This window comes from Pararge aegeria, chromosome 20 (genome assembly GCF_905163445.1).
Source record: "Pararge aegeria chromosome 20, ilParAegt1.1, whole genome shotgun sequence".
NCBI classification, from domain to species: Eukaryota; Metazoa; Arthropoda; class Insecta; order Lepidoptera; family Nymphalidae; genus Pararge; species Pararge aegeria.
The window spans coordinates 11098085-11170173 of NC_053199.1; the positions used below are offsets into that span (position 1 = coordinate 11098085).

Genomic DNA, 72089 nt, shown 5'->3' on the forward strand with positions numbered 1-72089 from the left:
TAATTTTATTAGCTTTTATATATTTTTTGTTAACGTTGTTGCTTTATTTGAAACAGTTAAATAGATTTCAATAGACGAAGCGGTGATAGCTTCAGTGAAAAGGGTTTCAGATTCACTTTCGGCGAGCCGACTTCGAATCTGTAGAATTTTATCGCTTGTGGTGAAGAGATATACAAATTATTATAAAATCACCTGCTTCGACGGTGAAGGATTACGTGAGGAAACCTGCATGCCTGAAAATTCTCCATAATATTCTCAATGGCGTGTGGAGTCCACCAATGGCCAGATGCACTGATGGACTGGGCCCTAAACCCTTCCCATTGTAGGAGGTGACCAGCGCCCTGTAGTGGGCATACATGATGATGATTTCAGGTAATTTGTACTGGTAGGTATAACTGTTACATATTAACTTCAGAACTAAGACTTTTGAAAACTCCTTTTATTCTTGAAATAAATGTTGATTTCCGCGGGTAAACAGAAACTCAATATATTAAGCGTCTAGTAAAGTGTAATAATTTAAAACCTAACACAAAACACGGTATAGCTAGCTTCAAGAAACTCACTATACTTTTCTCTACACGACTATTCTGCAAGATACTATTACGTAGAAGAGAATGTAATCGTCTCAGTACGTGGTTTACCATAAATACTGATGTACTATTGTGGAAGGATCTGTCCTTCCACAATAGTACATCATAATAGTACATCACAATAGTAGTATCACAATAGTACATCGAGGAATCTCGTTCTCTGGAACGAGATTCCTCGAAGATTGAACGCTTGTACCGATAGTTTGGATTAGAAAAGTTGGAGGCGCGTGGGAGTACCAACCAATTGCTTCAATAATACAACAGACTTCGGACACCGTAGTTGTCAAGGAAATCTGTCGAAAACTACCAGTTTAACGGGCTAAGACGGCCGTCTGTGTTATTTGGAGGAATAACTTTTATGCTCCGGCTATAATAGTTTTATATTAGATCCCCCGCTCTGCGTTTAATCAAACTTAATGCTCCAGTTTTACGAGCTTATTTCTAACGGAGATTTTCATACTATGAAAATTGATTCGAAATTAATTTTATATGGCGACCTTTTTTTATTTAAACTGTCTGCTTTGTAAGATTATGTATTTTTTTGTTATTATTATTTTGATAATTATAATTGATAATTATTTAAATAAATAAACCCAAACGACTGAAGCTGAACACAACTCGAGCACTAACTGACGTAAAAGGTGTGCCACAATTAGGTTGTGGACTGTGAATAACTAAACTAACTACCTAATTTAACTAGTTTTATGAGATTAATAATTCTGTGTTATTGCCTTATTTCTTGGCTTCTTCGAATCTATGGTTGGGTCCAATGTGAATTAAAAAAACATGGGAGTAGTTAAAAATAATGGTGTAAAAAATTTAATACGCGGAACTTAAAGTTAGGTTCTCATCTTCGCGGAATTCCGTTATAGTTATTGCTGGAACTTTTGCACTTTCCTAGATAAAAGTGTTAGTTTAGGTCATTAGCTATGTAACCAAATGTATGCTGAATATTCGTAATATTCTTAATAAGGTAAGATGAGCTTACGATACTACAGTTTCAAGTTGTAAAAACGCAACAACTCACAACAAAACATTTCCCCAGCTCCCAAAAACCTAAAATTCAAATATAAATCTAAATAAATAATGATGTACATGTATCAATAAAGAAGTAAGCATAGAAAAAATGTATGGCACGTCCGAATTCAAAGAGGCTGAAAATTTGGCTCTCTGGGGTGTTAAACCAACTCTATTATTAATACTGATATTTGGCTGAATGGGACACCAAGACACCGCAGTTATGCATTGATAATGAGCTTGTTCCAATATTGGGGTAGCCAGGCGTTTGGGCATTCTTCATACCTCGTTTCCCGCGACTTTGCCTGCGAACTTCTGACAAGTACATTTTCCCCATATAAACTTCCATCCGCTGTTTACTTAATAACCTGGCATAACCATTCAATTTCACAACGTTGAAAACTACAACCCGACCTTAAGAAAATAAAACCAGTTTAATATAATTAACTTTAATAGTATTAGTACTTTATCTCAATATTTTATTAATTCGTGTTGCTATTAAGTCACAAATATGGTTCAAGCCAAAGGCAAAATCAAATATATTTTTATTGAAATAGATGGCACTTTCGATGCGTATATTACACATGCGTAAAAAAGGTGTGTACATGGTTAATGGTAATAAGATGATGGCGATAATAATTACCAGTGAGGGTTCCAAACGCGCTATTTCTGGCTACCATGCCCACCACGAGAAAATTATGCCCACCACGAGAAAATTATCTCGTCTAACGCTATAGAAAAAATTACGAGTAAATAATAGAGATAACTATCTCGTTGCACGAATGCTAGGCTTACTGGTCTGATTTGACCCGCTACCAGCTGTGGGACCGTAATAGGTTACAAGGATGACGATATACAATATCGGTCATATCTTTAACATTGTTCTTTATAAAAGTCAAACCCGATTATGGTGAACCTAATGATTGCTTAGCAGTTTTAGCCTACTGCGAGTATGATTTTATCAAGTTAATTATAGTCGGAATCAATCGATATGCTATGAATATTGATTACATTTCTTGAATTTTGTATTTAAGTTTTAGTGGTGCTGGTAAAACATAATGCAATAAGGGAAACTATTTTTTAAAATGAAGCTACTAAACCTATGAAAATAAATAAGTAAGGGGATTTGAGTTGTTTAACACTGTAATAAAATTGTTATTCGGTTTGGTATAAAGTTAAATATTTAAAATAAACTCTTATGCTCCAGATGATTTTTACAGTTTGTAAAATTACTTTTGGGAGCATATACTGTTTAGATGATTATTGTTAATTACGTCTGTTTCGCCAAAGCAAATGTTTAGCCATCCTGTCTTGCCGCACAGTGTCCCGTTAGATCTCCCGTTCTCGCACTCTTTATATTGCGCTAAATGCACTGCTGCCAGAGTCACCTCTGTGTCATGTTTGCGGATACTTGGAACACGGCTGTCTGCAGTTCTGTGAGAAATGTAACTGCACTATGTTTTTAACCTGGCTTGATTGTGTAAGAACAGAAAACAGTTACTAGTAGGTTTTATTATTGATATATGTTTTTTTTCTTTCAGTTGATCTCTTTCAACATGTATAATTAAATATTGAGTATAGAATTAGTGTAATTGGTGTTAACCGTACTGATCGAATAAATAAATATACTACGGCAATACACACATCGCCATCTAGCCCCAAAGTAAGCGTAGCTTGTGTTATGGGTACTGAGATAGCTGATGAATATTTTTATATGAATATAATACACATAAATACTTATAATATACAGATAAACACCCAGACACTGAAAACCATTCATGTTCATTACACAAACATTTTCCAGTTGTGGGAATTGAACCCACGGCCTTGGACTCAGAAAGCAGGGTCGCTGCCCACTGCGCCACTCGGCCGTCAAAATACATAAGTAAGGGGAAGTATTAAAATTAATTTGTAATAAATAATATGGTTTCCTCTTAGTTTATTATATATCTTCGGTTATCGTATAACGTATTAAGTTGATTACTGGAACACTAGAAAACAGTGTGAAGACGCGATTCTTGTCACGACACTTCAGGCTGCCTGCGTAGCGTATATCGATCTGGAACACTGATCTGAGAACAATAAGTAGCGACGAAGGATGTATCGGACTTGCTAACTACCGACTGTAGGTTTTTAGTAACAATTACCTTATCCTTTACTTCAAAAAAATATCCAAGTTGTTTCCAATCAAATATTGAAACGTGTCGCACGTTTGCTCATGAAAAAATTAACGCTTGTTTCTCTATTTTTGTGTTGCACAAGGTTATCGGAATACTTATTTCACAGTGGCCTATCTATCTACTAAAAATAATGAAATAAGATTTTAAATATTTTACAAAAAAAAAAAAAAATTAAAGATAAGGGTTATATGACAGTCATACTCCCTATCAGGTTAGCCCGCTACTATTTTAGACTGCATCATCACTTGAAACCAGTGCGATTGCAGTCAAGGGCGAACTTGTAGTGGAAATAAAAAATAATTAAAAAAAGAGCATAAGAAACCTACTTTTAGTAACACTTTAGGCGAGCTCGTTACATGTTCACCTATTTCAGCTTAATCCACTTCCCTTTTACAAACGTAAAACACCACTGTTCTTTCCTCGCAAGCTTTGTAGTACGAAAAAGGCAAGAATTTATGCGCGAAATGTAAAAGTGAGGCCAAAGAGATCACGCATCCGCCTAATTGTAGATTCTCACGGTGTTAGATAGCACGAACTGTACCGGCGACTGTGAATTTGCATGTAAGGCTGCCTCACACACGTAAACATTCTATTTTTGTTTATTTTATTAATGAAAGTCAACAGTTTATAATTCTAACACATAATTTAATTTTTTTATGAATGTCATAATCACCATCACATCACCTCAACTAATTGACGTTCACTGCTGGACATAGGTCTTTTGTCTTGCCTCCAGCAGCTCCCAGCTACTCGGCTCATGTCATTTGTCCACCTCGTTGAGGGCCGACCCACGCTGCGTTTACCGGTGCGGGGACGCCATTCCAGCACCTTAAGACCCCAACGTCCATCGGTTCTCCGAGCTAAGTGCCCCGCCCATTGCCACATCAGCTTCGCGACTCGATCACGTAGAGATACTCCTAACATAGCTCTCTCCATCGCCCGCTGAGTGACTCTGAGCCTTCTTATGAGACTTATAGTATAATTACATTTATAAGGTATTGTAGTAATAAATAAAATACTAAGACAATAAACACATCGCCATCTCGCCCCAAAGTAAGCGTAGCTTGTGTTATGGGTACTTAGATGTCTGATGAATATTTGTATGAATAATATACATAAATACTTACTTATAATACACAGATGAACACCCAGACACTGAAAAACATTCGTGTTCATCACACAAACATTTTCCAGTTGTGGGAATCGAACCCAGGGTCTTGGACTCAGAAAGCAGAGTCGTTGCCCACTGCGCCAGTCGGCCGTCAATACTACACACCTACATACATAAAACATACAACATACATACAATAGTTACAACTAATTGCTGGTGAGTTTTAATGAATAAATAAATAAATAAACAGCGTTACAAGAAAGCAAAAAAATACAGCCAATTAAAGATTTTGTCACAAGTAAAAGAAAGTTACAAAAAACCCTTGTCAGTGTGTGTGCGTTAGTGTGTGTATATTTGTTAGGGTGTGTGTGTGTTTGGGTGTGTATGTACATTATTATCATTATGCTATCCTTCATTTACATCCTATTACAAAACAAACGTTCGATGCGCGCGCAGATTAAACACTGGACGAAGTTAGTCTACAATGAGAATTATTTCTTTGGTTATTTTATTGACTGAAAGTGTTACTTATTCACGGCTCAGCGGTTTCATTTCATTTCTTTTCCTGGGATTATCTTCGTATTTACTCCGTATTTTCAACTAACTCTTTGTCAAATATCAGGTTGATTGGTTGCTAAGCTACTTAGTATAAGCACTTTTGAAACGTCAAGCATATCTGCTTGTGTGTACTTTACCACTTGTCCGGAAGGCAGAAACTCAGCATATCCTATTTTCCAACATAATTTCATAATTTAAGAATTATTGTTCAATCTTGTGTGATGAAAATGGAGCACAATTTTATATATTAGTCATATTTACCAATTTTGATGATTTCGAATATGGTAAGTTAACGGTGATAGCGCATTAGGCGGGAGCTCGACTTCCCTTTTGGGGGGCCGAGTTCGAATCCCAGCACGCACCTCTAACTTTCCTAAGTTCTGTGCGTTTTAAGAAATTAAAATATCACTTGCATCAACGGTAAAGGAAAACATCGTGAGGAAACTTGCATGACTGCGAGCTCAACATAATGTTCTCAAAGGTGTTTGGAGTCCACCGATCCACACTAGGCCAGCGTGGGGGACTACGGCCTTAACCCCTTCTCATTGTGGGAGGAGACCCGTGCTCTGTAGTTGGCCGGTAATGGGTTGATGTGATGATGATGAAGTTAACGTTAAGCATAGAGGATCGTTATTTTACGACACGTGAGAAGCCACAACTTAGATTTTACGGCACAGATAGAAACACCTTTGACGAAAACAATGAAACAACGCGCCAGCGGCATCAAAGTGATACTCTCTCACCATAGGCAGTATGAATAAAAGACTCGTCATCCTTCGCACTGGGCGAAGAATACCAAGCGTGAAATTATCTATCTACGTTTACTTATTTGATCAGGATTATAGAAAGTTATCGAGGGAGCCCTATACTGGAACACTGTACTGTCACTAGATGGCGACCGTTTGATACCATATAAACCGTAGTTAACATTCACGCAATCGAAGTAAAGAAAAAAAAGTAAATGTAAGTAGAAAATTTCACAATAGAAGACATTGCACGGATTAAGTGGGTCATATTTTTAACTGTTTGTTTTTTTTCCTAGTCTGACATGTTCTTACTACTTATTCGATTGCGTTGATTCGATTACCATCATTGCCAATATATATTGCTAAAAATATTAAACAAAAAATATTTTTATTAAGGAAATTGTTATAGTAGTTTCGTTAGCATTATCGAATGTCAGCGGTATCAATTCAATCAGTTACGATTGTTTCACGCAAAAGAAAGAATATTCGAATAAGTACTGATTTAGATCAACTGATGCTAATTTCTAAATGCAGAAATGAATCTTTACATTTTTGTTTACATATTAAAGGATTCGTGGTCATGCGATGGTCGGCGATAAAAAAATCACTGTGTTCAAGTACAATAATGAAAACTATATTACATACATTTGGGCCTAGGGGAAGGCGAATCTAAAAGTTATGATAATAAATGGAAAAACTTCTTATACAAGACCTATATAAGGGAAATAAAACCCATTCTGTGCGAGTCGATCGTTATTTAAAACTAACTACATTCACTATATCGTTCCCAGTCCCAAATAAAATTGGAATACAACCGTCAACAACACCTTATATACAAAAGAACGCATTCTTTAGCTTTACTCGTATTTAATAATATGATATTATAAAATTGAAATAAATAAATATAAATATATATATATAATAACAAATATGAATATTGTATTAAAATAATTTATCAATTAAATCTCAACTCTCTCATTATAAACTGCATTGAAGTTCTTAATAATAATTATTCCTTACCAGGGCAACGTCGATTGAATTATACCTGTCAGGAATGATTGCTCACAATGGCCGAATTATACTACCTAGTATGTATAAAGACCACGTTTTGTGGTCCACTGGTTATTCATTTTGTAATGGATTATGGGATAGTTATTATCGACTACTTATTACTAAATATGTTTTTTGTACAATATTTAAAATCTTTTATCATTATTTTTAGTAGATAGATAGGCTACTGTGAAATAAGTATTCCGATAACCGTGGTGCTTAACCGCTTATCGGTTTCTACCCGACATTGTAACGGAATGCTAAATCGCTTAGGGGCACGTCGTTGTAGGTAGTAACCAGTCACGGCATTAGTTTCCAAATTGCCCCTTTCGGGAATCGAACCCGACACCTCCCACTTAAAACTACAGCGCTCACAAATGCGCATGGACGATATTACATAGTTCAGGAATATATAGAACACAAGTTGTTGCCAGCGACCTCGTTAAAATGGAATTTTTGATATACGAGTATATGCCTTATACTCTGACCCCTGAGCTGACCTACCGCTATGCACGAATACACAACGAACTGTTTTAAAAACCTAAGCCACGAAACTATACAGTTTTCCCAAATCAAAAGTAGCCTATTGACTATAAAGAACTATAATCCATAACTAAGCAAAATTTCATCCAGATCATTTCAGCTGTTAAGGCGTGATCGAGTAACAAACCGTACATGTACGTCTAATATGTAGCTGAATACTCCATATTTAATGCGTTCTTTTTTTAGAACAATATTTTATTTATTTGCTACCCAATATAAGTAATACACGCGAGGCTGTATAATAAAATAAGTGCACACGTGTTTAATTTTCAACAATCGTAGTTTTGTATGTGTGTGTGTGTGTGTGTGTGTGGGCCTATAGATAATAATTAATTTATTTTGTTAACATGTACCATTCTCTTTTCTCTTTTGTTTTACAGATTCGGATTATATGAAGTAAACAAGGATCGGGTGTTTCCATTCTAACGTTACTTCTTTTGTATATAAAAGCCTTTGTACTTTTATTGAATAGATGTATACATACCTACTTGTTCCTATTTTATTATGATCATATAGAATAGCGGAAGTCCACTGCCTTTTGTAAAGAATCCTCTGTATTCAAGAAGTAGAAGCTATTCAATGTAGTCGTGACTCGTGAAGTATTGATGTAAATAATGCTGATAGATGAATTCAGTACTGCAGTATTAACGTAGCCACGATCCGTAAATAACAGGACCGCAATACCAACTTAATAAAAATAACACCAAAACATTGAGCAAAATGTATTTGTCCAAATATAATCATAAAATATACTTATCTGTATACGTAAGTACTTAAGAGTATATAAAAAAAACATTAAATTAAATTAATCTAATGAAACAAAAACAGTTCCAGTGGCAAACAAATAAATCGATTAATCATCATAATAGTTTAAAGCAGTGATAAATTTTAAATTACCGATTGCCAAACACAAATCTGATAATACACAAATAAAAAGAGGGATCCGGAAAGGAAAATCTAGTAGGTACGATAAAGTTGGAAGCATGAAGACGGTCTTGTTCTTCTTGTGCGTAGCGGGTGAGTTTACTTTGTAGTAGTTTTTTTTTACGTTGTAGCTCTCATCAAAGATTCTACTTATTGTAAGAAAAGAAAAACCGGCCAAGTGCGAGTCAGACTCGTGCACGAAGGGTTCCATTCTAAAAGAGCGAAGTAACACAGTCCTGTCTAAACATTATTAGTAGGTCCCGAATTCGATCCCCCAGTTGTGGCAATTTAGGAATTTATAATTTCTGAAGTTTAATTATTTTTGGCTACTCATCACGCAGCAAAAACGTGCCGTTAAGCGATTAAACGTTCCGGTACGATGTCGCATAGAGACCGATATGGTTCAAAAACGGCACATTTGTAGTACTGGAGCCCCCTTTTTTTAAATTTTCTGTTAATATTTCAAGCGTCTATGTTGCCTTATCAATATCGAGCAAAAACGAGAAAAAAAAAACACTTTGTATGCGGGTCTCCTTAAACACGGTTCATTAGATGCAGCCTGGTCTGGCAGACCGACAAACAGACAAACATACATACAAACAGATACAGTAAGGCAGACAGGCAGACATACAGACAGACAGAAAAACGTTTTACCCTTTGGGAACCCTGTAAAATAGACGCATGTTGTGTCGACCTCCCTGGCACAGTGGCGAGTGCTCTCTATAAGTGGGGTTCGATCCCGGACTGGCCAATTGGGAATTTATAATTTTTCTATTTTATCTGGTCTGGTTCAGTTTATTGGGCTTCCGGCGTGGCTGGGTACCTACTGACTAGTGATTTAGTGTTGCGCTATACTGCCGCGTAGAAATTGATAAAAGTGAGATTTAAGTCAAGAGCTAACTTACGAGTATATTGCTAACTTGATTAAAAAACTCATTTATGATAGAGGATGCTAAAAGTTTAAAAATAAATAAATTATGCCAATCTCTATCTACCCATAAAGCATGATCGCGTAGCAATCGAGAAATTTTAAAAGTAATGATCAGTTTCTTGAAATTAAATAATAATGTATTTCATTTTCACTCTATATTTGCTCACTAGAAGTTAAGGAATAAAGATAGAAGTAAAATACAAAACACTGCCTTATCGCTTCATAGCGATCTCCGCTAGGCAAACTTTTTTAACGTTCGTTAAAAGAGTTTTTCAACGTTCGTATGAGATCGAATGTCAGTTTCATTTCTTAAGAGTATAAAAAATAAAATGATTTGTCATTTAAGAATATAAAAAAATATAACCACCTCATTTCTTTTCATCAGGCACGATATACTCGATAGATAAGATCAAATATATTTGCCTTAAAAATAAACAACAATTATTTGGTAACGACCTGTTTTAGTTCAGTTGATGATGACATTTGGTAAACCAAATATAATTCTACTCTCTATCGAATGACTCGAATGCCGCCGCGGTCAGACTTTGGTTCATTAACCAGAGCTTTGGTTCTGTATGAAAATGGTAATGCCTCTACGCCACGAAATGCAGTTTATGATTTCAAATGTGATACTTCATTATAAAATTACTGTCAAGAGGACAAATGTCAGTGCTTCTCAATGCAATTTGTATATAAGAATTTGTTGCATGTCATACAGAAAAGAGGCCCTGTAAGAAAATTCTAGATAATAGTTGTTTATTCCTACTACTATACTTTGTTAAACATATCCAGTGGCGTGCATAAAGGGCATGCACAGGGTATGCAGATTATATAAAATGAAGAAAATCGCCAGTACGAGTTATAAATACTCAAGGGTAGGCTTTCTATAACTCTTACTGGAGATTTTCTCCATTTTATATCATCTGCATACCCTATGCATACCCTCTATGCACGCCACTGAACATATCAATTAACTAAGGAATACTTAAGAGTTAAACATTAAGAATAAAAAAAATATTTTTAAGACGGGTTATAACGTTCAAATTAATAAGTAATAAACTCCACGTCAGTTGTAATAAATATAATATTTTTTATATTTTCTAAATGAACTAACGATACATACAATTAAAACTTACCAATGCTTTTATCATTCTTTTTTCTTTTCAGTTTATTCCGCGATCGCGGGCCCCGCTCCACTAGTTGACGGTAAATACCCCCAATACATCGAATTCCCAGATGAAGATGGCGTTATGCATACCGTAGATTTGCTCGAGCCCGTAGATTCAGAACTTTTGATGGAAGTTGAGAGAAACCCAGCTAACAACAAATACTTGCTCTACACAAGGTATGTTGTATCTTTAAATGCGATCAATAAAATGGGGCCGAAATTGTTATAAAGAGATAAATTTAAAGATGTTCAAATAATGACAGTCTATAGCCAATACATACTCGTATTTAAAAATTCTATGTATGTTCACAGAAATCATCAAAATATGAAAATTTTAAAGAAAATGTGACTGCAATCGTTTGAACGTTAGAAGCAAAAATAAACTTGCAGTGCAGTACACTAGACTACATAAAATAAGCAATTCATTTAAAGGAAATTGTATACTATTTTACAATAAATTATCGGTTGATATATTGGGGATGTCTCTTAAAAAGTTCAAAGTTTGTATCAAGCGAAAGCTTATAGAAAAGTCCTATTACAGTATTAAGAACTGCATAAACGATAAAAATTCTTGGGTGTGAACAATTGCTCTAACCAGGTTGCTTTTTAAATATTTTCAAATGACAATGTGAGATGGTGATAACAAAAAGAACACCCGGCTAAGTTTGTTGTGGGCTTCTTCTTGCACCAGGGCGCGTTTGGAACCCTCGGAGCTTTAGTTTTAAGTTTACGAATGTAGTTATCGCCATCACTACTCACTGCTATGTACACATTTTGTATATAATAAACGCATCAAAAGTGCCATCTATGTGCCTATTTTAATAAATAAATCTCTTTCTCTCTTTGATTTATTAAACATACAAAAGGAGTGCAGTTTTTTTAAAACAGTCATATCACTTCGATTGTAGATTGTTGGGTAAAAATGACTTACCCCCATGTTACTTTCGTAATGTTGGTATATTGAGTTATATATCCGTGACTTACATTACTCATTACATTTATATTTGCAGGCGCAATAGAAGGTCATCCCAAAGGCTAGTAATGAACAATGCAAACAGTATACGCTCATCGAATTTTAACGCCAATAACCCTACCGTGGTAGTAGCACATGGCTGGCTCGGCGGTGAAAACACTAATATTAACCCAACAATCAGAGACGGTAATTAACGTAAATCTATTCTCAATAATGCTTTTGCTATACAGAGTTTTTTGTATTTATTATTAAGTTTAAACAGGAAGTTGATTTTGAAATTCTAGTGTAGACAGACCGTTTGTTAAAATATGTTATCATCATCATGTCAATCAATGGGCGTCCATTGCTATATACAGATAGATATTTAGGAGAAAGTTCCAAAAACCACGGTCATCGTGCCACTTGGGTTCAGCGACTTCCTGCGATTCGTTTGATGTCATCTCTTCAAAATCGTCATCATCATCATATCATCACATTACCAGCCCACTATTATGCCGGTGTATCCTCCCACAGTAAGAAGAGTAGGCCGTAGTTCACCACGCTGACCCAGCGCGGATTTGCGGATTCCAAACGCCTTTGAGAACATTGTGGAGAACTCGCATGCAGGTTTCCTCACGATATTTTACTTCATTGTTAAAGCAAGTGATATTTTAATTGCTTAAAACGCATATAACTTATAAAAGTTTATTACTTTCATAAGTGACTGTGATAGGTCTACACGAATAAAACATTTTTGAATTTGACTTAAGTTACGCGCTGCTCCTATTTGTTACATAAACTTTAACTGCTCCTATGCCAAAATGAATAAATAAATAAATATGGCCATCAAGCCCCAAATTAAGCGTAGCGTGTTATGGGTACGAAGATGACTGATGTATATTTTTTATGAATAATACCAATACACACATTTTATATCTTTAAACGAGCAATTCTTGTATATATGTAATTGGAATCTCGGAATCGGCTCCAACGATTTTAATGAAATTAAGTATACAGGTGCGATAAATCGATCTAGCTAGGATTCATTTATATTGGAATCTCAGAATCATTTATATTGGACATACGACTATTTTTTTAAGTCGACTCATTCGCGGACGAAGTCGCGCGGGTCCGGTAGTACTTACAATATATAGATAAACTGAAAAACATACATGTTCATCAATCAAACTTAGAAGGCATTGGACAACACAAACAAGGAAGGGGTCACTGCCCACTGCGATAGTCAGCTGTCAAAAATTAAATTATTGATTACTGCAACTAACCAAAACACTTGTTTCTTTCAGCATACCTTGGTAAAAGTGACACTAATGTTATTATTTTATGCTGGAGAAGGCTCGCTGTGTCTACCTACCCAACAGCTGCCTCCGGTGTACCAGCAGTAGGACGTGGTCTTGGACAGTTCTTAACTTTCCTGAACAGTGTTACTGGACAACCTTTTAATAGAATGCATCTCGTTGGCTTCAGTTTGGGCGCACATTTAGTAGGTAACGCTGGAAGAGAACTGGGCGGAAGAGTAGCTCGTGTTACTGGTAAGTAATGGATTTATTTCTTAGAATTTCAAACCAATAGCGCTACTACGCGTACTAGCTGCTGCCCGCGCCTTCGTCCATTTTTTTGGTTTTTCATAAACCCAGCGAAAATCGTACACTTTCCCGGTGTAAAATTTAACTTAGGTATATCTTTGTCCAAGGTATAATCTCCATTCCGAATTTCAGCTGATAATAATAATTCTTTATTTGTCACTGACACATGAACCATCTACACTATTATTTCACAGAATAATAAAAAACTAAACTAAATCAAAAACTTACATGAGATATTAATATTAAATAAACAAAATAGTTACAAAAATTTGAATTAAAGTTAAATTAGTTTGTGACTTTTTGCATGAAAGAGTAGCATACATCCATGCATCCATCGTTACAAACCAGTATTGATTAATGATTGATGATTGATTGATTGATGGTTGGTTGATTGATGATTGATGATATTTTATGTTACGAAAATCTTCATCTTAAAAGCCTAAGTAAAAAATTATACAAAACCTTGCTGGAGGAACTAAAGATTTCTCCAGTTCCTCAATATAATCAATTCGTCACTTAAACTACGCGCCCTTTTCAGGCTTGGACCCAGCGGGTCCCCTTTGGAGCTATAACAGAAATCGTCTTCGTGGCTCTGATGGTGTATACGTAGAAGCTATTCATACCGATGGAGGTCTTACCGGTCTAGGCATTGGATCAGCCATCGCTGATGCTGACTTCTTCCCTAATGGTGGTACCTCACAGCCTGGTTGTGCCACCAGTTTATGTAACCATAACCGAGCGTATGAGCTATTTGCTTCAACAGTAACCCGTAACCATCTTGTGGCCAGACAGTGTTCAAGCACAACACAGGTTTCTACTAATAATTGCCGCGGAAGCAATTTCCATATGGGCAATGATGACTTAAATAAGAGAGGGTAAGTAAAGGATTGGAAAGGATTCTTTATTTATTGGTAGTAGAATAAATGGCTTTTTTATTTTATTTATTTTTTTAAGTAAAGGATTGTCAATGGTCATGGTCTATTCGAACATACTAGTTTCAGGTCTTTTGATATTCTATCATACCGATGAATTCTAATTATGCTATCAACATCCAAAATTGCAAAGATCACCGATGAGATGGACTGGCCAAGTGGAGGCCGCAATCAAGGTTCCTCTATATGAACGAGCAAGCAAGGCAAATGTTAGGGAACAATGACAATACCCAGATGACGACTACGACCAGTCTGTCAAGACTGTAACGACAAAGTAGAAGATCCAAAATAGTTGTTGGTGTTTTTTTTTTTGAGACAGGAGACCTGTGCTCAGCAGTGGAACGAAAGGCTACTGATGCTAATAATAAAAGTTCCCAGAAATGTGTTTATGGAACTATACTTAACATAAACAAAAAGCCCTACCACTAATAGCTTCAAGATATAAGAAAGAAATATCATGCTAAGGACTATTATGCTCATTTATATTGAATCTTGTCAATGAAAAGATCTAGTAAATAATATAATATACTGTACCCCTATCTGTAACCTTATCTTAGTTTTTAAAGTGTTATTAAAAAAAATTAAATGAAAGCCAATCATCTAAGAAATATAAGTACTAGGGTGCCATAACATAGAAGAACTCACCTTCTCGGCACACCTGTGTATAAAGGTGCCTTCCAATATGATTTAGTAAATAATATAATAAGGTTGTATTTATGAGTAAGCAATGCGCTAGGAGTATCTGATAAGAATAATATGAATTCTAATTACAATATAATTTGTGGTTCCTATTCAAATTTATATGACTTCATCATTCGAATTTATGGACTACTTAATAATTTTTTAAATTAGTGAGTTTTAATTTACATCTTAACCAAATTTGAATTGGGTTCTCTATCGCGGGAATACAATATTCTAGCTCCCATCCGATCCGATGGAGTTTGTTTTCAATAATTTTAATAATTGTTTTCTTTTTGTTACAGATCTGGTTTGTTCAGAGTCAACACAGGAAGAAGATACCCGTTTTAATCTTCCAGTTATTATGTAAATAAATATGTTTTTCATCCGCAAAATATATTGTTTCATTCAATAAAGTAGGTCTTTGAGATATTTTATTCGTTTTCTATATCCTACTAACAGCCTAAAATCTTAAATGATGATAACCTAGTGGCTAGACTTTGACCTCGCTAGTGTACCGAGTTCGACACCCAGCAAACACCTCTTTTTGGAGTTATGTGCGTTGTAGGCAAATAAATATTACTTGGTTTAACAATGAAGGTTTTTTTATATTCCACTACAAGTTAGCCCTTGACTGCAATCTCACCTGGTGATAAGTGATTATGCAGTCTAGGGGCTAACCTGTTAGTTCGGTAGTTATACCCATAATCGGTTTCCACCCGACATCGCACCGGAACAATAAATCGCGTAGCAGCACGTCTTTGATGGTAATAAAATCAAACATGACAATATCGTAAGCAAACCTGCATACCTGAACGTTCTCCATAATGTTATTTATATGGTTCTCCATAATATGTATGTTTTTTATATGGGTCTATTGTCTTTGTTGCCTGAATTAAACGAATAAATAAATCAATAAATGTTCTTAAAAAAATGTGTGAGGTCCGCCGTATTTGGCCAACGTGGTGCGAAATGGTTAGCTACGGCCTAAACCTTTGTCATTTAGAGAGGTGACCCGTGCTCTGGAGTGTGCCGGCAATGTGTTGATAATGTTGACAAATTAACTAGTAGTAGATAATATCATACCAGTTAATTTTAAAATAGTTTATAGCATTTTATATTTGTTCAATACCAGGTTGTTTATATTATGTTCTATTTTATTATTTTATTTTATTTGTCGTAGTATATTTATTTATTTATTTGATAACAGGATTTGGATCAGTCTATTCAAAACCGGATTGTGCTCATACATAATATCACCACTACAGTGACTTATTCTAATCAATGTAAATTGAGGTAAATACACGTTATACATAAGGAAGCAGGATTTATGTTATGTACATTAGAGCATTTAATATGACATTTAAAATGAAGATAGACTGTAAGGTATCCGTTATGACGACAAAACATTATGAAGATCTAACAATCTCGCGTTTTCTCCTTAACAAACATTTCCAATACGATTTCCTGAACTGTTTATGGTTTTACAATAAATATTTCTGAACTTTAACAAAAAAAAACTAAATTTTGGTGTAACGGGTGGCTTTAGCTGTGGCTGGCCCCTTCGACAAAGATGTACCGCCAAGCAACTTATCTTACACGTACGATGCGTATATACCGATGTTATATGCACGCAAAAAAACCGTTTTGAGATATACCTGCAGCCGCATTCCTAACTTTTTAAGAGAATATATTCTATCAATACCAATACTATTATTCTATTATGATTAATGGAGTTATCAGCAAAATCTTCCATTATTCTATCATCTGTCGGGCTGATTTGTGAATCCAAACCATCCAGGGTGCCACCCAAACGAATACCGAAAAATTCATTCAAATCGGTCCAGCCGTCTAGGAGGAGTTCAGTGACATACACACGCACACAAGAAATATATATATAAAGAATATTCTATTTATAACTTATTATACGTATGGATAGGTAGGTCTTAGGACTTATATTTCTTGGATGATTGGCTTGTATGACGCTGAATTTACGTGGTTTTTTCTTGAATAAAATGTCTAATGGGAGGTTTTTAACATTCAAGATTAATGTATGACCTTGTTTTGATATAATTGATTTAAATTGATTGAGGCTTTAATAATCATTTTGATACACTAATTATTATGGACCGTAAACATAAGCGTAGATTATGAATTAAATACCTGTATACAAGTAATGGCGAAAACTGTTACTAGAAGCCTATTAAAGACAAAGAAAAAAGGTTATCCAAGATTAAAGAACACTTTGATAAGAAAATTTAAATTCAAGGGAAATTTAAATAAAAATCGTGTAGAGATTATAACCACTGCAACACGATAAAGCATTTTTATACGCATTTTAAATATTATAAATTTAAAATGCATATAAATACCCTCTCTCTGGCAATCGCGGCCTGATCGCTTTCTCCAATAATTTTATCTTTACTTTTTGTTTAAATTAATTCCAAGATGTGTACACATACTTTGGGTTGTAGCTTAGAACAAAACTTGTTATTACTTATATTTAGATCTACTTTTAGTGTACCGAATAACAATAAACAATAAACAATTATGTTGATAAAACTTTGCCTTTTATAGCTAGTATTGTGACACATAGTTTGGTTATCACGATCCTGATCATCTTCATCATCAATATAATATCAACCCGTTACCGGCTTACTACAGGACAAGGATTTGCTCCTACAATTAAATGGGGTCAAGGTCTTAGTCCACCACTAGAAATTTACGGTGAGCTCTCAGGTATGCAGAATTCCTCATAATGTTTTCATCGTTGAAGCAAGTGATATTTTAAAAGCTTAAAACGCACAGTTACAGAAGTTAGAGGTGCGTGCTAGTATTGAAGTTTAAGCTACCCACTGGGCTAATTATAGTTTAGTAAATAAATTAAAATAAAGCACGCTGTTCCGTGAGATGAGTTCTTCTATGAGTAATTTAGACCGTTTATACTCCAGCCGCTTATTTTTTTATGCATTTCGTTACGAGCCATAGTTAAAGCGCACTCGCTTTAACTATGGCTAAATAGCAGGGAACAGCTAGTTGGTAATAATAGAGATCAGTGGTACTACCTCATGTAATATATGTTTGTGCTGTTAATCTCTAGAAGTACTAAAATCACAAGACGTAACCATATCGATAGGTATCTGATTGGTTTCGTATTTGTATTCGATTCTCGACTATTGCATTTAGATTCTAATACAAATACAAAAACTATAAACCACACTTTGAGTTACATTACGTACTTACAGCATTCTTATGTACGATAATTATCGCAAAATATGATGGATGACAAAATCAAGTGATAATTTCACATTATCGCAGTACATGCGGAAAAATGGAGATATAAAAATAAGATTATAGGAAATAATCTAGAAGACCTCCAGTTAGAGAACGAAGCATGAAGCCTTTTTTGTGTTTATTGTTCGTGGCGGGTATGTCTATTTTCTATATTACTATAATTATATATACGAAAGTGTGTGTTTGTTTATTTGTTTGAAAATGCTGCATGAAATTTTGCAAAGATATAGCTTAAACTTTGAAGACTGACATAGGATGCATTTTATAGCACCCAGAGACTGTTCCTTCGTGATTTAAATAGAATTGATATAGCTTGCAACCCGAGAGTTCAGCTAAGATGCGTTTTTACTTTTTAAGTTTGTAACGCAATATCGTGGAAAATTCAATTGATAAAAGTGAAACTGATAAGGCTGCTATTCCATAGGTGCTAAATTATTTGGTTGAGAATTATTGTAAGCGAAACTTCAAAGACTAGGAGTAGGATATACTTCACGAGTCGAAAAGTTTAACAAAAAAACATTTTTAAAAATAATAGGAAGTTCTCAGTTCGACTGTGCTTTTGTTTTATAAAAGCATGTAATGCAATAATAGTAATAATATTGCATTTTTGGAGTCGTTACAATGGAGTCGGCTTAATATATCTTCCTAAATACTTTTGTTTGTTTAAGTTTGCTCAGCACTCGCGGGGCCGATCGAGCTAATCGATGGAAAGTATCCGCGTTTTTTCGACTTCGAAGATGAGGAAGGCAACATCCATAAGGTGGACCTCCTAGAACCAGTCGATGTGGAACTGTTGGAAGAAATCCAGCGGAATCCAGCGAACAACGATTACCATCTTTTCACTAGGTAATAAAATTCTTTGCATTTCCCACCAAATCTAAAATTATTTATTTATTGAGGAACACCAACAGCTAATACATTTTTCCTTGTCCACGTTTATGAGTGACTGTTTAGCTTATTACAAATCATTTCAAAATTAAATATGTCACTTGTCACTCTTAAATAAATAAATATATTTAATATCATTATCTAAATATTTAAAAATGTTATGTTGGTTTGCGTACGCTTCAATAACTCAAAAAGGCCTGCACCGATCGAGTTGAAATTTTAGCATGATATATATTACGCATCAAGGATTGTTTTAATCTATTTTTTGCATCAGCCACTTATCCGGGACCGCGAATATACTGTTTAACGATCAGCTACCAGTGTACCAGTGTACCAGTGTACCAGTGACCGCGCTGCCTGCCGAAAGCGAGAAAAACAATCGCTGACAACCGCAACAGTAATGGCGCAGTCACTTGAGAAAAAATATTAAAAAATAACTTATGACTATAGAGAAATATAATATCTATTCCATTCATACCAACATTAAGAGTGCCAGAAGAAAAATAAAGAAATTATGTCAGTTGAATTTGCGTCACCGCCAATCACCGCCAGACACCGCGATTACGTTGCTCTCGTTAGTTCGGATGTCTTTTATTCAATTTTATCACGGTAAATTCAGTCTTATTTTTCAACCATTCAATCACAATATGCCACAGTGTATATTATAAATATATCAATATCACGCCATTATAAAATTATTAATTTTCTACCGTACTCGCGTTGCTATTGGGATGGTATTATTAATGCAACCGTGTTTGTTGACATCTTGCTTTCACACCTTCAGCTACTTACGTGATTTAACTGATTGTCTGCATATTTAATTGTTAACAAAGCTTTCAATATTTAAGCTTACGTATTCTTCCACTATTTCCCTTTTCTTTCAAAGAAGCGGCCATGCAAAACATATCTACTATGTCAATAGCTGGATTCTTAACAAAGAAGAATTGCATTAAACATGGAGTACCATGTTTCCGATAAGCATATATTGTATGTATAGGTACTCGTATAAGCTATCAAAGTTGTGATGATAGTGAATACTTAAAACTAAAAGTAAACGTTTAAATTGGCTTTAATGTTATTGTTCATTCAAGTCTAAATTAACCTGTATCTTTGGGAAACGATGCCTACAAATAAAAATCTTACCCCAAAATATTATACATATATTTTTTATATAGACTTAGACTTGAAATCCATAAAACAGTTTTATGGCTGTTTTGGTTTTAAGTTTATTCACTACATGATGCTTTAAAAGAGATTGCCTTGACATGATTATTTTACAGTAGTGTTGGCGAAGTCACAAGTACATGAGACCGAGCACCTACGCTTATATTCTTACTACAAAAAAATATAAAAAAAATATGCAAGGCCATTATTCTGGAAGAAATTATAAACATTTTTTTTTTCTTTTTGTCTTTAGACGCAACCCTACTTCACATCAGACTCTCAGAATGAACAACCCGGGCAGTATAACTTCATCGCATTTCAACCCTAGAAATCCCACTATTGTTATATCTCACGGATGGCTCAGCAACATGAAGACTAACCTAAATCCTGTTATTAGAGACGGTATTACTCATTTATCTACCTACCCTAGTTTCCAGTACAGCTCTAACCCCAAGCGATAGCAAGCCAGGGTTGCTGAATAGTCTGATTGAGGCATATAACTTAATAAATGATATTCTTATTAAACTCAACACCAACCGCAATTAAAGGTAGAATAGTTCAAAGTAAAACATGAATATTTTCATTTTTTTTTATATTTTTTACAACCATTACAATACAAAAATATAAATTGTAAATTCAATTAATGAAATTGATATATATAACATTCATTACGTCCACCTATGTATGTATGTATGTATGTATGTATGTACCTATGTATGTATGTATGGGTGTAAGTGTTGAGTTGTGAAAAGGAGTTTTGTTTTTTCCCTGAGCCTCTGAGATTATGTTAGTTCGTAAGTTGAGGCCACAGTTTAATTTTCTGGTATTAAGATCGTTAACTTAATATACAGGTTCAAAATCCTGTCAGTTTTGAAATTCTTATATGCATTTTAAAATTTATAAAATTGTTTATTTCTTCTAAGTTTGGGTACTTTAATAGTAATCCCTATTCTTCCTGTGAGTGTCGTATAAGGCGACCAAGGGAGTAGCGGAAAACACGCAGTAACGTCTTCTGTACTAGTATTACCATCTACTGCAACCACTAACCCGTCTGCCCATTGTTGTCGTTATGGGAAAACCTTACTGTTGGAAGAGGGCTTTAATCCAGTGGACTTTGATGATGATGATGGCAGAATATGGCTCAAGACATGAGCGTGTAGAATTCCCATTAAAATACCTATCCAGCAATGAACGTCGATTGGTTGAAATAATAATGATAATGCATAGCATCATCTACAACCCATTACCAGCCCACTACATGGCACGGGTCTCCGCTCAGAATGAGAAGGGTGTAGTCCGTAGTCCACCACGCTGGCCAAGTGCAGATTGGTAGACTTCACACGCCGTTGAGAACATTATGGAGAACTCTCAGGTATGCAGGTTTCCTCACGCTGCTCTCCTTCGCCGTTTAAATCTAGTGATATTTAAATTGGCTGAATTACCCAGTTAACACCGAAAAGTCAGTGTGCGTGCCGGGGCTCGAACACGAAAGGAAAGCCGATGCCTTACCCACAATCCGATTATCGCTATATGCGTAGCATAATAACACCAAAATTAAATGTTTTCAGCATATCTTAGGCTAAAGGAGACTAACGTTATTGTTTTGGACTGGATGAGGCTGGCTATAGCTCCTTATCCTACTGCAGTTAGAGGAGTTCCAGATATCGGCCGTGGTCTTGGGCAGTTCCTTAACTTCCTCCACAGGACTACGGGTGCACCCTTCAATACGATGCATCTAATTGGCTTCAGTTTAGGAGGCCATGTTGTTGGAAACGCTGGTAGATATTTAGGTGGAAGGGTTGCGCGTATTACCAGTAAGTAATTTTTCAGGCTATTTACTTCATATTCTGGCCTTATATTTTCTATGTATTAACTAACCGACTACGAATAGTGATGTGCTGGGCTACATTCTCGGCGCTGTATTGGACCAGTAATGGAAAAACCCACTATCGGCAATAAATTAACTACATACATTTTGTTCAGTTATATTCTTCTATCAAAAGATTGCTCGTTGTTAGTCTCACCGAAATTCGAGAACGATGTGGTTGGTAATTAGGTCATGACATTTTCATGGAAGTCTAGTCTAACCGACACTTATTCTGCACGTGTGATTGTCACCTAAATCCTCTTAAACAGCTGGACCGTTCTTTATGAAATTTTGTGTATATATTTCAATGGGTTTCTGGATGGTTTGAAAAGACAATTGGACGCGGCAGGTGGCGCTGCTCTACTCTCAGGACGATGTGTGCCAAGTCCACAAGTATGCAATATTTAAAACAATCACAGTTACTTAGTCAACTACAACCTTTGCTGCTGGATTTTGCATGGGACATCATACATTACATTATTTTTTATTGGTTTTATGGGTCTACTGAACTTCTTTGGAGATAGAAGATGGAACTCTTTAAAGGACAAGATTAAATTGCTTAAAATTAATGCAATAAGAAAAGCTTTAGTTACTATTATTTGCTAATCAATGTTGTAATAAGGTTATTTTGTTTATTGATTAAATTATTATGGGAAGAGATTTAAGAACAGACAGAACCCTCATTCACCAATGATTGCATGCAGTGCATGGTGTCCAAAAAACGTGAATAGAACCCATCCATTTTATGGTAAACGTTTAGCACATTAGATTTAAAATAATTACTGTCAACTGCTAAATGGAATGAAGTGACTAACCGCCTGTTCGAGAAACACTACTAAAGTGGAGTGGTTTTTGCTACTTTAATATTAGACGTGTACACAGTTTATATATGTTCTTAATTATGTGATTATAGGCTTAGATCCCGCTGGTCCACTATGGAGTGATAACCACCACCGGGTTCGGCGTACAGACGGTGTATACGTCGAAGCTATTCATACCGATGGAGGTCTAACTGGTCTTGGCATTGGCACCCCCGTTGCTGACGTGGACTTCTTCCCCAACGGTGGCAAAAACCAACCTGGTTGTTACACTGGTATATGTGACCATAATAGAGCTTGGGAGTTCTTTGTTGCATCGTTGCCAAGGAATCATCTCATTGGCAGACGATGTGCCAATATGCAGGAGGTCAACAGAGATAATTGTAATGGATCCACCTTGCCCTTGGGCACCATTCAATTAAACAAAAGAGGGTAGGTACCATTTTGTTGGGTTAGTTAGTTAAGCAATGTAACATTGACATTTAACGTTTTTTGTCAGTCTTTTTTTTAATGAAACTTTTATATTTAAAAAAATAATTTGGAGATTTTTTTAATAATAATAATTCATGGATCAAGAAAACTGGGGCAGTTTTCTGACTCTGACATCTGACTATAAAAATTGAAATAATCAAATGTTTAGAGGCATAAACGGGGCAATTAACTCGTTCTACGGAGTGTTCATCATTCTGAGGCGTAGGTGTCGAGCTTTATGTGCCTGGAATAACACCGGAAACCAGAAAACAGCAATGCCGTTGGCCATCAATAATAATCATGGCGGTGGTGCGTTTCAACTACCAGATTTATACTGAGGCCTTAATAGTGACACGATTAAAAAAACTGTTTCATATTATTTTTTTAAATGTATACTTGATTTACAGATCTGGCATATTCCGTGTAAATACTGGAAGAAGATACCCATTCTAAAGGATTTGAATATCACTACAGCTACATAAATAGAAGATTGTGTAACTTATGCTAAATTAATAAATTACTTCTTTCAACTAAGTTATGCGTTTTATTTCAAGAACTTTTGCTATAACGTTACTTAAAAAGAAAAAGTTTTATTCATAATAGTATTCATAGAGTCAGTTATTCGTTGTTGATTACTGGCGGGGTGTAAACAGTTCTCAGAATAGTGAAATATGACCACGATGTGCTGATGATCTGAAAATAAATAATCATACTATTATTTGTTATAGTTTTCAGCTGGAAAACTATTAAAAATTTTTTTAAGGTCTGTTTGAAAAAAATAAACATTATAGTAATTTACCTTACCTTTGTGAAACTTTGGTACGATATGACGGAAAATTTGTAAGCTGTCAATTTTTGAGATTTATGGGATCTGAAAGAATGAACAAATCAAGATTTAATAAGAAATCCATTAATTTAAGACCTAATGTTTATATTTTTGCAAAACTTGATAAAACGAAAAACCTGATTTAAGTCGGTCTGTTGGCCGTGGGTCCCAATTTAGCATTCTCCTTAGTTTCGGGAAAATTAAGTTCATTTAATAAATAAGTTACTTTAAAATACGAATAATAAAGAATCCTGTTTGTAAATTAAAGTCAACGCCTTCATTACCTTAACATAAGTAATAAAATAATTTTCTTTGCCATCTTGTCCATGTCGTACCATTTGCAGATAAATGCTGCATCCCCGACCTTTCTACTCTGGATGTGAAATATTAGTGATTAAGTTTAGCGCATTCCACTCGTTGCTCTCAGAGTAAGCGAGGAAATAAATATTTAAAGAGTGGACATAATAAAATTGTATACAGATATTGTAAGTGTTTGTGATACAAACAATTTTGTTTCTAAACACTGTCGAAATAGAAGAATTACTTTTATAATCAATTTCAACACTTTACTAGACCACTTCAGGTTATGCTTATGCTATGTTGTAGTACACCTTGCTGGCCAAAAGTGCGGACTTAACACGCCTTTGGAGAACGTCATGGAGAAACTGAGTTTTTTTTAAACAATCCACAGATCAGCCACAGACTTTTTCGGAATATAAATAAAATGATAATATTAACGCTCTGGTAGAGAACTCTTACAGATATAACTGTTTTCTACCCTACATCCTTTCTGATTTATGATCATTATGTTACTTGTTTTGGTAGTTTATGAATTAATAAGCGCATTGGGTAGGAGCTCGACTTCACTTTCGGGGGCCGAGTTCTAATCCAAGCACGCACCTCTAACTTTACTAAGTTATGTGCGTTTTAAATATTTAAGATATCACTTGCTTCATCGGTGAAGGAAAACATCGTAAGGAAACTGCATGCCTGAGAGTTCTACATAATGTTCACCAATCCGCACTGGGCCAGCGTGACTACGGCCTTTTCTCCTTTTCATTGTGGGAGGAGACCCGTGCTCTGTAGTGGGCCGGTATTGGGTTGATGTTATGATGATGATGAAAATTATATAAATAAATATATTAGGTTTATAATATATAAAGTATTATCTATACAAACATAATTAAAACAGCTGACATATATTTTTAACTGACTATTATATAGGACAATATTTGGATTGAGTCAGCTTGTCAGATTACAGATAAGACACATAACAATGTAAGTACTTACTTGCATAAAATCTGATTTTTTTTTTTACCTCTCTTATAAGATTTTCTCCAAATACACTTATCATCAATATTTGAATTAAAATAGAGACCAAAAACAAAATAACTCCTGGTAACTGAGCCCACTGTCCCATCTGCAAAAAAATTAAAATTTCAGGACATCCAAAATATATAAAAAAAACAATGTGTTAAACATAACTTTTAAAAACTCACTGTTAAATTAAATCCTAGTGCGCATATTTCAATAGATCCAACTAGGACATTGAACAGATTTGGTGCACTAAAAATTACTTCAAGGTCTTCTGAGAGACTGAAACAAATTAAAAATATGCTATGCCTGTTTCATTGTGGGAGGAGACCCGCATGGTTATGACGTATCTCGCGACAGGCTTGCGTAAATCTTGCAATCACTGCTGTCACGTCAAACGTCACTTTTCCATACAATAAATAAACAAAAGTGACGTTTGACAGCGGTGGTTGCAAGATGTACGCCTGTCGCGAGGAAGCCTTTCGCGAGATACCTAATCACCCTACCGTGCATTGTAGTGGGCCATTAATGGATTGATGTGATGATGTGATGATGATGAAGAGGATGCCCATTTTTACACAACAAACACCATAAACAGTCCACTGCTGGAATAAAGGCCTCTTCTAACAGAAGGATTTTCCCATAACCACCACGCTTGACAGACTGGTTGGTGATTGCAGTAGATGATTGTAAAACAAAGGAGGCTGCTACTACTACCGTTACACTAATCCCTTAGTCGCCTCGCTCTTCGTGCGAGTGTCGTACTCGCATGAAGAAGAGAGGTGGTGGTGTATTTTGATCTGCCGCCACCACACGGCACACTCAATAAATAAACAATTCATACATACTTGTATTTTACTAAATTAATGAGCCCACAAGGAATCAATTAAAATAGGTCAATCTAGAAAAAACTGGTTTCATAAAATCTAAGCAATATCTATTAATTATTGGTATCTTGCAATTTATTTATCTCGCTACAAAGCGATAAGGCCGCGTTTGTTTACTACTATTTAAAGAGTCTGATTCTTTTAATTTTTCTGAACATGTTTTCAAGTACAAATAAAGAGTAATTTTTTAACTTTTATTATTGTTTTTACCTACACTTTGAGGAATTATCAATTTTATAAATTTAAAAAGCATAAGTAAAAAAATTTCGGAACCGCTTATAGCGACTGTAGAGTCATCTAGTAGGAAACGTAAGACTGATGTAAAAAGCCATATACTAATTTCGGCATCGATGGTAAGAGAGCCGTAGCTTTATTGGAAAAAACGCTCAGGCCGCAATTGCCAGAGAGTCACAGGTTCAAATCCTGTCGGTTTCGAAAATTTCTATATGCTTTTTAAATTTATAAAATAAATAAAGAGTTTAAATACGTATATACGAACTTATTATTAAGGCAGTATTTTGAATATGTTAGGCTTACTACTTCAGTGATTAAAAATTAAATTATAGCAGTCATGGAAAGAAGTTTTTTTTTCGCTACAATTAATATACCTATGGTTATAGATACCGCCACTGCATCGCATCACTTGCATTCACCTCAAGGGTTTTCATAAAGCACCGGCATAATGATTATTTTCAATAATACTTCTGATATACTATTTTCTATAATGATTGCGATTTAATTATACATTAATCATTAATTATTCATTATCAATGAATAATTATGGCACCAACGTTTCCGTTTATTAATGAAAAGAAATAAATAATTTATTTTATACAAAATTGCTTACTTTAAAATATACTGATGCTTCTTTACAATTTCACCAAGACATTGGCAGGTATTTTGATCCAAATCTTTAACTTCGTCACTAAGTAGCACAAATTGAGCACAGATATGAGATGTAAGAGTATAATATAGAGCGTCCACAGTAGTAAAATATAGAACACAAATAAAACCTGAAAGTTAACAGATTAAAATATGACTATGCACAGAAAAAATATTACGGTTTTTTTCAATTTTTCATCTTATCTATAAAAAAATAGAAAATCGTTTTCTTTCGTAAAATACGGCAACGATGATTTTGGGACATCCTAACATGTCACCCATACACGAAAGTAAACAGAGTAGGTTAAAACTATTCAACTATTAAAAATAGAGTAAATTTTTGTTATAATTATAAAGCTACATGGTAATTAATAATAATTTTAATGTTAAAAAAATTATCACGGCGCTAAAAATTGAGTACTTACCAGCAGAAATTGAATGGATATATACAAATAACCAGGTATGGAAAGCATCTGTTGAGAATGGAACAAGTACAGCGTACGGCAAACTATAAACTATCACTTCTTCCGTATAATAACGATAAAATATAAATATCAGCGTAGAAAAGTTGTACACGCTTATCAGAATTAAATTCAAGATAAAGAAGTATTTCACCAAAAATTTCAGAAAGATGAAGTCGCGTCTTGCAACCTCCCGTTTTTTAGCGTCAATAAGCATCTCAGTGTATAACTGTTTCAAACAATTGGTTAAATCGAAAATCCTTTGTCGGTTAGAAGTAATGAATGAGATTTTCAAAAAAGATAGCCAACCAATGCAAATACATGGCGCTAATTGAGTTAACTCGAGAAGATTCTCTGCCGAAATGTTAGAGAAAAAGAATGCTGCTTCCTCTAAAGCTGTAGTAATAATAAGGAATAGGAAGATAAAATATCTTAATTTTATACGAGTTTCATCAAAGGGAATGCCGATAAGCCAGAAATTTATATTTATTTGCTTAAAAATTTCCTCGAATTCGGGAATATCCATATTGAAAATACTTAATATTATCCAGATAATATTATATTGTACGAGTATTTAAAAAAAAGGCGCTTTCAGTAAATCTTCTTATTTGAACTGTGATAATATTGGAGAATCCTTTGAGCTGGTATCGTTCATGGCGACAAAGGCTTTAAATACTCGATTTGCTACCTGAACCAAACATTCAAGTCGGATATCTGACTCCTAAATGGCGTAGTATGTAGAAATTTAAGTGTTTCGTATAGCGATTGTTAAATTTTTTAAAAGAAATAGTAAGGGTTGTTGACTTTAAAACAAAGCATAGAAAAAAAAAATTGTAAATAATCAAAAATAATTTAAAACAGCTGGTTTTGTGATAATACTGAATATAAAAATATTCAGAAAGGTTCCGCTGGCCGATATATTTGCTTCCTAAATATACACATAGACTTAATGGTTTAACTAAAATTTATCAAGTTTCTCATAGAAACTTTATTGAAATTCACAAGAGTGCTGTTCTGTCACTACAATTGGTTGTTCGATTTTACTTAATGAGTACTTCTTTATTACGTCTTGTTGCACGTCACGTAAGTTTATTTATGTTCATATTATTTGGATTGAGACGTGTTTTTCATTCGAACAACTACTAAGAATTTTCCGATCTCAATATTTTAAGACATACTTTTTAAAGTATACTTATTAACTATCACCTATCTTATTTTAATATGAATTTATCCATTTATAAAACAATATTTATATATCTACGTATATCGATGAAACTTCATAATAAAACCTCTGAAATCGATAAACTACGTCTAAAAATATTATATTATCTAATATAATATTTATCTGTTACCTTTCATGGCAAAACCATGAACGATATTGATAATGCAAACTGTAAACATTTCAAGAACGTACGACTCATTCGAGATGATTGGGTTACATATATTATCTACATAGATAAACAAATTTTTCGATGATAAAGTTACGTTTAGTGCTAGTTCCAGGTTGGTGGACTACCACTGGTGTCAATCTGATGTTCCGAAATTATGATGGTGCAGTTAGATTTGGACCAGTGAAGTTGGTAATTTATTTAAGTTTTCATTTCAAACAAACACGTCTGCGTTTGCAATAATAATCTATAATTTCATATGGGTGATCTAACGCCAAGATTTAACACAGTAAGTAAGACGGAGACAGTATGACAGTAAGACCACTTTAACGTTTTTATCTTAAAATCTGTCAACAGCTTGTTGTGTTAAGAGTGTGTGATGTGTATATATGAGTTTAGAAGAGAGTGCATTTTGGAACATCTGTTTTTGGACAGTGCAGATTTGTCTGGTTTTCTCAGAACATGGCAAACTTTTTGAAGGTAATAGTACAGATTTTTGTAGATATACTATATTATGTAGTACATATCCTTTTTATCCATTAATTCTTTTCTCAGCGCACGACAATTAATTAATTTTAGAAGCAAAATTTGCTACTTTAGGTTGTATTATTACAATGATTTTAAGAAGAAATAATTCTTTTATTATTTTAAAGGAATTTATAGCTTATTAAAAGTAAAATCGATCTGGTAATCTCAGAGCCTATTGGGTACAAACAAAGAAATAAAAAAATCTTTCCTCTACATAGTATAGATTTACAGACATCTCTTTATAGTAGAGATATAGATCTATAGAACTAAACTTTTATCACGGAATTCCTCCAAAAAGCTTGCGCCTGCTAGAGCAATCAAATTAGGTAAAATTTTAAATTTAATCATCACGTTTGTGTCAACCCTGCGATAAACACTCAAAGATAAGTGGTTTGTCGTCGATTTGTAGCTGTCAACATGAAATCAAAATTAAAGAGTGTTAAATATCAGGTTGTTGTTGTTGAATATCAGATTCCCTTTGTAACTGTGATTGTTGTTGTTGATTCCCTTTGTAAGTGTGATTTATTGTGTCTATATTTCAATAGTCAGGGTTTCTAGACTTCAAAGAACTCCCGTATAGTTTATTATTTTATGCATTATCAATTAAACTGAATACCTCATTTACGTTTTTTTTTAGTATTATAGTCTGATTCAAGTAAAATTATCTTTTTCATCTTTTTTTGTATCTTATAATATTTTTTATACCTTGCTATGGGTGGTTGCTCTTAAATCTAAAAGAGGGCTTAATTTTTACTACTTACCTTAGTTTGTGACACTATCGGCGGTACCTAGTCTCTGGATCTACTGAACCGATTTTGAAAATTCGTAATCGCATGCCAATTTGGCTATATCAGCAGGTTAAAAATGAGTGAGTGAAATTATTATAATTGAATAAATAGTTAATGTTAATTTTTATTGTTCAAAATTTCAAACTTTATTAGATGTAATATTATTTAGGATCCGGCACCGAATGATGTTACGGTATCGGAGCGAAAAGTTCTACAACTTTTCTATAGGACTCAATCATATACCTCCGATCGTTGAGGCAGCGTTCGTAAGGAACGTTTTCGTTCGACCGATTTTTCGCCGACTCACTTTGCAAATATGACTACTACGCAAAGTTCTTTTGATTTTTCAGTTTAATATTTAGCCTATGGCACATAAGAATTTTTAAAAACGGTTCAGTATTTACAAACTCAAAAACTGTACCTCTTTATAATATTAGTATAGATATTAATAAAAATTAAATAAAAAAAAAATTCGAAACTCTTATGAACCAGTTGATTGCATGTGATGAACAGCACTGAAACAGCGTGGTGCCTTTTTAAATATTTTTTTTTATATCCAGTCCAGCTATAGGACATTAATAAGACTGCAGATAATGATTATTAAAAAAAAAAAATGTTCCACTTTTGTCTTGTATAATAAATCAAGTTTAATTCGATCCGATCGACATTTAAAAAAAATCTGTTCAGTAGTTTTGTTTTTAAATTAAATTAAGTAGACATAATATTGTTATTACCTACAGATGAACATAGTGCATAACTTAAAATGATGAATGGTTTTTATATTTTCTGGAAAAAAAAAACAGTAACAATGGAGTAATAATGTTTTGGAAAGTACAACGTTTAAAATCATTTCCAAAATTGTCTTTATGGTTGTACAACTAACTGGATACGAGTGTGACAAGGAGTGATAATAGACAAGCAAATTACAGAAGAACACGAAAACGTAGAATTTAGGTGCCTTTAGTTGAATTTAGTAGGAATTATGAGAAACAAAGTTGGTTGTATGGTTTATTTTTCTTTGTCTCTATAGTGTGTTCGTGGTAGACGCCTTAAATATCAATGTGAGATCTAAGTATCTAAGTTAGTAGTAAGTTTTATAATAATATTAGAATAATTCAGTTTTACTCAAATATCTTAGGTAAACTAATATAAGAGGTCTAAATGTGCTGTCTCCCGGTGAAAAAGTATACATAGTCACTATCCAATAAACTGTAATTATATAGTTTACAGATTTATGTACAACCGTATTGGTAGGTTAATTTTAAACAAAACATAAAATCTCATTAATATCGTTTCTATATTTCAAAAATACAGTAATTGACTCGCAAAATTTAACTGTTAAGAAGGTTAATTAAAATACATGCAGAGACCTTGATGGACTACAAAAAAAAATACAAAAAAATAACTAGATTTTAAATTATTTGTTATTGATCTGGTTGGATGTAAAGAGTTCTCAGAATGGTGAAATAAGACCACGATCTGCTGATAGTCTGAAAAAAAAGTATGAAAATAAAATTGCTTAGAAAAATTTGTGCAAAGGCCGCAAGTTGTAATAGCACAACCTTACCTTTGTGAAACTTTGGTAAGAAATAGCAGAAAATTTATAAGCAGTCAGTTTCTGCGGTTTGTTAGACCTGAAAAATAAATTAAAGATTTTAAACTAAGATTTAAGTGGCTAATCAACATTATTATATATTACAATATTTATGGCTCGCCTTAAAGAAAGCGATCAATAACGCATTTTACTAGAATCACGAGGTCTTGGTCTCAATTTCTAGATGCATAGATTTAGTAAGGAATTTCGGTATGTTTACGCATGCATCGGAGAGTACGTTAAACCGTCGGCCTCTGTTATTATGTATTAAAACCACAAGAGCCTATAATAGTCCACTGTTGGATGGTTTAATGACACACTAAATTGCATTGTGCAAGTGTTTTAGTCATACTGTCGATGTCGATGACCCTTAAAGGAGCATAGTTGCACATTTATTGTAGAAGAATTCCAAAATGATGTTGTGTATTTATTAAGGGGGCACAAGCAGTTTTTTTACTTATCTATTAATCTTAAGTGACAGTGGTATCTCCTTTCTTACCGTAAAATTAGGAGGAAAATAAATTTCTTTGCCATCTTATCCATATCATACCATTGGCACAAAAACGCTGCATCGCCAACCTTTCTGCTCTGAATGTGAAATGTGAGTCATTAAGTTCAGTGCAAATATTCTTCGCATCGCTCTCAAAGAAGACGTGAAAATAAATATTTAAATTTGAGACGTGTGATATTGCAGGTATATGAACATATTATAATGAAATATGGCTCTACGAAGTAAATATAAAGTATTAATTTTTGCACTTTACATTAATAAGTACATTATGATTTTTTTATATAAATGGCTTTCAAATAATATTATGAAATAAATATCACCTCTCTTATAAGATTGTCTCCAAATGCACTGTTCATGAACATTTGAATTAATATTGACAGTAAGAGTAAAAGAACTCCTGGGATTTGACTCCATTGTCCCATCTGCAAAAAAGTTAATTTATTTTGATCATTGGTTCAAAATATGTTATTTCTACAAACACGTAAAGTTTTTTTACCGTTAAATTAAATCCGAGAGCACATATTTCAAATGATCCAATAAGGACATTAAACAAATTTATTGCTTGATAAATTTCTTCGAGTTCTTCAGAAAGACTGAAATCAAGAACGCAAATATTATTTCATCACCACCGCTTTAATAACCGATTGTATTGCCGTGTTTATTGGCGCATCTTAAATGGAAGAGGTCTGGACATATGGCTCGTAAGGATTAGCATTCCCGTAAGAAAGCGTGTAGAAACGAGTTTTACTTTAGTATAACTGCCATTCTCCTAACAGGTTTACCCGATTCCATTAGACTGCATCATCGCTACCCTCTCAGTGAGATTGCTGTTAAAGGCTAAAAGTTTTAGTAGAAAAAAAAACCCCGCGTAACTTTTGATAAGTTTCCCGTTCTAACTGGACTGGCATTTTCTAAGTTTAGCCTATTCAGACAAATTAATTTTCATAACCTATTTAAACCCCCTTAGGGTGAAATGTTTATAAACTCTGAAAAGTTAGTTTTATCCTTTTAATTTTCAACTTTCATACCGATATAACTTAATATTCATACAAACTTTCACTAACCATCAAATGCGAAAATGTTTTACTTTATTTCGGCTGATATTTTAAGGGTTTAAAAAAACAACCCTCTAGTATATATACTTTATAAGTAAACATTGTAAATACAACTGAGGCACAGCGATATTTTTTTGTCAATTTAAGGTAATGAGTATTACACGATGTAAAGAAAAAAAATATATGAGTCATTTGAAATCGGAATTGTATATTTTATATATATTATTATTACATTAACATATTTACATTAACGGCGAGTACATCAATCAACTTCGGTTTGCCAGCGATGTGGTCATAATGGCAGAGACTCTGGGAGACCTTAATGAGATGCTCAATGATCCAGCAGAGTTTCTCAACAGGTGGGCCTACGTATGATCATGAGCAAGACAAAAATTATGTCTAACGCTGATGTTCCTCTCCACCCAGTAATAATAGGGAGCTCTGCACTCGAAATTTTAGACGAGTACATATACCTAGGACACACGGTCCAGTTAAGTAGGTCCAATTTTGAGAAAAAGGTGAACCGCCACATCTTTTCGTCCAAAATCCCTCAGTGCCTGAAGACCAAATTCTTCGAACAGTGCGTGTTGCCAGTGATGACTTACGGATCCGAAACTTGGTCGCTTACTATGGGCCTCATAAGAATGCTCAGAATCACTCAGCGGGCGATGGAAAGAGCAATGTTGGGAGTATCTCTGCGTGATCAAATCAGAAATGAGGAGATCGGTAGAAGAACCAGAGTTACCGACATAGCTCAGCGAGTTGCAAAGCTGAAGTCGAAATGGGCGGGGCACATAGCTTGGAGAACCGATGGACGTTGGGGTACCAAGGTGTTGGAATGGCGATCCCGCACAGGTAAACGCAGTGTTGGTCGGCCCCCAACGAGATGGACAGACGACATCAAACGAGTCGCTGGGAGCCGCTGAGAGCCGCTGGAAGCAAGCGGCCCAGGACCGTGGATTTTGGAAGTCTCTACAAAAGACCTATGTCCAGCAGTGGACTTCAATCGGTTGAAGTGATGATGATGATGCTATATTATTAAAATTTAAAAAGACCCCGAAAGTTTGCGTAGTGTAAGTAGTTAATCCTGGTCATTTTATATCCATATTGAGGGAGTTGTGATAAAATATGTAATCCGCCATTTTGTGGCGGCGACAATCTTGGACTACTTCCCAACTAATTCACCTTTTAAACAAAAAAAAACAAAATCGAAATCGGTTCATCCATTCGGGAAATACGATGGCACAGACACACACAGCACAGTCACGACAAACTTATAACAATCCGACGTTTTTGCGTCGGTGGTTAAAAATAATATCTTTGAACATTACTTGTTATGTTAGAGAGTACTTTCCTCAAAGTATTACACATAAATTCATAATAATGATAATAAAATCTTTATTAATAAAGCTTTATTTACATTCCTTACTATTAAGTTTCTTACTGGCTAAATATAATAGAGTTAAATATATTTTTTCTTAATCCTAATTTCTTATTTTCTATGTCTTCTTAACTAAGTCAGTCAGATACAAATACAATCGAAAGTTATAGAATACGTAGAAGAATATATCTATCTTAGTCATCTGATTTCATTCCAAAACTCTATTGACAAGGAAATAGATAGACGTATCACCAATACATGGAAAAATATTGGAGCATGAAATACATTTTTAAAGGAAATTTACTAATAAAGTTAAAAACAAAAGCGCTAGAGATTTGTATATTACCATGTCTTACCTATGCATGCCAGTCCTGGCCTCTCTCAATCAGGGCATTAAAAAAAAAAAACATGTCAAAGAGGTTTGGAGAGCAGTACATCAATTTACCAAAAAAAAAAAACACTATGTAAAACCAATAAGCTTACCGCAAAATATATTGATGTTTTATAACAATCTCTCCAAGACAATGAGAGGATTTTTTGTCTAAATATTGCAGTTCGTTATTAAGTAGAGTAAATTGATTACAAATATGGAATGTCAGTGTGTAGTATAGAGCATCAACAGTCGTGAAGTATAGGACGCATATGAAACCTGAAAGTAGAAGTAATCATCAGTTTGTGTGTGTATTGTCGTAGTATATTTATTTATTTATTTATTATTATTTATTAGTTTTGTAGTAGTAGAGCTTTTTGTGATGGAGCTAGAAGTATTACCACCAAGCTTATTTCTGCTACTAAGGAGCATTCTTGCAATCACTGAATTAATAACATACAGAATTCTCATTCAGCCCTTGTTGTAGGTAGTGCATTCAGTCTACTGCACACATTGTACAAACAGTGAAAACGCCCCGCACACGTGTCACTGTACGCGGAATGTTGCTAGCTCACAAACTTTTTCCTATAATCACATTTCATGGTTAACGCTTAAAACATTAGAGGTAAAATAAATACTGGCATCTGCTAAATGGTTTGAATTGACTAACTCTAGTCTCTAGTCTATATCGCGATAGTAACTAGATGGGTAACCGAATTTAGGCTTTACTCTCCTCCTTGGTTTAGATACCATCTTAAGCTGTCGGTCATTATATCTAAAACCTGTCAATAATCGTTTAATTTCACTCGAATAGCTAAGTTTGCCAAACAGCACTGGTACAGCTTGAAGTTTCTACACTCCTTAATCTAAATAATGAGGTGGCCAGTAACCAACATCATAAAATTGTTAAACTGATGCAATTTCGTTGCACTAATTAAAGTAAATTAAAAATGTTATAACAATTAAATCTAGGAACCCAAATACTTTTGTCTTACTTTTCCTTTTTAAATATAGCTACAAAAGTATAAACAGTTCAGTTTGAAATATTTTGATCATCACCCGCTTATTATTATGTCATTGCTGGAGACTGGCTTTTAGAAGACTTTAGAAGAGAGACAAAGAGGTAGAGATAGAAAGTTAGAGCTTATATCCTCCACGCTGAGCGTTGTCTAGCTTGAACTGATTACTATTACAGATAGTTATGACAACCGACTGCATGATTTCCGAGCCAAGGGTATGCAAAGTGCTAGTTTCCTAGTTCCAACCTGATACCTACTGATAATTTTTGGACAGAAAAACTTAATACCTCATAATTTGTAGCACGATCTAGGATCAATTCGATTTTCGAACGTACAAATTGTTGTAATTTACCACTTTATTTAAAGAAAAATAGTACTCACCAGAAGTGATAGAATGAAGATATTCAAATAACCAAGAATACCACACATCCGTTGTAAATGGACAAAGCACGGCGTAAGGTAAACTATAAACTAATTCACTGTGCATGTTGTAATGGTAAAGTATGAAAACCAGCGTGGAAAAATTGTAAATGCTAACCGGAATTATGTTCATAATGAAGAAGTATTTGACCAAACATTTCAGAAAGACAAAGTCGCTTCGTACAATTTTCCGTTTTTTAGAATCACTAAGCATTTCATCGTATAACTCTTTCAGGCAACGGGTTAGATCGAAGATGTTTTGTTTTTTGAAAGTGATGAATATAATTTTTAGAATTGACAACCATCCAATGCAGGTACATGGTGCTAGTTGTGTTAACTCTAGAAAATTCTCAGCCGAAATATTAGAGACAAAGTATGCTGACTCCTGTATGACAGTAATGATTATGGTGATAATAAGGATGAAATATCTTCGCTTTATCCCACGTTGATCGAAGGGAATGCCGATGAGCCAAAAATTGGTTTTGATTTGCTTGATAATGTCCTCGAATTCAGGAACATCCATATTTTAAATCTACGTTAGAAATTATTGTATAAATGTTTTCTTTCGCTTTGAGAATGTTTAATGGTAGTGTACACTTTTTATATAGCGGTAGGGTAGCTATAACAAATTTAACATATTATAACGGATTGTTGACTGTGCAGTAACCGATTATCCTTACAAATATTATAGATGCGAAAGTGTGTTTGTTTGTTTCTACTTACTTCACGCCCTAACTAAGCAATCATTTAACTTGACTTTCGCATAGAGTTAGTTGAAAGAAATGCGTGTATCGAATGTTACTTTTTATCCCAATAAAACAAACTGTCCCCACGGGATTTGTTAAAAAATCGTAATAAACGAAGAATGAAAGCCACAGCTAAGTAATATAATAAAGTTTTGTACTAAGTATTTTTCCACAATATTGGAAATACCGCCTTGACAATACTTAAAAACGCCGCGTACCCAATAAAGGCGTAAGATCCTGATATTTACAACTCCGAACTCATGTCTCATGTATCCAAGTGTGCTGCTGTCATAAAACGTTCTAGCGATTTAAACATAATATAAAGAGCTTCTTCCAAAAACATGGTCGTCATGCAATTTTGACGTAAACAGCGTAATACCCTTAAGTTTATTCTTTCTCTCTGTTTTATCACTCATTTTCCTTATTACTTGTAACCTAACACTTCTCTTATGTTTATTGACATTTTCTTAATAATTCGCATGAGAAGATAATATTACTAACGCACATTTATTTTATTTTCAGTATATCAATATTTTTACTACACTAGTTACATAATTTAATAGTTTTAATAAATAAATATTACATTGAGTTTTTTTGAAACAAAATTACGATATTATATTAATTTTATTTCGATACCATGTCATGGGGATGCATAAAGATCTTAGATAGAAATAATTACTTTTTATCTTCGAGAGTCCGCGATATTGGATTTGGAACAATTTCACTTAGCTACCATGCATTGTTATTCAAACCAAACGTTTGCATTTAATGTTGAGGATGAATTTAAAACTCAGTTGAAAGATTTTACCGACTTAATCTTTTATTAATAACTAAATATTTACTTTCGGTTTTCTTCTCTCATTTTTAACTATTTCGCTATAATATTCAACAAAATACAATATTAGTTCTGGTGAGTACTTATACTCACCAACCGTTGTATACCCGTTGTAAACCCACAACGTAATGACCAATGCAATCGTTATCTACATCTATACAAATAATATAAATTATTGTTTGTATGTTTGTCTGATAAAGTTTTAATCCTTCTGTATTATTCTTTCTTTATCAATTACGATTCAGATGTTTTTATTAATATTATGATTTGCGGGCCAAATGGCGCAGTGGGCAGCGACCCTGCTTTCTGATTCTAAGGCTGTAGGTTCAACTGGAAAATGTTTGTGTGGTGAACATGATTGTTTTTCAGTTTCTGGGTGTTATTAGAATATTATAAGTATTTATGTATATTATTCATAAAACATTCTATCAGTCATCTTAGTACCCATAACATTTGGGGCTGGCGATTTATGTAGTATATTTATTTATTGCACATGGGGGCACAAGATAATGAAAGACAATGATATATTTTATTTGTTGCAAAACATTTGAAACGAATTGCGAATAATTCTGCGGGTAATATCTATATTCAATAAAGGGCTTATACAGTTTGCTCAGTAGTCTTTTTAAATATTTGTACGTTAGTTTTCTGTGCGCCAACGTGCTATATTTCCACGTAATGTTTCATTATGTTGTTTGTATTTCACTGCATATATGGACAAACATAACTCCCTCGCGTACATACACACTCGCACGCAAGCACTAACACAAATGTACTACTTTTATTTGTATGAATTAATCAACAAAACTATTTTCAAACACTCCGTTATGGAAGGGTGAAAACACCAGGTAGGTATTTAATTATGATAAGGAAGTTCATCCAGTATTCATTTTAAATATTTTAATGTTAATTTTTTGGGTATTTCCACGTAAGTTGTTTTTATTTCAATCCATATGTGGACAAGTATAACGTGATAATCTGTTTCTGAGGCATACTATAGTTTCTCTCATACGCACTCAATCGCACGCAAGCACGCAAGTGAGTACGCGCTCAAGAACTAAGCAAGAAAGCACGCAAAATAAACTGACTATACCTTTTTCTATGAATCGATAACTAAAGATATTCTGTTATGTTAATAAGGCACTCAGACTCCATAAAATTGTCACCATTAAATATTCACCATGTACTTTCTACGCACGTTTCGCTCCGACACCAGAGCATCCTCAGGTGATATTGACTTAACAATGTACACTTGCTAAAAACACGGACTTACCAATTGTTCGTTCTAAGGTCAACAGCTACTGAGAATGCTACAGGTAGGTAAACAGTGAACTATGGATGGTTTGTGTGGTTTAGTGTTTAAAGATTGAAGGAATTCTAAATTGCACTGTTTCGATCGTTGCAGATTATTTTAGGAAATAAAGCTTAATGTTTATAGTATGTCATGGAATTTCGCAAAGTATTTAGAGTATTGGCTTCCGATTAATAAATAAATTTTTAAATATTATTTAAAAACTATCATTTTTGTATCGCCATACTATGTTTCTACGATTTCTATGTAACTTTAATAATTTTAGGGGCTTTTGTAAAGCGTAATGATTTTTCTAATAGATCCAATGCTACAATATGAGGTTAGACGTACGCACTTGTTAATGTAGTCAATTGTTATTTCGTGTCATTAACAATTCCTTAACGATGAGGATCGTTTACTAGCTAAAAACATATAAACTGAAATTTTCAACAATTAAGAACCATTAAACGGTTATTAAACATTGTTGTATCGTAACAAAGTGAGTGAATAAGAAAATAATAACACTTACACAATAATAACACGTTACAATTTAACTGTTATATATAAATGACACTATTAAGTAGAACTCTAGTTTCTTTTGAACTGGCGATGTTATTACTGAAAAAGGTTATACAAAACTATTGGCTTAATGGATAAGGTGATTCATCATAATAAATTGATAATGAGAATATAAGATTCACATTACTATACTTAAGATATATAATTTTTTTTTTGAAAATGCATGTATAAATTTTGTAATAAATTAAAAAAATCAACAATTTTACAAAATGTATTTATAAGTACGCTGGTAGCACTGTTTCACTCTCTTGCCACAGATTATATCATATAAAATATATCCCCTGTAAGAGATTGCTTGCAGCAATAAGGCCGCCTTCGCATGCCTACATTTTTAATTAATTTATTATTCTTAAATTCTTTTTTATGTTATTAATGACTTGTAAAGATTAGATAAACTTAAGTATACTTCCAAAACTACCTTAGAAATCTTGTTTTGGAGGGATATATTTAATCTACCTCACAAAATAAATATAGAACTATCTATACTAATATTATAAATGCAAAAGTGTACCTGTGCACTTGATTGATCACGATGAAATTTGGCACACATGTAACTTGCATCCTGGAGATTTGACATAGGATAATATTTATCGCATTTATGCCGGAAACCTGCAGGTAAAAGTTACCCGCGGGATTTAAAAACAATAGCATTGGTTACTTATGCATAGCTTTACCGTTGTTCTTAACTTTGTGAAACTTTGGATATAATTAGTTTGAATCCTGGAGACCGCCAGGGTACAGGGTGCAGACCAAGTGTCGGGCAACAGCTAGTTAATTATAAATTACAAAGTGTTTAATTCTATCTGTCTATTAATGATCGATCTTTTAACCTATAAAATTGAACTTAAATATAACCCGCTATGGTATAATTATAGCCAAACGAACATCAAACAGCAATGTAGTGCGCCGGTAATGGGTTGATATGATCAACCCATTACCGGCGCACTACATTGCACGGGTCTCCTCCCACAATTAGAAGGGGTTAAGGCCGTAGTCCACTACGCTGGCCCAGTGCGGATTGTGTAACGAATCTACCCTAATCGCTAAATAAACAATATTTTTAAAGAACGTAACATCGAGAGAACATCGGACCTCATAATTTTATTTAAGAACCTAATCTGATCAGCTCAAGTTTGGAGACGTACTAAAATATGGCATTATAAAATAAATACATTTTAACAGATGCTCAGCACTCCGGAGCCGGAGTGCTAGGTATTGTGTCCACCGTTGCGATGCGTGAGTTGGGGCTCGCAACTACAATTATTTCAATAAGAGATAATGGTACCATATAGACTTCTTGCTGTACTAAGAGGAAGGAACGATACATAGTGAATCCGCTATGCCGTTTAACGGAGATTAAGGAGATGAAGTAGAATATGCTAAGATGAGGTGAAGGAGACATAATGTTGATAATGGGATCTAGTGGTTATCTAGATCCTATTTCTATGCAATTTAAGGAAATCTGGTCTTGTGAACTCGTTGCTTCTGACGCTCTAAAAGTCTTGAGTTATTATGGGACAACAAGGTTTGGGCCTTAGCCTCTGAATGGTCATGTGCCAGTATTATTTAAGAAATTATGAAACCTTACGGAGAGATCTTCAATATGTGGGTCCTAGTTGGTTTAGTTACAATTGGTGGACGCCACACACCTTTGAGAACATTATTTATAACTTTCAGGCATGCAGGTTTTCTCACGATGTTTTCCTTCACCGTTCAAGCAAGTGATATTTTAATTACTTAAAACGCACATAACTTAGAAATGTTATGTGGGATTCAAGAGGAATTCAGAGGTATGCTGGGATTCAAACTCGGCCGCATGAAAGTGAAGTGGAACTCCTATCCACTGAGCACCGGATCGAGCCTCACATTATGTTCGAGCCAAACGAAAATAATGTGAAAAATAGCATCTTGTTATTAAGCTCTCACTTTATCATAAACCGCAAAGCAAGTAGTTTCATTCCTATAAATATAGTAGTAGAACCTAAGGATATCTTGCAAATGTTATTACTTTTGCCTCAGTTGCTTATAACGTGAGTGCATTATAGTCAACAGAAGACTTTACCATCTTCACAAGACTCTATTACAGGATGTATAAATTTCCATTTCAAAGAGTACGCTCAACTCGAGACACGGTTGTGCTAACCCAACGATGGCGTATAGTTAATCATACTAGAGTATGAGACATCATTTTTCAACTTGAAGATTTACTTAAAATTACCATGGACGAACCTGTAAAAGTAAAGTGAAGTAGTAGCAGAGCTTTTTGCGCCAGTGCTCATCTTGGGCAGTACTACCACTACGCTTATTTCGACGGCCGATTGGCAGGGAGCAGCGAACCTGCTTTTTAAGTCCAAGGCTGTGGGTTCGATTCCCACAACTGGAGAATGTTTGTGTGACGAAGATGAATGTTTTTCAGTGTCTGCTATCTGTATATTATAAGTATTTATGTATATTATACATTAAAATATTCATCAGTTGTCTTAGTAACCATAACACAAGCTAGGCTTACTTTGGGGCTAGATGGCGATGTGTGTGCTTGAAATATTTCTGTTATTCTGTAATTGTCACTAAGAACTGAATGAGAAGACATCTTAATTATCACGTTTTTTTTTTTACTACGATAATTCACACATCGCCATCAATATCACATCGCATGTAGCGCCAAAGTAAGCGTTGCTTGTGTTATGGGTACTTAAATGATTATGAATATTTTTATGAATAATAGATATAAATACTTATAATTAAAAGAAATATCAATGTTACTATATAAATATAAATATTTTGTCAGTTTATAATAGCATACATATATATCATAAATATTGGTATATATAAATTTATATCGGTATTTTTGTAGTTACTATTTAAATAAAGTATGTATGTTCTTGTATGTTTCTTTTATTTTTTGTGACATGCTTTGTGCACCATCCACTTTCCACTTTTTTTATCGGCTTTGCTAGCTCAGGTTGCCTTTAAAAGGTCACTTTTAGTGATAAGGGCGCCTTTGCACCCTAGTAGTACCGTTATAGTTGTATTAATTTTTTTAAGATTTAAGTTTAGTTCTAATCGTAAAGCCTCCCACAGTTCCCTCTTACAGTTATGCAATTAGTTTCATCATCATTACAGTCAGCTGACTGATACCTCGTAGTCTTAACTCTATCATAAGAGAGAGAGAGAGAGAGAGAGATACAGATATATAGAGTGATAGAGAGAGACAGAAAGGGACAGAAAGCAAGAGAGAGTTTAGACATGCTTCTCCATTTTGAGTTAGTGGTTTTGTACGATTACCATATACACACTTTTGTAACTTTGTCAGTATGCAGACATACCAGGGCGACGATTAGAGATTTAATCGAACAATCATGCCTTTTATTAAACGCAAGTAGATAAAAAGAAAACATTAGTAGTAAAACTTGTCAAAGAGGATATCCATAATCTCATAACTAAATTTAATCTTAAAAATTTCAACGTAATCAGCAATGTCCATTCCAAGAGCAATAAAGGCGTTTCAGAAAAATCGCCTCCTACGCCCGGGACGAAAATTGAAGTATTATATCACGTCGACGCGATTTCTTCTATTTATTTGATGAAAAGACGAGGGCTGTCTGCATTGACAAATTTATTATTTTTTACTGGTTCCTAAAAAAATGAGTTCAGAAATCGAGCCTTTTAAAGTTTTTTTTTATGTTGCCGTTGATTAAAGCAGTATTAATTAACTTCTGTATATTATTATATTATTAGCCTGTCTTGCGTACATTACAAGTATTTATGTGTATAATTCACACATGTTCATCAACTATCTTAGCATCCATAACACTTGCTAAGCTTACTTTGGGGCTAGGTGGCGTTGTGTGAATTGTCGTAATATATTTATTTAATGCTTCTTAATTTATTGAATAGAGAGAGCAATGGTGATAAACACGTACGTAATCTAGTATAAACGTAGGTGCCTGAATTACGTTCTAAAATCTGCAATGCAGGAAAGATTTCGAGAATCTCAGGTGGCTTACCTTTCCTTCTGAGTAATGACACCTATAAAGAAAAGTGTCTGAATCCGTCCATAGAATTCATCATAGCAGCTTTATTTGTACGTCTTATTTTCAATTTTTTGTTCGTATTAGTTTTCATGAAATTTTGGATTGCGATGATCAAAGAATTTAATTTGCAGATTTCAGCAATAAAAAATGGGCTTGTTCATAGTATTATTTTATTACATATTACACTTATAATATGTAATTTAAACGTTATATAAAGTTTGTTCGATGTTCTGTGAATCCTAAGATTAAACAAGTATCAAGTGCACCCCATTAATAAAAGGGTCAGCGTTAAAACGTTAATAAAGCTGTATTACGGCTATTATGGTTTTATGTAGATTTTAGAATGCCCCAGAACCATCATGAAACTCTAATAGAGTTTTAATTCTTATTGCTAACTCTTTGTACTGACTGAGCTTTTATTTTTTTATTTTATTTAAACATCTTTATTGCGTAGTATAGGATACATTAAAAAAAATAGAGGCAAAAGGCGATACATAAAAAAAATTAGAGGCAAAAGGCGACCTTATTACTAAAAGCGATCTCTTTCAGGTAACCTAAACGATATAAATATACGTGAGAGACGGGAAATCGCAATTACAATAAAACAATACATAAATTTACACACTAAAGTATTTACTACTAATAAATAATATAATAATTATCAAGTATTCATTTAATTATTATAAATACATTAAATCACCGAGAAAAAAAAACATTAAAAATGTAGTATTTCCTCGAGCGACGAAACACTGATATTTTTGCGACAAATGTATTAAAATTCCCATTGAAACTACCAACGGGCGAAGACGTTTCCCGCAAAGCTTATGAAGAGTTATGCCTCATATTTTATAAGGAAGGCGAGGATCCGCATCCATATGTTCGTTCGGACGATTAAATCCGTACCATTATTCCTATTTGCCTCATCCCTGCACATCTGCATTCTTCCGATAATGTTCTCAAATGGATTATAATATGGATAGAAAATCTTATTTATGCAACCAACGTGCTATATTTAAGAGTCTTCGTATTCCTTCCCTCGTTCTGCAATGAAGTTTAAAATATTTTATCCTCGACCATAGGAAGGTTTGTTAGTAGCAAATATATAGATGAAATCTAAATCCTTTATCAGGAGAGGAAGTTATGGGCATAAAATTGTTCTCATTCATAAAGTGTACCTACTTATTATCTAGGGTATGATATATTGGACCACTCGCTAAATAAGACCACACTTATTTCTCGAAAAAGACTTTATCAATTTTTTCAATATTATTCATCGATTCTTCCTCATAAGCTTAGGCAGTTTGGGCATACAACTGTTCACATTCATAAAGTGTACCCACGTACCTATTATCTACGTATCATGAATATGTAAGCGAAAATGAACACTTCAGTAGTGTTAAATTTAGTAGAATTTATATTGTGGGGTCTTAATTGCGCGCGAATCCGACTAGCACGTGGCTGATTTTTATTTGCAAATTGGTTGAACGCTGATATCGCCTTTCACCTTTCACGTAAACTTTCGCAGAACAAAATTATTACTCAAGTTGATATCGCAGTCAAGCATACTTCTTCTAGATTAAAAATAAACTTAATAAAATATTAGCCCGTCTGTTACGTCGGTTACTATGTTTTATATATAAAAACAGGATTTGTGGCAATCGCTTACATTACTGATGCACCCACCACGGTACCGGCGACACTTTTCCGTAGCGTGAGTTTATTTTCAGTAAGAAAGAAAAGAAAATGCATTTTCTTTTTCTTTTGTTAAAAATACTACAATGCGCTTAATTTATCTCGTAGCGCAACTGTTTAACCACGACAATATTTTTCTAGAATACAAGCCACTTCTCATTAGGCTTCCAGTTTCTAGATTTTTCTTTAAGTTTTTTTATGTAACGTATTCACATTAGTGTTACACTATACAATGAGCGGTGATAGCCTCGAGGTCTTCACCACTAAGCTCTATCATCATCATCACGTCAACGATTGGACGTCTAATGCAGAGCATAGGTCTTTTATAGGGAGTTCCCAATACCACGGTCTTTCGCCATTTAGGTCCAGCGGCTTCGTGGTATTAGTTTGATGTCATCTGTCCACCTCGTCGGGGGTCTACTAACCCTGGGTTTGCCGGTGCGAGATCGCTTCGGTCTCCGTTTTTAGAAGCCTGTTTGTCAGTGCCAGAGTTAGAAATCTCAATGCCTGAGATTTTCACCTAATGTTTTCAAAGGCTTGTCAAACCTACCAATCCACACATGGCCAGCGTAATGGACTTCGGCCTCGGAGGCTATTGTAAGCCGATATTGATGATAATAATGATGATTAAAATGATGATACAATGATGTACCACATTTTAAAATGATGATACAATGAAATTGTAAATGAGCAAATTGTCTGTTTTTTGAGTTTTGAATAGCAACGCATTCAAGCTGAGTATTTATTTTAATGTGTTTTTTTTTGCATTAGATCTGGTCAACGCAATGCGAACGTCGTCTGGGTTTCAACAGTTGTGCTGAATGTCTAAATCATATCACGCTTCTTATAGATTCGATCTTTTTAAACGCTTTTCTCTATACGTACCGAAATTCTTTTTTTTTTGCCGTTTCATCGTATTCAAGACTAAGCCAGTACCCATATCCACAAGTTTGATATTGAATGCTTTAGAGCCTATACTTTGGATGTTGCTGGCATTAAAATACCTATTAGTTACAAGGCAAGACTATTAATATCGGTCCTTCTGTGCTAAAGTGGCGTAACGTACAATTTGAATTAATTGTTTGTTGTTTTTGTGGACGTTTTTACTTCTACAATGAGGGTAAATCGACGCTATGTCCATAGTATTATTATAATATTATAACGGATTTAAGTTGAAAGTATTATGTTAATCAACTGACTGATTCATGATATTCGTGGATAACAGACTGATGTATGTTTACTATATAGGTATCCATCTTTAAATTCTATAGTTAATTCGTTGTGACGCACTCGCATTCGAGGATTCGTTTTCGAGTATAGTAATACATGAACATGAGTGTAAAATGGGTCTTATTACTTTTGTTTTTAAGCTTTAATATGGCTACAACACGTCACGTAGGGCTTAATGCTGAAAGTTGTTAAAATAAAATCTTAATTACAGGATTTGCAATTCTAAATCGGGTTGCATTAGGCCGATTTTACTTTGTAATTCGGTACAGAGTTCGATATTCGAAAACGACTCCTCGATCGCGAGCGAGCAAATCTATTACAAGCTTCTTTAAGTACGTTTTGTAAATTGGTTTTTGATTTATACTCTATCGTGACCTTAGTTTTTAGTACTTAATTAAGCTAAATTCATAGATATTGTTTTGTATCTTTTGCAATATAAATCTAACCTTGAGGTGCTTTAATGGTACGAACCTACACTGAACCTTTCAAGTGATATATTATAATATACATGATATAACAATATTCGTTTACCACTTATCACCAACTTTTGTTAGCGAATACAAATATTTTTATCTTTCAATGAAAAAATAAATCCAGCATACTCTGGGTTTTAACTAAAAATTATGATTTGGGGTTAGGCCCCTTTAGCGCTGCCGGTCTTATTTGATTATTATCAGAGTGAAGCCACAAAATTGATACACTGATGTTCCCTCTGAAGCCAGCTCGAACAAAGTTAAATTAGTTAGCCGTTAGTTCAACAGTTCTAGCCAAACTATTAAATGTCTGATCATTATTGCAGATATCATATGTTTTAACTGGGATAATTTGAATTTTTGTTTATATTAAAATTAATTAAAAATTAACAACTGTTGTTAAGAACTGATCAACAATATAAATCTATTCATCCTCGTCACCTAATATCCCACCCACAGGTTCCACCGATGTGCTGTGCCCAGACCACCTTTCTCGTAATAAAGAGAAGAAGAAGAAGAAGAAAAACTTTATTGCACGTATAACATACAGGAAAAGGAACAATAAGGAGTATACAGTACACAATGTAGACATGCAAAGGCGGCCTTATTGCTGCAAGCAATCTCTTACAGGCAATATTTGTAGATAGGACTTACAGCAAGAGAACGGGATAGTGCCAAGAGTGTTGATAGATATACATAAATACCAAAATGTTAAGATACAAATACCTATATAATTTAAATAAATATATGTTATATATAAATATAAAATATGCATAATATATATAAATATATAACTAACTAAAATCTACTTATATATATAACATAATATATATAAGTAGATTTTAACACACAGTTTAAAAAAAATAATATAAAGAATCTACTTCAAATTCCTTCACTCAAAGAGAGGTAGTAGTCCTTCAGACGACTCTTAAATATCGGAAGGGAACTACTTCAACAGATTATACAGGAAAGAGAATTATACATATATAATAAGTTCCTGACGCCTATCTGTTAGTCATGTAAAACAATAATAGGCAGTTCACATAACAGTGTCAAAGCGCGGTACGGAAAATATCTCATATATTACATTAATGCCGATAGCAGGCCGGTAATAGGTTAATATGATGATGATATTGAATAGGGTGGTTCAAAAGTTAATTTCTAGATTAACAATAATAATAATAATAGACTTTATATTTTTATTTACAAAATATCTTAAGTCTGAACAATTTAGTAAAAGGTTTTCTTATTTTATAGGATGGGGCATCTTCGCTGAGAAAATTGAATGACCTTAACATCAATATTCGCAGAGTATCACAATATTACACTCTATCAATATCATACCTTGTATAATGGTTTGTCATCTTTCATACATTGTTACATAAATTATGTAGTTCTATCCAGTTAGTGTAAGTGACCGTGCCGTATTAACATGATGTAAAATATATAAATATATGAAATCTTAATCAATTATTTTACTGCAAGCTTCTGAAATATTAATAGGCAATTACAAGAATGTTGAAGCTAAACATACACGAAGTAAAAGGATCTTGATGGTTTCCCTATTGTCTGGTTTGAAGCTTGTCAGTTTTATTTTTCATAGTTTTTTCCTCTCATCTTTAACTAATTTAAATATTAATTCAGTGTATTAAGAAACATCATACAGCAAGCAACAGGATACTTAAGGGATAATCATAATTTTAGTTTTAACCATAACCTCAAGCGAAAAATGCAATTAATATTGAGATACCTTTTTTGACTGCCCTGCAAAACTGGTTTATATCACTTACACTTTAGATCAAATAGATGAAAGGGACTTGTTGTGTATATACACATAAATACTAATTGTGATTGGTCAGTTTATCAAGCGTCGCGTAGATAAACGTGCGTGCGTATTCGTACAGTAGGTAGTCATTGTTTTAATTGATATAATCATTGTTTTCTTCCGATGTTAAACTATAAGAAAAGCCATCGTAGGTACACTAAACTGTGCATGAACGATTATATTTTTATAGGGAAATAATAATTACAAACTAAAATTAATATTTACAATAAATATAAGCAGTTTAACAGTTCACTTATGAGCATGGTACCAAAATCGTGCAATTTTTGGTGCACGATGTTAATAATTTTTTTCGTGTCCGAAGACCATGGAACCAAGGCCTCAAATGCAAGCGCCGCAAAAACCTAGTCATGATTATATTACTTTACTTCTTTGTTGTAGTTCATATTCAAACACAAAAGCAACATACGACACTTCCAAATATTATGAATACAACGTTACGTCACACGCAGTGCATGAAGAAAGCGAGCGCCAACTCAACTCAAGCAATTTATTTAGCTCCGCGCAAAATCTGCTAAACTTTAATAATGTTTGTTGTACTTATTGCGAACTAGTTATCATAGAAATGGAGCTGTCAATCACAGGAACTTAATCTGGTTGTTTGTGAGGCGAACGAAGTAAATTATTGTGCTGTGGATTATCGGTTATTATTATGCTTGACAAGGGTTGATCGATAGAGATAAACAATAGAGTAACCCCTTGGGCCATAACAACTAGTTGACAGTTACATAGAAATGAAGGTAGGTGGAAAACTTTTTTTCGTGTAAATATTTTCGTGAAAGTAATGACAAATCAGAAAGTTTGTCATACTTGACTTGCTTCTTTCTTTAGAGACGCTATGTGAACTTTAGTAGTTTGCCATAGAATAACTTAGGCCCTTCGCAAGACTACGCAAAAATTCCTGAAGAATTTAGTGACTAAGCAATACAAATTCGGGTTCGTACACAGGTACGTACATCGTCAATTCATTAGTCGCCACCACTATACGCTTGCTTACTACAACCTGATTGCCAAGATGGTCGGTACAAAAGTTGTTGCGATTTGCAAGTTTCGGAAAAATTATGTTCTATTTGTTTCTGAGATGGAGAAATATTCTTCTTAGTACATTTATGTGTTGAAAGAATATTCAAAAAAGGAATTTAAGCAAATATATTAGGTAACAGTAGGAAAGGGTATTAGTTAATCGGCTTGGATTTTTTAAAATGTTTAAAATTGTATCTAATGTAGCACTATCTGGCAGGTGCTATTTTTTACTATGAATGGTTTAATAAAATTTTTTTTGGTTTAATGAAATTACGATTTCTTTGCTTTCGATAAAGACGTCTTTCGAAGATAAGTCGATTATTGGCCATGATGTTTACACTCTTTCAAATATACAATATTAAATGATGATTTGAACGTCTTCCAATGGACGTCAATTTATATATCTATTTAAATAAATAAAAGTGAATGTAGGTACGCCCATAACTTCCCAACGACTGCACCAAATTTGATTTTTTATGTTTTCTTTGTGTTGGTTACGGAAACATCACAAAAATGAAAAGAGCTGGACTCCACTTTTAACTGTCCGATATTCTGTTTGTCCATCCGTCCGACCTTCCGGCCGTCCATCCGTCCGTCTGTCTATCTTTCTGTGACGTTATGCCAGGTATATTAAAATTTAAATATTTGATCATCAAAATTGGAAAAACATATTAGAATGAAGTATGTTTATATGTTCATTAATAATCCAAGCGATGGCAATGTAAAGATGTTTTATAGTCTCATCACAAGCAATGAAGATAAAAGTTCAAAGAACATTGAAACTGCTTGCTGACTTCTAAAGCTATAAACTGATTAAACTAGTTAAAACCGCTTTATTACCTAATGGAGTCACAGCTTGAGTTCTTAACTTGATTAAATTGGCTATGAATAATTATTTTTGTACGGTTTCATTTTTGAGACATATTTGATACATATACATTAAGTGTGATGGGTGACTATTAAAGTACCATTTTTCCGGGTCGTGAGAATCTTTGAAAAATAAAGTCTTCATCATGACAGCCCATTACTGGCCCACTACAGGGCACGGGTCTCCTCCTACGATGGGAAGGGTTTAGGTCGTAGTCCACCAAGCTGTCCCAATGCGGATTGGTAGACTCCACACGCCTTTGAGAACATTATGGAGAATTCTCAGGCATGCAGGTTACGACACGATGAAGCTTTTAATTGCTTAAAACGGAAAAAAGTTAAACCATCTAGCTCGGCCCCCCCCGAAAGAGAATGACCTAAATTTAAATTGTCTGTTTTGTTATAAGTACATATTTGTCTAATACATCGATATTATTTACGTACATTAGAATTTAGGAGGAATTTAGGAGCTATGAAGTGTCACGAGGTATGTGTATCGTAAATTCTATTATATTCGACGAAGTAATTTGTTTATGACAATACAAATGTTGATTTATGTATCACAGAACAGAGGCTGTATTTGAGCAAACGCAGTTGGTCTAAAATAGCAAAAATAAAACCGTATTAACATTACTTAAACGATAAAGCTTATTAAGTACTAAAAGATTGAACTAAATTAGTACAAGCCAAAAACTTGAGTAATAAAGCCCAATCTTTACGAGCTTAATCAGATACGATTTTGGAAGTCAACAAGCGTTTTCAATGTACTTTATAAGTTTTTATTGCCAGTGGTGAATAAAGCACTTGGTATCAATGAGGAACCCATTTAATTATGTAAAAATATGATTATCAAATGGCAACTTTTTATCTAAAGGTTCCCAAATAAAACTCCGGTATATATTGCTTTTGCTCGCGATTTCGTCCGCATTTATTTCATTATCATCAACAACCTAATTTTTTTTTGGATTGTGTGTATCTGATTAACCCTAATGATTTTAACAGAGCAATGCGGGCTTGTTGGCGTGCCCAAAAATGAGACCCTGCCAGAAAGAGTTTAAGCCCGAGAGCTCGAAGAAGCGAAGGGGTCGTCGGCCTGAGGGCGCCTGATGTGAGGCCGAACCTTGGCTCAGGCGACGATTGGTGTCGTCATTATCCTCAGCGTCACAGATCCCGCAATGTGCATTTTGCCATAATATAAAACTTAAGCTACCGGGGTCTGGATACATGTCCCACTGCTAGACACTGACTTTCTCATAGGAGAGAGGCTTCATAGTGAATTAGGCATTGCCCGCGCATTTTTAACGAGTTTTATCACACTTTACGGGACCATAACTGAAATGCAGTGGTGAACCAGGACATAAGTAAACAACAAAAAAATAAGAATACAAAACGATAGACACACTCACACATAATTTTTGTATGTTTAATGCGGCTAAATCAGACTCTGTGTTTGTTTATTTCTAATTCTGTGTACTTTTGCATATCGTACAATTAAAGAGTATTGTTAGTTTATTAATGCTTCTATTCTTATTGATTTTAATTATTTGTTTTTAATACTGAACCGTGTCATACAATAAAAACAAAACTATTAAAAAATTATAAAAAATAGCATCCACTTTCGCTTTTGAATGCCAAAGCAACAGGCGATTAGATCTCCAGAGTGAGGAACCTCCTCACAATACGTGCCGTTCTAAGGTCTGCTGCCTCCTGTATCCGATCCTTGATCCAACAAACAAGCAGAATCTTCTTAAGATGTTGGTCGAAGCTTTTCGCGAGAAGACCATTGACTGAAACGACTATCGTAAAGACAGTTAACTTAATACTCCACATGGCAGTAATCTCGTGAGCAAGCTCCAAGTATTTAGATACTGTTCGGCTTCACCAGATTAATAATTATTATGTTGCCCAGAGCACACTTTCTGGCAAACTGGAAATGAACAAGCACACAAAAAATCCCCTAAGAAATTCGTTACGCTTAAGCTGAAATTGCGCAAGCGCTGATATTGCGCCCATTGTCTTCAGACCACCGACGCTGGGAATTTTGGAATCGGGTTACAACAATTTTCAGTCTCTACCTTATATTTATATTAGGCACTTTAAAGCACTTTACGCTTTAAAGAAATATTATACTTTAAATTAAAGTATAATATTTCTTTTTTAAAATGCCCAAATACGCTTGCTAAATTAGGCTACCTTATTAATATATGGCTTTAACTTATGTACTTTCTTATGCCGTACAATAAAAGTGTTATCATTTCTTATTATGCTACTTAAACTACTTTCTGGATACGCTTGACTGGTTCATGTTACCTTATACATTGACCTTGACCTTTACGGAAGCTAAAGATGGTGAATTTCCCTTGCTCCCGATTTTAACCAGTAATAAACTTTTATCTCCAGTCTGCGGACGTTACTGTGTAATGAAGACAGATATAAAAGAATACATCTGCGTAACTATTCCACTGCGTTACTGTCTTATGGTACAAGGGATTTGGATATGGTTGCTACGTTCAGAAAAATTGCTTCTGTAGCGGCAATATGAAAATGTATGAAGCAAAAGATGTCATATTCTTGCGAATTTTCATATATTATGACTCTCCTGACAAATGTTGTTAGGGGAATCATAATATTAACACCTTTTCAACCTTTATACACCCATTATACATAAAGCACAAGTTGACACATTTTTGCACATTTTCATATATACATGTCTATAAATGGTATACATATACATATTAAATGTGTTACATTCACATGTAAAATACTTATATATTTTTTAATTTATGTTTTTAACTTCCTCAAGTTTTTGGCCACACCCTCACTCGTTTTTTCGCTCGTCCGAAGGTTGGTTGGTAGAAAATGCTTTAGCATTAAGACCGCCTTTTGTAAGCCGTTTTTTGGTTGCACAATAAAGTGAATGAATAAAAATAAATAAATACATTCAGATTATGACACTCCTTACATAGTTGTTAGGAGAGTCATTAAATATAGCTGTTCGTCTAACTAGCTTTTCCTAAAATGTTGTGCAAATGTTGTTATTTGTAAGTTTGAGCTGCTTTTCACGTCGCAGTATAATTGAACTGCGACAAAGTTGATGCATAGATATATTTAGAAAAATGGAAAGTAGCAATACGTACTCCATACGTTCGTACGAGAATTAAACATCACGGAAAACAACTAACAATTTAATGCCAGGTCCGAGAATCGAATACAGGACACTGTTAAATTGAATATTCTAAACACAAGACCAACAAGGCAATCGCTGAACAAGCAGCTATCTACTTCATGATCTCTTTTCGTCCGTTACCACAAACATAGATTTTATAATATTCCACCTTTTTTCTACATGCCATTTACGTTCTACTGTCGGACGAAGACCTACTTACTCATAATAAAGAGGGGTGTGCACACAGGTACGTAATTGAAATTGAATACGACGTTATAAAACCAATAGGAATAAGCGGTAATATAATACACCATATTACCATACCCTTGTATTATTTGCGATTTCATATTACGAGTGCTTATATAAATGCGAGATACTCTACACTTGAACTAAATAAAAGTTTTCCCTGGAACTCTTACAGCTAGTCCGCACTGCGAAAACGACCGCGCGATTTTATTCTCGCGATTTATATTTTGCATGTGGAATCGCACCTAATACGCAATGCGAAAAAAATTCGTGATTTTTGTCTCTGGATGTTGCATTTCCAAATGAACCAACAGAAATCGCGACAACTTTACACTGAATTGAATACAAGCATTTGTATCAGACTACAGACTTAGAGCGCAGGGCTTCGACTTCAGTTTCAGGGGGGTCGAGTCCGAATCCCAGCATGCAACTCTAACTTTTTTGAGTTATGTGCGTTTTAAGCAATTAAAATATCACTTGACTCCAACGGTGAAGGAAAACATCGTGAAACCTGCATACCTGAGAGTTTTCCATAATGGTCTCAAAGATGTGTGGAGCCCACCAATCCGCACTGGGCCAGCGTGGTGGATTCCGGCCTTAAACCCTTCTCATTACGGGAGAAGTCCCGTGTCCTGTAGTAGGCCGGTAATGGGTTGATATGATGATTATGTTGACGATGACAGATTTTTCTAATGAGCGAATTTTAAATAGCATGTGCGTGTATCTCTAAGGGATTGGAACGACCGCACGATTTTTGCTCGCGATTTGTGTCCTGCCAACAGAATTTCAATCGCTCTGCACATAAATTTCATCCCGTTTTTTGTCGGTATATATGGAGTGGCGTACAACTTCATAGTCTGTATTCATAATCCACACCGTACCGCGTAAAATTTGTATCAAAGCATAGATTTTTTCCACCGTCGGAATTTTAAATCGCAAGTGTTTGTATCTCTATACCATTGCAAGTTTACAGAATTGCAAAAAAGCAATCTAGCGGTTTTTTTGCAGCGGACTAGCTCTTATTCTACAAGTACATTTTATCCATGTAGTAGCTCAGTATCGTAACCCCAGGAGAGTAGCATCATTTGCATCATACGTAGCGTGAATAAATTGCATGTTGTTAGCTGATGTATTTATTATGCAAAAGAGAAGCAACAGCGCGAACTGAAGTCCTTACCTAAACATAAGCACTGTTATTGCCTAAGCTTCTTAGATGGTGATTCGATAATTAGATGGGAATTAGAGTCAAATTTCAAGGACCCGTAACATTTAGGCATACTTATTATTATTAAACTCTTTATTTGTATACCACAACATTAACATATTTAAAATATAACAAAAACAGAAACATATCGAAAGAAGTAGTAATACAAAAGGCGGCCTTATCGCTTAATAGCGATCTCTGCCAGGCAACCTTAGAATTAGAAAAAAAAAAGAAGAGGAGAATAGACTGCTGGTGGTACAAATATTAAAATACATACATGCGAATAACTACATGCTATTACATAAACTAGTGTACACAAAAAGATAAAAATTAAGTAATATAATTAATAAATAAAAATAAACTAATATATATAATAACAACACTTACATATTTAAATACTATAACATACAATAAATGAGTAAGTATATACATACTTTTAATAGTCGTTAACAATATAATGGGCCTTAACTGCTCTTTTAAATATCGCCAGTGATTTTGATCGTCGTTACTTACATAAGAGATAAGAAAAATATAACGTAAAGAAGACAAAGAGAGCTCCTGTATAAGTGACGTATAATTTAAACAACTCAAATTTAACAGGAGTGGAGCATAATAGAGCTCCGTAGACAAAGATTTACAAGGGAATCAAGGTAAATGGAAAAATGCGCTAATTTCTTGAAGAGCATTATGTAGACTCGAGATGATGATGCATGGGAGTCAGAGAACCAAAAATTAAAGGAATCAGCACCCTTTCTGATGCAAAACTCAGTATAATACTGGAAAGAAAGTAGTGAAAAGTAGTGGAGGCGGTTTTTAGTCCTTCCTTCATAACGTCTCCTAAGTGGAGGGTTCGAATTCGGACATACCATGCGGATCGTATCTCTGAGGATTCTCCTCCTGCAAAATAAAAGGGAAAAGCCACTCAATACAAAGCGATATAAGAGGATATTTTTGTAGATGAATTTAACGGTCAGACTATAAGAATAGCGGAGGAAAATAACACGCTTTGTGCAGTTAACATTCAATTAAAGCTCAGATGCATGCGATACCAATAGGAGCAGCCTAGACCTCATCATTGCTTTCTAACGGGCATGATTGTCGCTAAGCCCAGCGCTTAATAAAAAAAAAAGAAAAAATGCATCGCTTTCTCCTGTGACAGGGAATTTGTACCTTTGTGACAATAGTGATAAAGTGATAAGTCAGGTAAGTTAGTGAAGCTAAAGTGGCAGTGGTTGGGGCACATAGCTCGGAGAACCAATTGACTTTAGGTTCTAAAGATAAATATAAATAAATAAATAATTATATTACGACAATACACACATCGCCATCTAGCCTCAAAGTAAGCGTAGCTTGTGTTATGGGTACTAATATAGCTGTTGAATATTTTTATGAATATAATACATATAAATACTTATTATATACAGATAAACACCCAGATTCTGAAAAACAATCATGTTCATAACACAAACATTTTCCAGTTGTGGGAATCGAACACACGGCCTAGGACTCAGAAAACGGGGTAGCTGCCCACTACGCCAGTCGGCCGTCAAGATGGTCGCAGCCCACAAGGTAGACGGGTTCATGTCGCAGGGAGCCGCTGGAACCAAGCGGCACAAGACCGTGGTTGGAACTCTCTACAATACCTAGGTACTCGTATGTCCAGCAATGGACGTCCATAGGTTGACACGATGATGACGATGATGATGAATGCATTATTTAAACAGTGAGTTGGTAGAATAACAATGAACTCTACATCCAGTTGTTTATAAGAGAGGCAGTTAAACCAATCAGAAAAAACAACAAAAAGGGCGGGTTAATAGATCAAGCCTGTGACAACTGAACCCGATGCCCGCATCACCGCAATCCCGTCGCGGCTACGATTCATGTAAATGGTTCGCAACATCGAGTAATTCATATAATTATAGTAGTATATTGTTTCCGTTTTATCCTTATCCTTACTAACATGCAAAATTGTTTCATTTTATTTGACGGCGATTGACGCAGTGGGCAGCGACCCGGGTTTCTGAGTCCGAGGCCGGTGGTTCGATTCCCACAACTGGAAAATGGTTGTTTGATAAACACGATTGTTTTCTGTGTCTGGGTGTTTGTATATTTAAAGTATTTATGTATATTATTCATATTAATATTCAACAGCATTCTTAGTACCCATAACACATACGCTTACTTTGGGAGTATTTTCGCAGTTTATTCATTTATTAAAGCTCCTACCCAAAGAGTAAAACGGGACCCTATTACAAAGACTTCGCTTATATTATTCTCTATATGTTCGTTTGTCACCAGGCTATATCTTATGAACCATGAGAGTTAGAAATTTTCACAGATGATGGAACAACAAATACCTAATAAAAACAGAATGAATGATATTTAGAGGGGCTCCCATAAATTTATTACCGTTTTTGTAAATGTTACCTATGCAGTGACATAGCAGCGGCTCGCGTCAGCAGTTGAGCGTCTATATGATTTAAATGCGATGGTGCTTCAAAACTACCCACTTACAATTTATTTATTGTGCGCTCGAAGATGCAATTTTATATAATTACCCCCTTTTTGTAAATTAGTATGTAAGTTCCATTTAAGTGGAAATTCCTTTATGGAACAATAAATATCTTAAACCAGAAGGTACGAAACCCTTCGAGTACGTGTGTAACTCCAACTTGGCCGGTTTTTCATTTTCATCGGACCATCACATCGATCTTGATGTTATAAGACAATTGACTTCCTGTATATACACTTATTATCCTCAAAACAGACTCACCCTTTAATACAATATTAGGTGTACTTGAATTAAATTATGTTGAATTCCAAAAAAAAATGCAACTACATTTGAAAACGGTTCCTGTGGGATAAAAAAAATGGGTTTAGAGCAAAAACTGTTCTCTACGAAATTTTATATAGACAGCAAGCTGGAGATGACCGTTAAATATATTTTAATTCAGACAAACCAATCGCACAAAATTATTTCTAGATCGACAATTTAAATTACGAAAATTTAACGTTATATAAACGTAAACAAACGTTTCACAAAATTAAACTTTTATTTAGCATTGCTTGCTTAAAAGCATGATACCTTGGGTAAGAATTCTGAATGGCTAACCGTCAGTTATTTATTAAAAGCGTTGTGGCCCGCAATCGACTTCACTATCAGTCTCTTGTCTGAGTTACGTCGAGTCACAACACAAGCTACGAGACTTTTAACACTACAGTACGAGCACTAAAGTCAATAACACAATATGCACATCCCAAGGCACTCAGCGATCCACCAGAGAAAATGTGCCAGGAATGGTTAAGTGTAACTCTCGCAGTTATTCGGAGTCCTTTACAGTAAAAGCGGCAACGCTGTGGAATGAACTCCCTGATGACATTCGACGCTCCCTTGCGATTTTTAAAAGTCGTGTAAGGAGGCAATATTTGTCACTATAAACATGTTAATATTATATGTTTATGTATGAGTATTTATGCATATATATTATATTTATATAAATATTTAAATATATATATTTTATACATAGAATTGCGATTTCCCGTCTCTCATTGCCTTAGTCCAATAGTTAAAATAAGTTAAGATGAGGCCGCCTTTTGCATATAATTTATGTTAATGTAAGTGTTCCTGTGTGTATTTCCTTTATTATGCAGTAAAGTCGTTTAAATAATTTTACGTCACCATTACCGCCTTACTACAGGGCATGGCCCACCTCTAAGAATGAGAAGGGCTTAGGCCGTACCAATCCGCTCTTGGCCGCGCTAGTTAAGTGCGGGTTGATACTCTACACGCCTTTGAGCACAATATGAGGAACTCTGAGGTGTGCAGATTCCCTCACGATATTTTCCTTCACCGTTAAAGTTATATTTAATTGATTAAAACGCGCATTACTTCGAAAAGTTAGAGGTTTCGTACCGAGTTCCTAACAACTGCTTGGTTGCCAAGTAATTATAAATAACATATTGTGCAATGTCTCCAATTTTTGTTTTCATTATCTACATTTTCTGCATTGTTTTTTATCTGTCACTGTTCGTTGGTTATTTTTGCAATATTAGTTAAAAATAAATAAAAGACTCTGTGTTTATTTTATTTCATTTAACTTTAGTCAGCTTTCCTAGAAACGTCATCGTTTTCTACGTCAGGACTTGTGTCGATAAACTGAAGATCCGGCTGCTGACTCCGGTTTGACTGGCCGCTGATCTAATACGAATTTTATACAAGCAGTATTTCTGTCCTTGACGATATACTGACAGAGCCCTGACCCTAATATTATGTCGGGGTAGACCATAAAACGTTACGCGTTGAGCAATAAATTTGTCTAATAAACTCCGAACTACTTTTTATTATGGTAACGTGTCTTTTTCTCGTAATAAAGAGCTGTAAAAAGGTTTGTTTTCAAAGTTAAGAACAAAAAACTGAAATTATATTTTGCTTAATTTGATAACGGTGTGAAATAATAACATAATAACACTTATTATATAAACATTATGCATTCACTTAAAAAGCGTTTATACATCTCTGCTTCCGTTAAGACTGTGAATTTTTCTAATTACATTCTTTATCTTAAATCTAAAGCTAGGCGTATTCCAAACGCGACCTGTTCTAAGAGGAAACCCACAACAAACTTAGTCGGGTTTTTGTATTGTTATCATGGTGATAACAGTTCACACAGTCTATGTTACTAGAGCTAGAGAATGAAGTTAGAGCGACTCGTAATGAAAGTTTGTATCGTTTATGTAATCCTTAATATTGTAGTGGTATATTCCAGAACTTCATCTTCCCTTTCAGGGGGCCGAGTCTGTATCTTAGCACGCACCTCTAATTTTTCTAAGTTATCTGCGTCTTAAGTACTCGTAATTAAAATATCACTTGCTTCAACGTTAAGGACAACATGTAGTGGGCACTTGGGCAGGTATTGGGTTGATGTAATTTTTATTATTATCATACATTATAGATACATTTTGAACTTAGCATGAGCATTCAAACTATTGGTTAAATTAACATCCTTATAGTCTCCATGAACTACATTTTTTTTATTTCAATATATTTATTTAGGCTAAGAGAGCTTAATTATTATAATATTGCGCAGAATATGACGTATCAGCGAAAATTGCATTTCATCTACCTTCGTAAAAATTAAATCGTAAAAACAAACAGTCAAACAAAATATAGCAGTGCAAAAACATTCCAATGCTCTAATAAAACGCCAAGAATGTCCGTGTTGTGGCAGACCGATACGGAGCGAAGAAATCTTGATGGCTTCACTATTGTCTAGCTACAGAACTTGCTTTATTATTTCCGCTGTTTCTATTTTATTAGCGGGGTAAAATGATTGTTTATTTTGTAACAATAGCGTAACCTAAGGACTGTTGTGAATTGAACTTCCTCTTGTGATACTCTACTTTGTCTAATTTATGTAGGTGCAATGAGAAATAATGGTTTAACTTTAACAACAGAAACAAAAAATATAACGAGATTCATTGATAACTAGCTTCTGCCCGCGAATTCGTCTGCGTAGACTTCAGAATAAGGTCTAAAGCTTCGCTAGTTAACAATTTTTAATCTTACCACGGGAATTATTTCAGAGATCGGTATAGAAAGAACATGTCTTTTTCCAAAGCATAGGTGACATGCATACCAAATTTCAAAGCTGACTGCCCGCGGAAGCTCGTAAGCAATTTTCAATTTTACCTCGGGAATCGGGATAAAAGGTGGCCTATATTCTTCTCCATGTCAAAGGCATGCCAAATTTCATCCTAATTCGTTCAGCCGTTTGAGTGCCATGATTGAGTAACAAACATCCGAACTTTTACATTTATAATATTAATAGGATATTAGTGCTTTTGAGCGTTTTTTTGAAGAAGAGCTTTTTTAGAAAGAGCTTCCCCAGTAATACCGCCATACTTAGTTCTGCCGCTTAGCAGTATTGCTGTGTTCTGCGATCTGAACGCCCTGGTTGCTGGTATGGTTACTTGCAAATGGGTCTTAATACTTGCACCTCAGCTTCATTACGTCAAGTTTCTCTTTTATAATAGCAGTGAGATTAACAAATATCCACAAGTAACATATTTATCGAATTAATGTAATTATAATATTACTTAAACGTATATTACGTATACATCCTTGTATATTTTATACTGCGGAAAGGGCCTGGTGGCTTAAGATACTGGTTTTACCTAGTTCAAGCATAAGTCCCCACATTATAACCATGTAACAAAATAGCCCGGTAGCAACAATATATTGTACTTACGAGTATATATAAGTAATTTGGAGAAATAAATCAATCATTCATTCATCCATTCTTTTTTTTATTGCACTCCTAGTTAGTCCTCGACTGCAAACCTGCTTAAGTGATGATGCAGTCTGTGATGATAACGGGCTAACCTATTAGCGGTAGGTAGATATACCTAATCGGTTTCTACGCAACATCGTACCGGAACGCTAAATCGCTAGGCGGCACGTTTGGGCCGAAAGGGTTATAAATAGCTACGCCTAAGCCTCCCACAAGACCAGACCAGGAATTATAAATTCCCAAATTTCTCCCATCGGGAATCGAACCGCGACACGGAGATCGTCAAAAACGTACTCATTTACGATCACTACAGTTATACTTAAGAAGCCTTAAGGATGCAACTCTGTAACAGGCCTGTCGTATCTTCAGACAAGCCCTACAGTAGTATATCTACAGTTGCTAACTATTTACGGTTAATAACTATAGCTCATACCTCATTTATTCCCCACGGTAAAGTTTAGAATCTGATAGGAGAAACTTATTGTCGGTTGTTCCGAATATGCGAATGCAAGAATACTTTCCGCCATATTGGAACTCAAACTCGAATCCCGAAAGCAAATACTGAGTACAAAAACTTGGCACGCTCTTTGGCTATAGAATGATATGGAGTCACTATTGCTTAGTTTTTTCTAAATATACATAACGTAAAGTCCACCTTGTGATATAGTTTTTTTACGAAATAAAAGTTTTTGTGGACCTATGGATTTTTGTAGTCTAAAGAAGAATGTAGTACTCAAATTAACTGTATGCAGTATTTTTTAACTATTTATTTCTTACTATGGTTGCTATTAAATTCAAAATTGATTTATTTCAAGTAGGCACTTTGTAAGCACTTTTGACGTCAAGTCAGCCTCTTTTTAGTGACTCTACCACCGGTTCAGAAGACAGATTCTACCGAGAAGAACCGGTCATAAACTTAGCATATTACCTTTTTTCAACATTCTTTTACAGCTCATAATTTTTAGAATTTTCTATCATGTCGTTAAGAAATTCATCAATCGTACAATAACCACGATTTAGTAGATACATTTGTTGAAACTAATGCATTGATAGGTGCAAATTTACCTTGGGAATCATATTATTAAAGCATATACTCCATCCCACAAAATATGACTTCTGCACCTTTCGCAGACTATACGCAGATGTCACTAACTTATATCCATTTCGAGAGATTATTTAAACTCAGATAAATTTATAATATAGTATTTTTAAATCAACTACCTAATGTGTAATAAATACAGTTCTTAATTATTAGCATAGGTACCTATCACATATTTTGCTGTAAATTATATATCTCTTAGAAATTTTGTAATTTCCTTTAATACTTTTTTCATCAGACAAATATCCAATTGTATTGTAATTTAAAATAATTTAATACAAATTACTCAGTAAATTGAATGAATGTTAAATCTTTGAATCAGTTAGAAACATTTAAGTACCTACGTAACTTTTAGCCTGAAAAAGATGTTAGAACATATTACTTATAGTTACACAATAACTGTTAAATAAATCTTCTACTCTTAATACGTAAAACAACAAAAAGATTGAAGGAACAAAATATAATAAGAGCAAACAATGTGTTGAGAAACGAAATCTCTAATCACGTCGATGTTCCAAAGAAGAGATTATTTCCCCGCCTAAAGGAAAAAAGAGTGCGAGAACTTTAATTAAACAAGTTCGCGGGGAATTGAGTACCAGACTTTTCTAAACGGATAACCGGGGCCGTTGAATCCACCTGGGCGAATTAACCGAACGTTTGACATCTTCACAATAGCGCAGGGCGTGAAAGATGGCGTGATAGTGACGTCCGTAACCAGTTCCCGAACTGGCTCGAACTCTTTAACGCTCGATAGAAATTGTATAAAGTTTACCGAAGAACGGAAGAAGTTCATAAAAATATCGTCTTTTAGAAGTTACGAACGCCTGATTCGCATAAGCAATCGCACGGCATTGTACGACAAAATTTTACATGCAATAAACTTTTCCTGACATAATATAACGGGGGAACTATTTTCGTATTTCTAAAATTCGATACGGCTTTGTATGGTGATGTCGGTAAAATTTATTACTACCCAGTCGTAAGGCGAATTTGGCAAATCCTGCGGGAAAGGGATTAGACGCTTCTGCCAGAGCAAAGCCGATGTCAACGACTAGTAATTTAATACTAACTTACCCAGCTTTGATAAACCTTTGAGCATTCTGTTAACAAAGTACAGTTACTTGACACCCAAAGGGAAGCTTCAAATTAATCCATGTTCCTGTGAATTACTATTCAAAAAATACAATTTAAATTGTGAAGGCATATAATTTTAATAAAATTTCGAATTTTGAAATTCTTAAATCTACTTTCGAGCTTTCCATCAGAAGTCCAAGTGGCAAGTCAATTAGAGAGAAAGATAATAAACTAAAGAAAAATTTTCCTTCTTTTTTGTTTTACCTACTGGCTACTTAAGTAACAATTTCATCGTATCAACCTATTACAGGCTCCTTACAGAGCACGGGTATCCTACAACAATGAAAAGGGGTTAAGGCCGTAGTCCACCACGCTGGCCCAGTGCGGATTGGTGGACTCCTCAAACCTTTGAGAACGTTATGGAGCCCTCTGACATGCAGGGTTTCTCACGATGTTTTCCTTCACCGTTTAAGCAAGTGATATTTAAATTGCTTAAAACGCACATAACGTAGAAAGTTAGAGGTGCATGCTGGGATTCGTGGGGACACTGGGTTATATCCGCTTAACTAAACATTTATAATGGGGGAATTGTTACTTTAATCTAACGAGGAAACGTTTCATAATATTTTTTATAGAAAAAGTTGTAAGCAGTGAACAGGTGACATCAAACGAGCCGCAGCGAGCCGCTGGACTTAAGTGACACAAGACCGTGGTATTTGGAACTCCCTATAAAAGATCTCCTTTCCGTTAAAATTATGCCCAATAATGAAACCGCTTGGCATGTGAGTTGGCCAACGCAAAGCTAGACTGTTCGCATCGGTGTCGCTGCCCAAAACCGGCCTATATAATTTGTAAAGCCTAGCCAATTCTGAGAGGTTATACCGTCGGCGCAATACCGCAACGCTATAGGAACGCTCTACAAAATACTCCAAGCCATGAATGTCCAGCAGTGGATATCCATTTGTAGACATGTTGATGACGATGATTTTATTTTATAATGCAGTTGTATTAATGTATGTCGCTAAATTGGCACAAACAAATGTAATTATGACAAAGATAACTAACCACGGCCAAAGCTTCCTACCAGACTAAACCTGAGATTTTTTTTAAATTATAAACTCCCACATTGCCCCTGGCGGGGAGCGACCCTGGAACCTTCCACTTAACATCTCAGCGCTCACCGTTGCACCAGGAAGGTCGTTAACCTTAAGGAAAACAAACAGGCACACTTATAAATATATCAGTATGGATAATTTAAAACATCACCACGGTACGATTTATAGATAACGCAGTTGAGACAGTGGAGCACAGATAGTTCTTTTGAACTTACCTACCTACCTACCTACCTACCTGTAAAGTTATACCTTGCACATTTATAGGACCACCACAATTAACTGAAATGGAAAGAACAAAGTGTAAACACGAATTATACAAAACATTTCGACCGTAATCTAACAACGTATGATTTCCCAATCAAATCCTGTGTACTTAACTTGATAAGCCTTCGGCGATATTGAGCCGTTTGCACTTCGCTCATAACACGAAGACCAGACCGATCGTCGAATTGATATTCATATTTGCAAATTGTATGGGTGTGGCTGTTTGTTGGACCATTCCCTCCAATCACGATACCTCAATACTCAAAACAAACAATCGATTTCGGATTCGTAATGAATATACATGTGTGGAGGTGTTCGTTAATGTCATTTGAAACATTGATACCTGAATTTTGGAATTCGGGTTTCGCTTTAATACTACGTATTGCGGTCCGCGCTAATTACTTTCCAGTGAATTTTTAATGATCGAATTTATAATTACGGTGGATCTGCGAGGAAAGGTATTGAATAATTTGGTTACCGCGAGGCTATTAGGTTGTGGGGGTTCACAATTTATTTGGGGACACGAAATATCATACGTACAAAGTAAACCCAGGAGTGTTTATGCTCGGAATGAAGATAATCTATGTCGTTATAAGATTACGCAAACGCTAGCGTGCTGCTCTCGTCAGTAGAACGTTAATCTGAATATACTAGTAACCGTTAATCTGAATATTTATTTATTAGTAATCCAACAGCGTTACAAATTATTTTGGGTAAGGGTTTATCTTATTACTAAAATAAGGCCAAATCTAGATTACAATTATAAACTGTCACAATTAACTATACAAAATAATCAGTTACGATATTCACAACAGCATGAATGAGTGTGAGTGGGTGTGAGTGCGCGTGAGTGGGTGTGAGTGCGCGTGAGTGGGTGTGAGTGTGCGTAAGTGTGTGCGTGTGTGTATAAGTGTGCAAATGTATGTGCTTGGGTGCGTGTGTGAGTCTTCATTTACGTAGAAGTGCAATCTTAAATATAGTCAATCACACACTGCCGTATAATCCAAAGTAGACTTTTATGAAATAAAATGATAGTACTAATTGACAGACCAAGCTGGCTACTTGATGGTTAGCTGAAAATCATCGCCTATAAACAGAGCAACTGCTTTGCATGCTCTGTGTGCACTTTACAGAGCATGCAAGGAGCACGTCCTGCAACATGCCGCCCTGTGTTCATTAATTTTAGGCGACGTTGTTAAGCCTTTTGTGCCAGTAATTACAACGGCAACCACACCCTTCAGACCGGTAAACAGCATTGCGACAATGCTGCTTAGCGGCAGAAATAAGGGTTTTACTAGTATAATACAAACACTATGGCAAATCCAAGGTGTCCGCCACCACAACATGGCGAATTAATTTTTTTTGTAATATGTATATATTTTTGAGAAGTTAATACAATAATATTAAGTGTTAAACGATAATTCAAAGTCGCTCCAAATAAAAAATAGAAAAATTAAAACTGAATCTTTTAAGACATTCATATTATTAAATATGCATAATTAATTTCGTATACCTTATCCTTGTAATATTTATTGGACCATATGTTAAAACGGTAACGTGTATTTATAATTTGTTTATCATAAGACGTGGTAGGTCGTAAAACGACGGACACCTTGCCTGTTGAAAGAAGACTTTATGTATGAACCGACAACGAGGCGACACCGTGACGATTTTTCACGTATAGTATACGTTTCACGTGAAAGTCGAGTTTGGAAGATGAAACTTTTTTGCCTGCTCTTTGTAGACACAAAAACCTCTACTGAATTGCCATTAGAAAAAATCCTGTGCAATTTATTCACACACGGCGGAAGTGTACTCGTAACTTCTGAAAAGTAGCCTAAGAGAGATTGAGGTGGATGTAGAGTATCAGAACTATTAGGATAATTGTAAGCTTTACTTTTTAGTTTCCATGGTAACTAGAAAAGGTAAAAAAATGTATAACGTTTTCTATATCACTCTGTCCTATACATTTATGTGTTTGTTTCTTTATCTAGATATTATTCGGTTTCCTTGGTATCTTAAAAAGGAAAAAAACAGATAAAATTAGTATGTATATTTCTGCCTCATTCTTTGCCGGCTTAATCCTACACATTTTTGTATTTGTGTCTCTTGCCTGTCGATTTTTCCGTTGCATTCGGTTTGAAATCACAACGATTCTAAAGAAGTTTCACTTCAAAAAGTTTTAAAATAAATATCTTGAGCTATGGCTTCCAATATCGTATAAGATATGTCGGTATAGTATAAAAGTGGTAGGACGATCGTTAACCCAAAAGGATTGCGTTCAAATTCCTGGAAATGACAGATGACGCTAAGTCAAGATATCGTTTGAAATGTGTTTATGATATGTCGTTTACTTATTTTGTAATTAGAGATGACATATGTATATTTGGTAATGGGTTTCTAAATTTAAACATGAAAATTAATACAAGATTACTTAGGCTACAACATAAAAGTAAATATTGCTCAGAAATGCTAAGGACGTATATTTTGAGTAGTGAACACATTTTTACATGGACATTATAAATGATAGGCTGGTCCTCATATGAAAATGTCTGTGTACAGTTACGGACACGGTCGTTTGTATTTGATAAGTCTAGTAGTGTAGTGGTTTCACTAACTATGTCAAAAACAGTAACATGACTTGGATAAGATTATTGTGGCAATTTTTTTTCTAAATTGTGAACGGACGCCAAAAGTTCGGGGTGACGTATCTTGACAAACATATCTGTAACCGTAACCTATCTTATTAAAGTACAGTGCAGTAAAGTAGTGTACAGTTTATGCAATAAATGAATTATGAAAGTTTTTAAAGTATCTGTGATACATCGGTCAATTTAGTAACTATGTATTAAACAACTTTATATCAACCTAGCAAATAAGGCGTTATATGTATTTAATTTTAGCCTTCCTCAATAAACGGGTTTTAAAACGTAAACTATTTTTATATCTCCTGAGATAAACTCAAGCTTCGTTCAAAGATTTAGGCTTTATGCTGTATATTTACTTATTGCATGACCTAGTACGTTTCCGGTGTTTAACCGGAGTCTATTTATTATTGTAACCCATATTTGACACGGCACCGGAACACAGCGATTGCTGTCTGACCTCTGAAATCCGTTATAAACACGAACAGTTCTCGAATAGTTACAAACTGAAATTGAAGATTGTTTGTCTTCAGAGAGTATGCTTTTTTATTTATTGTAATTCCATTACAAGTTAGCCCTATACTGCTATCTCACTTTGCGGTAAATTATGATACAGTTGCGATGTCTATCGGGTCCAACCTCCACATTCTTTTTTTTGGTGTGGTGGAAAAGCTTTATTGCTACCTCCGACCCTTGGGCTGGACGGAGGTTATGTGGGACTCTAAATGGGGCATACCCAAACTAAAAACCACCACGGCATGTCCCTCTTGTTGACACCCGAGGAAAACCTCCACATCCCTGTTAGCCCACTACCATCTTAGACTTGGGAATAGGGTTTAATATAACATGTACAATAATTGATTTGTTGCAAGCGGCGGTTATATCACACTGTCGGCCGTCCTTTTCAGTAACTAGTCACATCGATTCCATCATAATTATCAACGCGGGTGCCAAAATTATGGCCACCTTTTGAGAATACAAGTTTTTTCACGATAGTTTCACGCTTACGCAATTGATTAAATTTCTTCAAACGCACATACCTCTGAATGGTTAGGAATGCGTTCCGGAAATCGAACTCGGTTTCCGCGAAAGAGACACCGATCTCCTTACCACTGTGCATCGCCGCTTTTTTTAGCTCCTTTGCTGTATTGATACAAAAATTTTAGCTGTACCAGTTTTTAGCTCATTCGGATGTACGAATTTCGAACGGAAGAACAGCTACTCGTTATATATACTTATCAGCAAGTTCAATAAAAGCTTGTAATACAAATTATTTAATAAGAAGTTAATACAATGTTTGTGTTAGTGCAACTTGTTTAACTCTCAAACTTTAAACAACAATAAGACAAAGTAGCACAAAAGAAAGTCCATTTATGTGGGTGACATTTAGTAATACAACAATTCCAGTTTCAAGTGACCTAACATTTTCCACTGGGAACGTTAGTATTTGCCTTCGGGGAAGAAGCGAAGAAGAACACTTATACCAACAATAGTGTCCAGGACGGTCTCAAACAATGTAACGTCGTCTTTCATTCACTTACACACAAGTAAAATTTTTACATGTGTGTGCGAGGTACGTAGAAATCGCATGCGCGCAGCATCTGTGCTTCTTCCCCTATCTGTAGCTTATAGAACTTAAATGTGCTAAGTCAATCTTAACGTTTGGACTCTATCGAGTATGGTATAGAGTTGAGATTTTAATGGCGCTGAATAATAGCGAAGCTCTGACACGGAGAGGCATGGCAATAAGCTTCCAGGACTCCGATTTTTTAGAAGTCTCCAGCCCGTTTCGAAGCCGGGACGTGTTTCGATGTTCACGGCTGGCCGTAAATTGTTACGCGACGAAATCTGAAACTGTTCGATGTCGGAAGATATTTGAGTGTTGACAGAAATATCTCAATCAGTTCGTGTTTTGTTTTGTGGGTTGGTGAAAGATCTGTGAAAAGTTTGGGAAATGCTGTGGAATTTTTATGTTTACGCGAAGTAAGTTGCCAAAACTTTATTAATAGATAAACTTTTACTTTTTATTAGTTTTTATTACGGCGGTACAAAAATATGAATCTATGTAGTAAAAAAATTTATGCTTGTTTTATCGATACTTTAACTGTGTGGTGTAAAAATTCCAATCAAAGTTTATTTGATTTATTAATTCATATGAATTACAATATTATAAATAAATTTATTATCAATTTAATAACAAGAAATTACGAAGTAACTTTGTGGTGAATTATATATTCTACGTATGTAGGTAACAAATATTAGGTACGTAGGTTATGCAGTACCTTAGTTCCTATTGATGCTTACATAAAAAAACTATAACTTAGTTTTTGTAAGTACTTCATTCTACAGTCGATCACAAAAATGTAATGTTCATTTTATAGAAATTTTATACATACACGTTACATGTACTCACCATAACTTAAGTTGGTTAAAAGCAGTTAATTAATAACGTGAGGAGGGCAGTTAGTTAAATTTCAGCTAGATAAAAATTTAAAAGTGTAATTGAGAACTAGTTGCTCGAATATACTCATGTTGATTTTAGACTTAGTTTAGATTTTAGAGTTATATTATGTACGAGTACCTACCATACTATTTGTTTACTTATAATACTCACTTTTGAGAGTATTCATTGCTTGTTTGCTATAAGAATTTCTTAAGCTTTATAAAAATTTACATCGAATATGCGTCTTTATGAAAAAGCATGTAAATCTTATAAGTTTCATATTTATTTAATCTTACTAAACCGAAAATATGGCATTCGCCGCTTGCACTTAGACCAAATTCTAACGAAGTCTAACGTATACTGACCTGAGCTAAAGGACCTCTATAGGTCCTTTAGCTCAGGTCAGTATACGTTGGTACATGTAGGTCCCCACTCCTTATTGCTCCGTAAGGAGTTCCTTAGTGTATAATTCTGAAATATCATAAACGGACTGACTTCTTGCGGATGGTTTATTTCCTCCAGTCATCCATACGTATTCATATTTTGCCTTTAAAAGCTCACTCTGCATGAATATGCTTCAGCTTTTACAACCTATTGATAAAGTAGTAAAATGACGGCGTAAAATATTATGTGGATTTAATATGTAAGATTTAACGACGATATCAAATAATATCGTAAAGATAACTTAATCGATAGTATCGAACGAGTGTGAATCTCTTAGAGTATGCTCGTGGTTAAATGATTGAGCCGCATAAGATGATTGGTGGAGGAAAATTTTTTAGCCTTCATCGATTGTTATCACTAAAATAAAAGTAAAAATCTGCCAAAACACTTTTAAACAGCGTGGTGGGTCCAAGACACCTCAGTCTACTGGAGGCTGGTAGCATTACAGATTGACAGGCTTAAGATGATAATTATTACTGATTATTGTTTAAATTATCATCATCTTTATTAGTGCTTAAGTTCCACGCCGCTTAAAATGTGTTTCGAGGAGCTTTAACTATGATTTTCACAATG

General features: G+C 34.6%; 4 protein-coding genes across 5 annotated transcripts; 2 read left to right on the top strand and 2 right to left on the bottom strand.

Moving 5' to 3' along the window:
- The first annotated feature begins 8427 nt into the window (after positions 1-8427).
- LOC120632570 (pancreatic triacylglycerol lipase-like) lies at positions 8428-15377 on the top strand. Of its 2 annotated transcripts, XM_039902467.1 has the most exons (7): positions 8428-8560; positions 8624-8812; positions 10818-10995; positions 11829-11977; positions 13075-13320; positions 13913-14249; positions 15290-15377. In XM_039902467.1, exons 2-7 carry the CDS (start codon positions 8779-8781, stop codon positions 15333-15335), a joined length of 990 nt encoding a protein of 329 aa, XP_039758401.1. In that variant the 5' UTR covers positions 8428-8560; positions 8624-8778; the 3' UTR covers positions 15336-15377. The 2 variants fall into 2 exon arrangements, with proteins under 2 accessions (XP_039758401.1, XP_039758400.1); XM_039902466.1 differs by lacking the exon at positions 8428-8560 and having other exon boundaries at positions 8603-8812.
- A 3001-nt stretch (positions 15378-18378) lies between these two features.
- LOC120632884 (pancreatic lipase-related protein 2-like) lies at positions 18379-23913 on the top strand. The gene is made up of 6 exons (XM_039902922.1): positions 18379-18412; positions 18947-19124; positions 20584-20732; positions 21899-22144; positions 23111-23290; positions 23894-23913. The coding sequence occupies exons 1-6, from the start codon at positions 18379-18381 to the stop codon at positions 23911-23913; spliced, it is 807 nt and encodes a 268-aa protein (XP_039758856.1).
- A 191-nt stretch (positions 23914-24104) lies between these two features.
- Positions 24105-28391, bottom strand: LOC120632885 (odorant receptor 13a-like). The gene is made up of 7 exons (XM_039902923.1): positions 27821-28391; positions 27361-27526; positions 25812-25908; positions 25631-25732; positions 24597-24685; positions 24291-24357; positions 24105-24179 (listed from the first exon to the last, which is right to left on the bottom strand). Exons 1-7 carry the CDS (start codon positions 28380-28382, stop codon positions 24105-24107), a joined length of 1158 nt encoding a protein of 385 aa, XP_039758857.1. The 5' UTR covers positions 28383-28391.
- A 3593-nt stretch (positions 28392-31984) lies between these two features.
- Positions 31985-37433, bottom strand: LOC120632886 (putative odorant receptor 92a). Its single transcript, XM_039902925.1, has 7 exons — positions 36872-37433; positions 35585-35750; positions 33162-33258; positions 32986-33087; positions 32654-32742; positions 32128-32194; positions 31985-32050 (listed from the first exon to the last, which is right to left on the bottom strand). Exons 1-7 carry the CDS (start codon positions 37431-37433, stop codon positions 31985-31987), a joined length of 1149 nt encoding a protein of 382 aa, XP_039758859.1.
- Positions 37434-72089: the final 34656 nt, after the last annotated feature.

Excerpts from the sequence above, each read along its gene's own strand:
- LOC120632570 (XM_039902467.1), top strand. The coding sequence starts at position 8,779 with ATGAAGACGGTCTTGTTCTTCTTGTGCGTAGCGG. Across the intron at positions 10,996-11,828 it reads AAATACTTGCTCTACACAAG|GCGCAATAGAAGGTCATCCC; the intron begins GTATGTTGTATC and ends TTATATTTGCAG. Across the intron at positions 11,978-13,074 it reads TAACCCAACAATCAGAGACG|CATACCTTGGTAAAAGTGAC; the intron begins GTAATTAACGTA and ends TGTTTCTTTCAG.
- LOC120632884 (XM_039902922.1), top strand. The coding sequence starts at position 18,379 with ATGAAGCCTTTTTTGTGTTTATTGTTCGTGGCGG. Across the intron at positions 18,413-18,946 it reads GTGTTTATTGTTCGTGGCGG|TTTGCTCAGCACTCGCGGGG; the intron begins GTATGTCTATTT and ends TGTTTGTTTAAG. Across the intron at positions 23,291-23,893 it reads CCAACCTGGTTGTTACACTG|ATCTGGCATATTCCGTGTAA; the intron begins GTATATGTGACC and ends CTTGATTTACAG.
- LOC120632885 (XM_039902923.1), bottom strand. The coding sequence starts at position 28,382 with ATGGATATTCCCGAATTCGAGGAAATTTTTAAGCAAATAAATATAAAT. Across the intron at positions 27,527-27,820 it reads TATCCATTCAATTTCTGCTG|GTTTTATTTGTGTTCTATAT; the intron begins GTAAGTACTCAA and ends GTTAACTTTCAG. Across the intron at positions 24,358-24,596 it reads ATTTTATTACTTATGTTAAG|ATCCCATAAATCTCAAAAAT; the intron begins GTAATGAAGGCG and ends TCATTCTTTCAG.
- LOC120632886 (XM_039902925.1), bottom strand. The coding sequence starts at position 37,433 with ATGGATGTTCCTGAATTCGAGGACATTATCAAGCAAATCAAAACCAAT. Across the intron at positions 35,751-36,871 it reads TCTTCATTCTATCACTTCTG|GTTTCATATGCGTCCTATAC; the intron begins GTGAGTACTATT and ends TTCTACTTTCAG. Across the intron at positions 32,743-32,985 it reads GAGACAATCTTATAAGAGAG|AGCAGAAAGGTTGGCGATGC; the intron begins GTGATATTTATT and ends TTTCACATTCAG.